This window comes from Macaca thibetana, chromosome 14 (genome assembly GCF_024542745.1).
Source record: "Macaca thibetana thibetana isolate TM-01 chromosome 14, ASM2454274v1, whole genome shotgun sequence".
Classification (NCBI taxonomy): Eukaryota; Metazoa; Chordata; class Mammalia; order Primates; family Cercopithecidae; genus Macaca; species Macaca thibetana.
Window position 1 is genome coordinate 78,099,115 of NC_065591.1, and position 58,380 is coordinate 78,157,494.

At 38.3% G+C, this 58,380-nt stretch overlaps 1 protein-coding gene and 1 pseudogene across 2 annotated transcripts; both read left to right on the plus strand.

Moving 5' to 3' along the window:
- The first annotated feature begins 226 nt into the window (after positions 1 to 226).
- On the plus strand, positions 227 to 34,912 carry EED (embryonic ectoderm development). Of its 2 annotated transcripts, XM_050755853.1 has the most exons (13): positions 227 to 362; positions 5,305 to 5,457; positions 7,144 to 7,236; positions 10,320 to 10,385; positions 11,821 to 11,946; positions 12,949 to 13,030; positions 19,944 to 20,035; positions 21,851 to 21,984; positions 24,214 to 24,319; positions 25,845 to 25,919; positions 33,159 to 33,317; positions 34,098 to 34,171; positions 34,572 to 34,912. In XM_050755853.1, the coding sequence occupies exons 1-13, from the start codon at positions 249 to 251 to the stop codon at positions 34,696 to 34,698; spliced, it is 1,401 nt and encodes a 466-aa protein (XP_050611810.1). In that variant the 5' UTR covers positions 227 to 248; the 3' UTR covers positions 34,699 to 34,912. The 2 variants fall into 2 exon arrangements, with proteins under 2 accessions (XP_050611810.1, XP_050611811.1); XM_050755854.1 differs by lacking the exon at positions 25,845 to 25,919.
- A 17,889-nt stretch (positions 34,913 to 52,801) lies between these two features.
- Positions 52,802 to 54,872, plus strand: LOC126934923 (protein SET-like; annotated as a pseudogene).
- The last annotated feature ends 3,508 nt before the right edge of the window (positions 54,873 to 58,380 follow it).

Below are 58,380 nucleotides of genomic sequence, written 5' to 3' on the forward strand. Positions count from 1 at the left end.
AATTGGGGAAGGGAACGAGCCAGGAAGCCGCGCGGGAGGGCGCGCGCGCGCGCCCCTTTTTCAGCAGTGTGGCGGGGTCGCACGCACGCCCGCCTCGGCGGCTGGGCGCGATTTGCGACAGTGGGGGGGGCGGTGGAGGTGGCGGCGGCAGCGGCAACTTTGCGGCAAGCTCGGGCCGGGCTTGCTTGACGGCGGTGTGGCGGAGGCCCCGCCCCAGGCGGCAGGAACCTGGAGGGAGGCGGAGGAATATGTCCGAGAGGGAAGTGTCGACTGCGCCGGCGGGAACAGACATGCCTGCGGCGAAGAAGCAGAAGCTGAGCAGTGACGAGAACAGCAACCCAGACCTCTCTGGAGACGAGAATGTAAGTGCAGCTCCTGGCAGTTAAGAGACTCCGGAGTAAAAGTTTTAAATTCTTTTAAAACGGGGGGCGCGGGGACGAGCGGGCTGCTGTGGGGGGAGGGAGAGGTGTCACTCAGGAAAACGCGGGCGTGCGGGAGAAAATCGAAATTGTCTACGGGGATTTTGATGTGGGGCCGAGAGCAAACAGAAACTAGGCGAAGGAGAGTGGTTCTAGTGTTTGCCTGGGTCTGAGAGGTCTGCCCTGAAATCAGTTTGCTTGTGATGGGGAGTGTTTTGGCCTTTGGGGAGATTTAAGGGGAGAGTGCGGGTCTGAGATTCTAATAGTTTAAAAGGCAAGTTAGAGACTTTTCTAAGAAAGTTGAAAGGATGGGGCAGAGTTAGAGACCCTGTTAAAGGAGCGTTAAGGGTTGTCACTCTAAGACCCTTGTGGAATTTTCAGGTTGGAAAGAGATCTTCGTTTTGCGGAGTTTGGGGGACTTTATTAAAGGGGGTTTTGTGTCCGCCTCCGTCCTGTCCGCGGAGACCGGGTGCGCCTGAAGGTCGCCTTTTCTGTAGGAGGAGCCGAATTGAGAGGATCGATTTTTGATTTGGGGGTGGGGAGTGACTACTTTTGAGGAAGGAGTAAGAGTGGGCGATTTCTTCTTTGAACGTTTTTACTTAAGATAAAGGGGGGGGGCGACCTGGAAGAATTTAGGCAACAGTGGTATAGGCAGATGTATTTAAGGATGGGCTCCTGGCTTCGCCAAGTGCGAGATGTTTTACAATCAGATTTTTTTTAAGTTCTGAAATGGATATTCGTAATCATTCGGTACCAACATTTAACCCAACTGAGTTTTAGTTGACTCACCAGTAAGAGCCGAATTGACATAAATAAGCTTTCAGTTTCATGTTTTAGGTTGATAACCAGTAGGGTCAACGAAATATCTTGACAATTTATTCAAAGATATTACTCCAAAAGGTGATTCTCCTTCTCATGATATATGACAACTTGTGACTATCTTAAAAATCCTTAAAATGTTTCAGAGAGTGGCGTTAAGTTCTTCATTTTCTCCGTTTGGCTAGTTTTAGGAATAAATGTTACATCTTCCACATTCAGTTTCTAAATTCCATGTCATAATTCCTAGCTGGAACATGTAATGGTGTCATGACTAAGATGGGAAAGGATTCTTTTTGCAGAGACAAGATAGATATTCTTGGGATTGTCAGTTTGTGGGATCTTAGACTTGAAATTTCAGGAAGCTTGGGTGTTAAGTGTTAGTTTTGTATTTTTCCCCCGATTGTGCGCCCCAGTCTCCCTGTACATTGGGATCGAAGGTTTTTTACCCTCTTTTTATTATTTAGAGACCGTTCATTTTATTTCTGCATTTTCTTAAATTTCCCTAGGCAGATTAGAGAATTAAGAGCACAGATGCTGGATCCAAGTGATAGGTTAAAATTTCTGCTCTATTTTAATCTTGACCTTGAGCTTGACTGATATAATTGTCTTAGTTTCTTAAAAATGAGGATGGTGTTGTGTGGTATTTACCTCATAGAGTATTTGTAAGCATTAAATGAGTTAATATAGCTAAAGTACTAAGAAGAGTGTCTGTCCCATGGTAAGTACTATATACGTGTTATTTATTTATAATAATTACTACTACTTATTTATGATTACATAGAATAATATTTCTGGTCCTTCCACATACTTAATAATCAAGCAAAATATAATGAAACTGTCAAACCTGTTTAGAATGAAGAAACTTGCAGAAGACAAAATAAAGCTTATTGTCTTCTTGCAGACCCTTAAAGGAAAACATATTCTTTGTTGCCATTTTAAAGCTGTTCAAGACCAAATGATTGGATTAGCTTTTGTTTTGGTTCCTCCATTTGGATAGACTTAATTTTGTGTGTGTGTGTTTGTGTGCGCGCATCCCTTGGAAGCCTTAATCTTGTAGAGTCTTTTCAAAATAACATTTTCAGATGTGTGAAATACAGGATATGAGGTTGCAAACAAATTCAGTTATAAAATTGTACACCATTTTATAAAATATTTCTAAAATTTTAGATGTAGCACTATACTATATGTAGTTTATTAGCACATTAAGTAACAAGATCTAGCGGTGGGTCAGATAGTAGTAATGGGCATAAACACTTTTTCGAAGTATAATATAAAAATATTTGATTTCTATTGGTGACAGAGTCACAACTTCAGTAACATTAAGCATGTATGTTACCTAGATAATAATAGAAGGAAGTGCTAAATTTTAAAGGTGGCAAAAATTAAGATGCAAATTTTTTTCCCCATTTGAGTTCACATGCCTTCTGAATTTCATCCATGTACCCCTGACTTAGGGGCAGTAGTAAGGTAAGGGAGTAGAGAACATTGTATAAAAATGAGTTCAGAAAAAATAAGAGCAATAGTTTTACTCTTCAGGGCGCCAAATAATGGCAAAAGGCCAAAGCAGATGGGGGAAGAATATGTTTTTGAGTTAGAGTTAAGGTAACTTGAGCAGTTACTACTGGTAATGTGAGTCAGAGAATTATAGGCACATATTTTAAATTCATTGTGTATGTTATCTGCCATTTTATTGAACTTTTTGAGATCATATGACTGCAAAATAGTTGGCTTCTGCAAGAGTACTAATGGATGCCTTGGTAGTAAGATCAGAGGACTGAATCTAGAGACTTGTCTTTTTGCTTAAGCAAAAGCAGAGATGCAGGGCATCTCTGTGGCAAGATGCAGGTACAAATTACTGTCCTGTGTCTGTTTCCTCGTTTGGCAAGTGAAGATGGTAGTACCATGTCTGTTGCACAGTATCATTCTTTACTTTGAGAAGGGAATAGGATGGAAGTCAGCCTGTGCATACATTAGACACTCAGCAAAGACTTGATTTTAGTTTAAAGATAAAATGGAAGCATGTTGGCTGTATTACATTTTCATTTGATTCCATCTTGATTTGCCTTTGGAGGAGATGGGTAAATTAGGTGGTCAGAAGTAAAATAAGCAATGTGCCCTATTAACGAGTGTTTTGTGTGGCCTCTTTACACAATGTAAAGCTCAGTGTTTAGCCAGAATGTAAAGAAACTGGTATATAAAAATGTCTTAGAGGTTTTAAAATTTCATTTCTCTAGTGTTAAAAGGTAATTTTATGGAAAAAATGATAAGTGAACACATGTTAAAACGTTTACTCAGAGGGAACCAGGCAAATGTTAATATGGTAATGGTTAACCCGCAGAATCAAAACAGTACAAATTTATTAACATATGGAGTAAGGAATGGAGAGATGAGTTCCAAATGGAGACAGAAACTTTTTTTTCCCTTGAGTGGAAGGGAAGACATTTTGAACCTCTACTGTAGAGACAAAATTTACATGTCTATCAGTTATTCATAATGAAAAAAGAGTTGTGGCTGAGTACAGTGGCTCATACCTGTAATCCCAGCACTTTAGGTGGCTGAGGTGGGAGAATCCTTTGAGTCCAGGAGTTTGAGACCAGCCTGGGCAACATGGTGAAACTCCGTCTCTACCAAAAATTAGCTGGGTGTGGTGGCCAGCTCCTGTTGTCCCAGGTACTCAGGAGGCTAAGGTGGGGGGAGGATCACTTGAGTCTGGGAGGTGGAGGTTGCATTGAACCAAAGACACAGTGGGCTACAGAGGGAGAGCCTGTCTCAAAAAAGAGTTATAAGATAGCTCAGAGACATAGTGGAGGGCTATAGTCTGCTAACTTGGAAGGGTGTGCTATATAGATAATGCATAGTTTTCCACTGAGACAGAATTGTTTTCTACATTTGATTTTAATTATGTGAATACGACTGAAAGGGTGAAGAGAAAAAGAGATTAAAATACCATTTTCTATTTCTGTAAAGACTAATGACATTTACATTAAATTACAATTCAAATATTTGTTGAGTACCTACTGCTTGCTACACACCTATTTGATTTATGGTATTTATTTAACCTTCTATATAAAACCAACTTTAGGAAGCAATAATTTAGAAATAGCCCCTAAAGCAGTGTTTCCTAGACTGTTTAATAGGCATTTCATGGAAAAAAAGGCTTCCTCTGGAATGTATTTTAGAACTGCTGCCCTAAGGTGATAGATTTAAATAAATCTTTTCTTTCCAAAGGAGACATTGGAATCTGTAATCAGGAGGTAGTGGAATCCTCTTCTGAGATTAGAGAGCTGAGATTAGAGGGCCACTCGTGTGTGAGATAAGGTATGAATTAGGAGAATTTTCAAGGTTTCCTGCAGTCATTTCTTTCTTTGGAAGGATTTTACTTTAATTGTGATGGAGGGTCTCTGGAGTTCTGATAAATGAGTATTACTATCACTTTAGAACGAGACAGTTTTAACTTATAAATGGCATAGAATATATGTAGCAGTTTTAAAAAATTCTAAATGGTTTGCATTATAAGCAGAATTTGAATAACAGGATTTAAAAAAGTGACATCTAACGTAGAAGCCATTAACACTCCTGCTTCAAACGGCTACCCAGCTCCATGCTCCAGACTGAGCAGCAGTCAAATAAATTATGAAGACATATACATCAGTCAGATTTAAGAGTCACAGCTTTGGGGTGAAATTCCAGCAACCCTTACCAGCCAAGAGACCAGTTAGGCTTTTTCAACACTTCCAGTACCTTTTGTAAAGAGCTGTAAAGATAGTTAATCTTTACAGTGTATTAAAGTGACTGGAACAGACCAGTGCCTTATTAAAGACAGTATTACTCTTCCATTATTCTCATTAGTGTTTATTTCATTTTCATTTTTGCTGAAATATAAAATATCTACAAACCTTCTAACGTGTAGCTGGATTTTGTTTATGCTTATGTGGAGGCATGAATACATTTTTTTCTTCTTGCAGAAATTATTTCTCTTAGGTCAGTCAGCATCTTCCCAATAGTTATTTACTGCTAAAAACAATATTGCTGTTTCATGCAATTTTTCCTTATTTATTGCTTACAGGATGACGCTGTCAGTATAGAAAGTGGTACAAACACTGAACGCCCTGATACACCTACAAACACGCCAAATGCACCTGGAAGGAAAAGTTGGGGAAAGGGAAAATGGAAGTCAAAGAAATGCAAATATTCTTTCAAATGTGTAAATAGTCTCAAGGTATGTGCAAAAAGACAGATCCTTTGGGCTGAATGCTAGGCTTCAGAAATTATTTCTCTGTGGCATGCATTTCGTACTGAGGATACTCTGTCAAGTTGTAAATATATTAAAGTTACAGTGTTTTGAAGGGTTTTTTTTTGTAGTTCAGACTGTATATCTATTACAGTCCATTCCATGTTTAGTTTTTTGGTTTTGTTTTTTGTTGTTTTAATTTAAATATGTGACACTGGGTGTTGCAGGATGTTTTTGCTTTACTGTTTGTATTTGAATTAAAGATTTGGGGAACTATTACTCTTCATATTTTGGTAAAACTTAAAAAAGCCACTTCTGGCATCAGTTTTTAAAAAGAACTGAATGTAACCCATTAACTTTGAGCAAGTATAAATTGAAACAGATGTTTTACTTTTGTACAGTTTTTGTCCTTTGTTTTATTTGTAACTGTTTTCAAATAAAAAGGTGTAAAAATTTTTAAACTTTTTAATATTAAATTTTTGGGGAAAAGATGGTTGGGGTTATTTAAGTTAATGTGTCCCCAGTAGCATTTTTATTTATAAAAAGGGTTACTGGTGTTTAACATATTTTCTTTTATATATGTACAGTTTTTTAAATGTGAGGTTATTTTTTTCTATACTGAGGAAAAATGTGTATTATCTCGTACATATGTAAGTTAAAACCCCTGAATATCGAAATATATTTTTTTATAAGTAAAGTCTTGGGAAAGCATAAGAAACTATGACTGTAACATTTTTCTGTCTGTGTAGCAAAAATTCGATGCTCAGTGTGTCAGATTTTACTCCTGTAAAAGAAGAGAAATTAATCTCAGCCTATTTTTTAAAAGTGAATTATAGTTTCATGTGCATCCTTATTTACACTAACGTACTACTTTTAAGTATTGTACCTGGAAGATGTTTTTAGCTGCCTTTTATACTTAAGGTAGTATTTCAGAATCCTAAAGCTGTGGCTTTTCAAATGATGAGAAAATGAAAGTTGTACTTTAAAAGTGAAAACAATGCCTTAAACTGAACGTGAAAGTCAGTGTTAAATGCCAGAAGATGGCCGGTAAAATCCTAAAGCTGAAAAATAACTTTGTGAACAAAAGTGAATAGTTGTTCTTTGTACATCTCCTATAGCCTCCTGGTAACTGTGAAGTTACAGTTTATTTCTTCCCCTAGTCCCCAGTGTTCAGATATTCTGGTTCTGACTAACAGAAAACAGTGTTTTGAGTGGAGTCTGCTATGCTTCACTTTACAAGGGAAAAATTTAGTCTTATAAAATTTAGTGAATGCCAGAGATGCTATTAAGGCCATTTGTTAATTTCCTATTTCAGAAAAATAAATTGTGTCCTTTTGTGTCCACCAAAATTACCTGGTTTATTGTGATTCAGCATATGATTGTCTTAAGAAAATAAAAGGCAAATATAAGTGTTTTCATAGGTAAGTGGTTATTACCTAACTTGTGATTTCAGCCTTTGGTTGTGATAAAACTTTATCATACACAATATTTTAAAATGTGAAAACTAGACTAGTAGACATCTTTTAATTTTAGTGTCAAAAGTTAGCTTATGTATGATACACAAAATAAGGATTGCATTTTGGAAAAAAGTTAGAAGGGGATAGGTTAGTTTACTATAATTTTCTGGTTTGTAAGTTACATTAATTTTTTTCTTATTTCATGATTATTTTATAGGAAGATCATAACCAACCATTGTTTGGAGTTCAATTTAACTGGCACAGTAAAGAAGGAGATCCGTTAGTGTTTGCAACTGTAGGAAGCAACAGAGTGAGTGTTAAGGGGTCTATTTAGTATTTGACTTGATTTCCAGATCTTGTGTTAATGTAATATTGAAATAGAATAGTTTCAAAGTACATTTTGTGAAGCTGGTTTAAATTGATTCTCTTATGTAAGTGAAGCTTTCTAGAAATTAATTAAAACTGGTATGTATGGCTGAAAATACATCTTTATTTAATATATTACCCCTAATTATGAAACAGGTTTTATATTTGTATTTGTCTTCATAAATGTTTGGTTGAAAGAATTGGTGTCCTTTCTAAAGTGATTTTGGTATTTATCATTCAAATAGCATAAGAACTGGCTGTGATTTTTTAAAATTAAGGTAATTAATGACTCTGTAAATGAAAGCATAAATCCAGTAGATTTAAATAAGTTATTGGGATGTTTTAGTTATTTGCAGTAAACATTTGAGTTTGCTTTTTTTTTTTTTTTTTGTTTTGAGACAGGTAATGTTTGGTGGTGGTTTTTGTTGTTGGTGGTGGTGGTGTTTGTTTTTGAGAGAAAGTCTTACTCTTTCCTCCAGGATGGAGTGCAGTGGCTAATCAAGGCTTACTGCAGCCTCAACTTCTGGGGCTCAGGTGATCCTCCCACATCAGCCTTCTTAGTAGCTACAGGCATGCACTACCATGCACTACCATCCCTGGCTAATATTTTTGTAGAGATGGGGTTTCACCATGTTGCCCATGCTGGTTTTGAACTCTTGGGCTCAAGCAATCTACCTGCCTTGGCCTCCCAAAGAGCTGGAGTTGCAGTCATGAGCCACCATGTCCAGCCTTTTAAGGAAATTTTATAATGAGATGTAAGGCTTTAGGCCTTTTACTGTTTGACAGGGTCAATTCATTGAAACTCTAAATATTTGTAAGTTACCACTGAAGTCGATAACATGAAATAATAACTTTTTCTTTCTTTTTTTTGTGTTTAGTCAAATGTAGGTTTTAAGATACTGTAGTCTGCTTATAGCTGTTTAGTTCCAAGATTCTTTGAAAGCAACAATTCAGAGGAAAAATTACACAGTTTTAAGAAAAGGTTGAGATTATTTTTTTCCTAGTTGGGAATGTAGCCATTAATTAAATTTGAATCGACTTTTAAGACACCACTGTAAACCTAAGTTAATAATTAGCGTTGATAGTATTATACTTGGTATAGTTTGTGCTCCAGTATGCTGATTGCAGAGTTTAGGTTTTCTAACAAAAAGAATCCCTATATTTATTTAAAGTGACATAAAGGGATGTCATATAGTTAATTGAATTATAAAAAGTTCTGCTGTTAGAATTTCTTTAAAAGGAAGAAAGAAAAAGAAAACAGTTATCACATAAGACATAATCAACCTAGTTAGCAGCCATATAAATAATTTTTTTTGAACATTAACATAGGAGATAATGAATTAATAGGTTGTGATGATATACAAGATCTTCAGAGGTCTTAAATACTATTATAAAATATTAATAGGTTTTTGCTAATGTGACTGACTATAAGCTATGAGAAAAATGGGACCGGGCACAGTGGCTTACGCCTGTAATCCCAGCATTTTGGGAGGCTGAGGCAGGTGGATCACCTGAGGTCAGGAGTTCGAGACCAGTCTGACCAACATGGTGAAACCCTGTCTCTACTAAAAATACAAACATTAGCCGGGCATGGTGGCGGGTGCCTGTAATCCCAGCCACGCGGGAGGCTGAAGCAGGAGAATCACTTGAACCCGGGAGGCAGAGGTTGCAGTGAGCCAAGATCACGCCATTGCACTCCAGTCTGGACAAGAGTGAAACTCCGTCTCAAAAAAAAAAAAAAAGAGAAAATAGAAAGGAATTTACCAAAGTTTAGTATTACAAAATTGTATATGGTGTATGTATAGTTTTAATTTTAGAGTATGTGACAAATGAAAAGAGGTATCATACATGTTAAAGTTAATATTTGATTATCTGCACCCATGAGAAAATAATTCATTAGGCAAATTGTAGACTTTTAAGTATGTAACTAATATGTAAATACTCAAACTATCCAAGACTTATTTTTATTTGAATTTTTATTTTTTATTTTTGGAGACAGTCTCTCTCTCTTTTGCCAATCTTGGCTCACTGCAACCTCTGCCTCCTGGGTTCTAGCGGTTCTCCTGTCTCAGCCTCCCAAGTAGCTGGGACTACAGGTGCACACCACCACACCCAGCTAATTTTTATATTTTTAGTAGAAACGAGGTTTCACCGTGTTACCCAGGATGGTCTCGATCTCCTGACCTCGTGATCTGCCTGCCTCAGCCTCCCAAAGTGCTGGGATTACAGACATGAGCCACCGTGTGTGGACTTTTTTTTTTTTTTTTTTTTTTTTTGAGGCAGAGTTTCGCTCTTGTTGCCAGGCTGGAGTGCAATAGCGCAATCTCGGCTCACTGCAACCTCCGCCTCTCGGGTTCAAGTGATTCTTCAGCCTCAGCCTCCTGAGTAGCTGGGATTACAGGCGCATGCCACCATGTTTAGCTAATTTTTGTATTTTTAGGAGAGACAGGGTTTCAGCACGTTGGCCAGGACGGTCTTGATCTCTTGACTTCGTGATCCGCCCGCCTTGGCCTCCCAAAGTGCTGGGATTACAGGCATGAGCCACCACGCCCGGCCTAATTTTTATTTTTTAATAGAGATGGGGTTTTGCTGTATCGCCTAGGCTGGTCTCAAACTCCTGGGCTCAAGCGATCCACCTGTCTCAGCCTCCCAAAGTGCTGGCATTAAGTGAGCCACTGTGCCTGGTCTCCAAAAACTTTTTAATTATGAATTAAGGGATGATAAACCACAACTACTTTGGGGTTTTTAACTTTATTCACTTTGAAGAGTTGGTGCAATCAAATGGATGAAATATAAGTTTAAAAGTTTGGAAATCAAAACCATTATTACTGGAGTATTTAATATACTCTGTGTATTATGTAAAACATTCAGCTTTATAATGGCTTCTTTAAGCTCACAGGAGGTATTTTAAAGCAGTAGTTTCTATAGTATATTTAAAATATGGTTGTGATTAAAATATGTTTAAAAGTTGGAGAGAGTATGTTTCTATACTTGAGATGAAATTTACTGTATTTTTATTTTCTTTAGGTTACCTTGTACGAATGTCATTCACAAGGAGAAATCCGGTTGTTGCAATCTTACGTGGATGCTGATGTATCCTTTCCTGGGTTTTTAATATCTTTGGTCAAAGGAATTTATTTTCTTTTTTTTTTTTTCCCCCCGAGACGGAGTCTCACTCTGTCGCCCAGGCTGGAGTGCAGTGGCCAGATCTCAGCTCACTGCAAGCTCCACCTCCCAGGTTTACACCATTCTCCTGCCTCAGCCTCCCGAGTAGCTGGGACTACAGGCACCTGCCACCTCGCCCGGCTAGTTTTTTGTATTTTTTTAGTAGAGACGGGGTTTCACCGTGTTAGCCAGGATGGTCTCGATCTCCTGACCTCGTGATCCGCCCGTCTCGGCCTCCCAAAGTGCTGGGATTACAGGCTTGAGCCACCGCGCCCGGCAGGAATTTATTTTCAATAAGTGCACCAAAACTTTTATAAATTAATCAATTCCCTAAAGTTAGTGTCCTTTCTTAACCTATTTCTTCACTATCACCCAAGAGAATCCTGGTATCTAGTTTTCCTGACCCTTAGAAATCCATTGTGGTATGTGTCAACTCAGCTAGGCAAAAAGAAAAAGAAGAAAATCCATTGTGGGATTGATGTGCTGGTTGGGTGCAGATGTCTAGAGAGATAGGAGCGTTAGAAATCTAGTAATAGAAAATGTTAGCAAAGACTGGGTAAAACCTCCTTTTTCTTTGACCTTGTCTAGAATATATCATTTCATTGTAGTTATAATGATGAACTTGGGTTGTGACTGGTAGTCATTCCAAGTATTTGATCAGTGAAGCCTAGGAAGAAAAAAAAAGTTTAGGAAAAATAAAATATATGCATATTATATATATATAATATATAAAAAATAAAATAGGAAATAACATATTGCAAAACAGGTTCATAAAGAAACGGAAAAATTTGAAAAGCCCAAGAGTTAGAGCAGTAAAAGCTAAATAATAGGATATTTCTTCCAGATCAATTTGAAAAACCTAGCAAACAAGGCAAGGCAAGGACATTCAGTTTTCTCTGAAAGATACTAAAATGTGACCTGTTGTTATATTGAGAATATCTCACAAAGAAAGAAGTTGAAAACTGAATTGTTCTTATTTAGATATTTATAGACGTATGGGGATAGAGCAGAGGTTAAACTACAGCTTGCAGGTTGGCCACCTGTTCTTGTAAAGTTTTGTTGGAACACAACCGTGCCCATTCGTTTGTATGTTGTCTGCAGTTATTTTGGTACTACAACTACAGAGTTGAGTAGTTGTACAAGCAGCTAAAGAGTAAACAAAATTGAGTGGAGAGACTAATTTTGTTTGATCATTTGTTATGGATTTTAGACCTCAAATTACCATTGTATATATTTGGTTGTATAAGGAAAATTGAAAACTTTTGTGTCAAAACCTTTAGCAGTTCTTTGTAAATTTCTATTATAATTATTGACATGTTTCTTTTTCAAAAACATTGTGTTTCTTAACTGTGGAATTTCTTAGGCTGATGAAAACTTTTACACTTGTGCATGGACCTACGATAGCAATACAAGCCATCCGCTGCTGGCTGTAGCTGGATCTAGAGGCATAATTAGGATAATTAATCCTATAACAATGCAGTGTATAAAGGTGGGTTTTTCTGGTTGAATTGTAGATCTGCTTCTTTTGAATCCACAACTGTAAAAGCTTGTAATGTTAAATTTAAAACTAATGGTATGAATGTAACATTTCTGATTTGATTTGTACTTTTCTTACTGCTCTCTTTAGATGAATCTTTTGAGACCTTTGTCACATTTGGGTAATGTAAATTGAGGAATAAGTGGAGAAATGTTAATATTTGTAGTGTTTTCTTTTTAAATAATTTACCTCCTTCACCCTTGTCTTGGTTTGCCTTGAGAGGCTCTAAATGAACAATAAGAGCGAGTCCATTTTCCAAGACACCTAAACTGGAGGGGGGTTGTCAAAGGGACTTTGTAAGGAACATAAAGATGAAGCCTAGGAAGTTGATAAGAAGAGAAGTTTTTCAAATCACTTTCATCAGCTGTTTTTAACTGTGGGGACACATCAGAATCACCTGAGGATCTTTTAAACCCTACACATATTGGAGCCTCCGCTAATCCGATCAGAATATCTGCAGGTGGAGTTTTGAGCATCTTTTTTTTTTCTGCTTTTTTTTGTTGTTGTTCTTAGACAGTGTCTCACTCCTTTGCCCGGGCTGGAATGTAGTGGCATGATTATAGCTCACTGCAGCCCGTCTCCTGGGCTCAAGTGATCCTCCTGCCTCAGCCTCTCAAGTAGCTGGGGCCAATTTTTAGTTTTTTTTTTGTGTGTGTGTGTATGAAGACAGAGTCTTGCTACATTGCCCTGGCTGGTCCTGAACTCCTGACCTCAAGCGATTCTGCCTTAGCTTTCCAAAGTGCTTGGATTAAAGACATGAGCCACCCACTGTGCCTGGGCCCCTTTTTTTTTTTTTCTTCCTTTTCACTTCAAGTTTGTTGGGTGATTTTGTATGCAGCCAAGGTTGAGAACCACTACTTTAAGTGAAACTATTTTTACGTTCTCTAAAGATTTATGAAAAAGAAAGTACTGATTTTGAGATGGGAAACTTGAAATGTTTTCAATTTATTGTAGCACTATGTTGGCCATGGAAATGCTATCAATGAGCTGAAATTTCACCCAAGAGATCCAAATCTTCTCCTGTCAGTAAGTAAAGGTAAGAGAAGCAAATGTTTCTTTAGTCTGTGCAGTTTGTCAGCATTAAGATGGAGTCACTAATGTCAAGAGAACCTTGACAAATAGGAAAAGCCATGAGAAGAGAGTTCACATGGTTGTATGTCTGATCATAATAACTCACAAAAAAACACAGCCACAACGTTGCACAAAGGCCATCACAACCTTACACAGAAAATACTGCCAGTAAGTGCCTTTCCACTCTCAGACTGGCATCACCCTTGTTACTGATTTTGTGGCCAATCTTATTTCAAAACAATTATGTAATCCTTCTCATTTTTTTTCTTTAAAAACCTCTGTCTTTCCTTTTCCTCTTGGAAAACACACATAATTTACTTTGGCATGTACATTCTCATTGCAGTGCTTTATTTCCATATAAACATCTTTGATTTTAGAGAGCCTGTTACTTAGGTTAACAAGTCCTGTTTTATTTCAAGTCTAGTATCTGATAGTTATTTTTCCTGATCTCTCTCCTCCCACTCTGTACCCTCCAGTAGGCCCCAGTGTGTGGACAGATAGTGTTCTAAGGGGGAAAAAGCCAAATTAAAAAAATTTTTACAACAGTAAATTTTAGTAGGAAAATCCCAGGCTATGTTAGCATATCCAAATCATTCTGTCCAATCGTGTAATAATAAATACTACATATTAAAATTCATATTGCTTTTTTGTTTTTTAGAAAAGCTTTTGTTTTATAAAGGATTCCTTATAGAATTTCTTAAAAATGCTAAGTTTTCCAGGATAAGTTATTTGAAATATTGCCATAAAGGGAAAGCATTGCATTTTGGAAATCACTACCTCTAGGAAGAGTTGATTACTTTTTCTTGTCTCTTGATAAACACTAATTGGGGCTCAGATATTTCTGAGCAAATGTATAGGCCATAATGCCTCACTTGTTCTAAATATTACAACTTTTTTTTTTCTCTTTTTTTTTTTGTTTTTGAGACAGAGTTTCACTCTTGTTGCCCAGGCTGGAGTGCAATGGTGCAATCTTGGCTGACCGCAGCCTCTGCCTCCCAGGTTCAAGCGATTCTCCTGCCTCAGCCTCCCGAGTAGCTGGGATTATAGGCATGCACCACCGTGCCAGGCTAATTTTTGTATTTTTAGTAGAGATGGGGTCCCTGACCTCAGTTGATCCGCCTGCCTCAGCCTCCTAAAGTGCTGGGATTACAGGTGTGAGCCACTGCGTCCTGCCTCACTTTATTTATTTATTTAGTTTTGAGACAGAGTCTCGCTTTAGCACCCAGGCTGGAGTGCAGTGGCTCCATCTCGGCTCACTGCAACCTCTGCCTCCCAGGTGCAGGTAGTTCTCCTGCCTGACCCTCCTGAGTAGCTGGGATTACAGGTACCCTCCACCATGCCTGGCTAATTTTTTGTATTTTTAGTAGAGATGGGGTTTCTCCATGTTGGCCAGGCTGGTCTCAAACTCCTGACCTCAGGTGGTCCACCCGCATCAGCCTCCCAAAGTGCTGGGATTAGAGGTGTGAGCCACTGCGCCCAGCCCAATATCACAACTTTTAACCCTAGTCATCCCCTGTTGTGTCAGTAAGAGCATTTTTGAAAATGAGATGTTTGAGCATGAATAAGAATTTTGCTGCAAATGATACTATCAAGAAAGTAAAAAAGTCTATCCAAAAGGAGAAAAAATATTTCTAAATCATTCTAATAAAGGACTTTGATTTTTAGTTTTTGTTTTTGGAGACAGGGTCTCGCCCAGTCACCCAGGCTGGAGTGATCATGGCTTACTATAGCTTCAACCTCCTCAGCCTCCCAAGTAGTTAGGACTACAGGCACGTGATGCCACACCTGGCTAATTTGTTAAAAAATGTGTTTGTAGAGATGAGGTCTTACTGTGTTACCTAGACTGGTCTCAAACTCCTGGCCTCAAGCAGTCCTCCTGCCTCGGCCTCCTAAAATGCTGGGATTACAGGCATGAGCCCCGATTCTCAGCTAATAAGGGACGTGTATCAAGAATTTTTACAGCTCAACAATAAAAAGACAGCCCAATTTAAAAACGGTTGTGAATGACATTTCTTCAGAGAGCATACACAGATGGCCTCTGACCACATGAAAAGATGTTTAACATATTAATCATTAAGGAAATACAAATCAAAACCACAATGAGATACCATTTCACACCTACTTAGGGTGGCTGTAATAAAAACCTTAGATACTAACAAGTATTGACTGGCACAAGAAGAAATCAGAGCCCTCAGGCACTGCTGGTGGGAATGTAAAATGTAACTACTTTGAAAAACAATCTGGCAGTTCCTCAAAATGTTATAGTCACTAATCCTAGGTGTTTACATATGTATATATATCCTAGGGTTGTGTGGGTGGGGGTGTTCATATGTATCCCGAAGAGAAATAACATGTCCATACAAAAGCTTGTACAAAATTGAAATCAAGGAATAATTTTTTTTTTTTTTTTTGAGACAGTCTTGCTCTGTCGCCCAGACCGGAGTGCAGTGGCATGATCTCGGCTCACTGCAAGCTCTGCTGCCTCCCAGATTCACGCCATTCTCCTGCCTCAGCCTCCTGAGTAGCTGGGACTACAGGCACCTGCCGCTACGCCCGGCTTATTTATTTATTTTTGTATTTTTAGTGGAGACAGCGTTTCACCGTGTTAGCCAGGACGGTCTCGATCTCCTGACCTTGTGATCCGCCTGCCTCGACCTCCCAAAGTGCTGGGATAACAGGCACGAGCCACTGCGTCCGGCCTAGGAATCATTTTTACAGCACTGTTAATTTTCACATGTATTACTACCTTTGGGGTATTTATGTGATGCATTTATATTCACAGACAGAATGAACATTGTTGTATTTGAAGCTTATATGTCTTTACATTCTTTTTTTTTTTTTTTTAAAATACTGTTTTAGAGACAGGATCTCACTCTTTCAACCAGGCTATAGTAGAGTGTTGTGATCACATATCACTGTAGCCTTGAACTTCTGGCCTCAAGCAATGTTCCCACCTCATCCTTCTGAGTAGCTGGGACTACATGTGCACACCACCATGCCTGGCTAATTTTTAAAAATTTTTTGTAGAGATATGGTTTCATTATGTTGTCCAACCTGGTCTCAAACTCCTGGCCTCAAAAGATCCTCACACCTTGGCCTCCCAAAGTGCTGGAATTACAGGTGTGAGCTATTGCACCTGGCCTGCTGTACATTCTTTATTAATGTTTAATATAACATTGCTCAAATTATAGCTGTATAATTTTTGAAGAAGGACTATCATTCTATAAAATTGTGCATGATATATGTAGTTATGTTTTTGGCTTACTATAAAAATCATAAATCTCAGTCCCCTTTTAATTTTTTAATGTGAGTGTGGTGAAGGGAAAAGCTAGTATCTTGTTCTGTGGTATAAAATTGCTTATGTCAAATCTGTATTTTATCTCAAAAGTGTATTTCCATCAAATTAGGTTATTTACAGAAAGTTATTTGAGATAAATATGCTTAAAATATTTTTCAGGCCACATAAATATTTCTTAACTTACTGTCTTAGTCCATTTTAACCTGGCATTAGAGAGTAAGAACAAGAAAATGAACTTCAAGCCTTTTTTTTGTTTAATAATTGGAATTAAGTCATTCATAAGGGTGGCACTCTCATGACCTAACACTTCTCATTAGATCTCATCTCCCAACACTGCTGCATTGGGATTAAGTTTCCCAACATGCTTTTTGGGGGGCTCATTTAAGCTGTAGCATTCTGCCCCTAGCCCCCAAAATTCAAATCCTCACATATAAAATACATTCATTACATCCAATAACCCCAAAAGTTTTAACTCCTTCTGGCATCAAGTCAGGGTTACATCTCAATCAGATATGGGTGAGACTCAAGGCAGGATTCCTCCTGAAGTAAATTCTCCATCTGTGGGTCTGTGAAATCAGGCATCTTACCTATTTCCAAAATACAGTGGTAGGATAAGCATAGGAGAGACAGTCCCTTCCAAACAGGAGAGAGGGGCAAGAATAAGGGTAACTGGTCCCAAGTAAGTCCAAAACCCAACAGAACAAACAAGATTAAATCCAGGGCACCAGAATAATCTTCCTTGACTCCATGTTTTGCCTTCTGGGCATGCTGGATGTGGGGTTTGGGCCCCAGAGGCCTTGGGCAGCCCCATCCTTATGGGTTTGCCACGTGCAGCCCACATAGCATCTTATGAGTTGGAGTCGGGTGCCTGCAGCACACCAGGGTGATGGTGTGCCCTGGTAGTTGAGCAGTTCTGGGATTTGGGGGATGGCTTTTTCCCCCATGGCTCCACCAGGTATTGCTGTAGTGGGAACTGCTTTGTGGCTCTGCCCTTCTGAAAAGTTTCTGCCTGGAGCCCCAGACTCTTTGTGATGTCTTTTGAAATCTAGAGAGGAAGCCATTCCTCCACAGTTCCTGCATTCTCTGCATCTGCACACTTAACACCACATGGACACTACCAAGATTTGCTGCTTATACCTTCAGAAGCTATGGCCTGAGCTATACCGGAGCCCCCTCAAGCTGTGGGGTGACCAAAGAGCACTGCCTTGGAATAGGGGGAGCAAAGTGCTGAAGTGGCCCTGGACAGTGAATGTAGAGGTCCCACGGGTACTACTCTGGAAACCTTGTCCTCAAGGTCCTAGCTATGTCTTGAAGATCTCTGAAATGCCTTTGGGGTCATTATCCCATTTCTTGGTGAATAGAACCTGCCTTCTATTCCCTATTAATCTCCTTAGCAATTAGTCACTTAGCCACATCCTTAATATTCCCTCTTAAACATGCTTTTTTATTTTATATTTTTTTTGAAGAGGCAAGGACTATGTTGCCCAGGCTAGTCTTGAACTCCTGGGTTCAAATGATCCTCCCACCTCAGCCTTCGAAAGCGTTGGGATTACAGGTGTGAGACACCACACCCAGCCTGCTTTTTTATTCTTTATGTGGCCAGGCTGAGAGTTTACAAATTTTTCTGTTTTGCTTTCCTTTTTAATTACAAAGTTTACCTTTAGATCATTTCTCATTTTATGATAAGCAGCCAGAAGAAGCCATGCATCACTGTGAATGCTTTGATGCTTAGATTTTTCTTCTGCCAGGTGTCGAATTCATTGCTCTTAACTTCTGCCTTCCACAAAGTCCTAGGGCATGGACACAATCCTGCCAAGTTCTTCACAACTGTATGGCAAGGATGGCATTTATTTATTTATTTATTTAATTTTTTTGAGGCAAGGTCTCATTCTTGTCACCCAGGCTGGAATGCAGTGGCACAACCTCTGCTCCCTCACCCCCTCTCCTGCCCTTTTTCTATGAGACAGTTCAGCATGAAGGCCCTCATCAGATGCCAGCACCATGCCAGCGATCCTTCCATCTCAGCCTCCCAAGTAGCCAGGACTACAGACACGTGCCACCACACCCAGCTAATTTTTGTATTTTTTGTAGAGATGGGGTTTCACCATGTTGCCCAGGCTAGTCTCGAATTCCTGAGCTCAACTGTCCACCCGCCTCAGCCTCCCATGCTGCTGGAATTACAGGCATGAGCTACTGCACCTGGCCTGGCTTTTTATTTTTATTTTTTTTAAGACAGGGTTGGTCTCTCACCCAGGCTGGAGTGCAGTGGCGTGATAATAGCTCACTGCAGCCCCAAACTCCTAGGCTCAAGTGATCCTCTTGCCTCAGCCCCCCAAGGAGCTAGGACTACAGGTACACACCACCACACCTGGTTAATTTATTTTTTGTAGGGATGGGGTCTCACTATGTTACCCAGGCTGGTCTTGAATTCCTGGCCTCAAGTGATCCTCCTGCCTCAGTCTCAAAGTGCTGGGATTACAGGCATGAACCATCACACCCTGCCAACAGGGATACTTTTTACTCCATTTTCCAATACCTTCTCATTTCTGTCTGTGACCTCGTTGAATGGTCTCAGACAGATCATTCAATGTTCTACCATTGTTCTACCAACATTGTTCGACCAACATTCTGATCACAACCACTTAAGTAATCGCTAAGAAGATAAAGGCTCTCCCTGCAGCTTTTGTCTTCTTTTCAGTCCTCACTGGAATTACCCTCAATGCTCCACTCACATCAATACAGGCTTTTTCTAGCCTGCTTCTCCAGATTCTTCCAGCCTCTCCTTATTACCCAGTTCCAAAGTCATTTCCACATTTTTAGGTATTTATAGCAATAGTCCCATTTTTGAGTACCAACATTCTGTCTGAGTCCATTTTATGCTGCTATAACAGAATACCACACACTAGGTGACTGACTGATGGATTCATTCATTCATTTCTTTCAATTCCTATTCCTAGTGAAGCTCAGGCTTCACTAATTTTAAAATTTTTTGTTGAGACAGGGTCTTCCTATATTGCTAGGGCTAGTCTCAAACTCCTGGACTCAAGCAGTTCTCCCATCTTGGCCTTCTGAAGTGCTGGGGTTACAAGCATGAGCCACCGTGCCTGGCTGACTGGGTAATTTATAATGAACACAATTTATTTGGCTCATGGTTCTGGAGACTGCCGGTATCTGGTCAGGGCATTCATGCTGAATCGTCTCAGCAAAAGGGCAGGAGAGAGTGTGAGGGAGCAAGAGATTGAATTTATAGCCTCAGGCCCTTTTATAATCAGTATTAATCCATTTGTGAGGATGGAGTCCCCATGACCTAAATACCTCCCATTAGGCCCCAGCTCACACCACTATTGCATTGGGTATTGAGTTTCTAGCACATGCTTTTGGGGGGACCTATTCAAACTGTAGCACTTACCTAGCTAATTCTACATCTGATGTAAATATTTTAAGTTGCTATGTAATATGGATTCCATTTTTAGGCTTTACTGTGCATAACTTTCATCTAGACTTTAGTAGTTTTTCACAAGATATTGAAAGTTCACAGTAAATAAAAAATATTCACCTAATTTTTGTATGTTTATATTAGATCATGCTTTACGATTATGGAATATCCAAACGGACACTCTGGTGGCAATATTTGGAGGCGTAGAAGGGCACAGAGATGAAGTTCTAAGTGCTGTAAGTTGAAAACTGCAGGGCAATGACTTTCAGGTTTACATAGCTGTGAACAGTCTCCATGAAACTCTTTCCTTGTAAGAAAGCGTGTTTGTTTCATGTAGCCTGTCAGGCAGACATTCACTTACGTTTGACATAGAAGATTTAATCTCCAGATGAAGGAATAAAACAAGTAAAGACTATATTTATTTATTTTTTAAATTACTTGCACTTTATCTATACCAATCCCTGGATTCTCATAAGAGCACTATGATCTTGCTCCTTTCCTTTTAATCTAAAATCACTAAGTTAATGTTTGTTTTGCTGTTTTGCAGTTATTAAAGAAAAAAAATTAAACTATGTAGCCATTAAAGTACTTTTCCATCTTTTCTTTGAAGTTGAAACATAAGATTTTTGCTTTTTGGAAGTGTTTTATTGTGCTCACACTGTTTTAGGTAACTTATTTCTAACCATTCTTTTTGGTTGGCGTGGTATAATACAAGACCAATAGTTAATTTTGTTTAAAGATAAATACCACCTTTATATTGATGTATTATAATCCATTGGTCTATTATACAAGTGTTTTTAGTCAGGTTTCAGATTTTAACATTATTTTAGCTTATGTTCCATATTTAACTCATTTAATTCCTGAAATTTCACACCTCTTAGGTTGTTTTCCATTAAACTGTGTAAAGGGGCACCATATTTTACAGCATGTAACATGTTAGTTGAAGGTACTAAAATATTCCTATGTTGACATTTGGATTCCTTTGTGAGAATCATACCTTCCTTGGAATACCTTGTCAACCTGGATTTCCTAAAAGTTGCAGTAGCATTCTACATCTGGCTTTATGTGTGTAAAAGCCAAGTGAACTGTTCTTTATTAATAACTCCAAATTAGTGGTATTGTCTCTAAGGATGTCTTGTTGCTGTTGACAGTGAGGTAATTAGAAGTAGCACATCTGTGGATTCAGTAAACATCAAGCCTAAAGTTCTTAGGCTTGTATAAAATGGTACTCATAATTAATTCAAAGGCTGGATTAACATACAATATCTAGGTTAGTAAGGAAAATATACTCCTTCAATAGAACTCTCTACTGTTTTTTCTTAGAATGAGAGCAGGAGACAGTATATAGCTCTTCTGTTAATACAGGAGTTCACTGATAGGTGGATAGGTGTGTGAGATTTTCATTACTCATTTTTGTGCCTTTCGCTAAATTAAATAGCATCTCTGAGCCTTAGTGTCTGCCTATGAACTGAGGTTATTACAATAGATGATCTGTTGCATGCCTGTTAAAAATTAGTAAACAGCAAATGAAAAAAGTTAAAATCTGTTTTTTATCAGACTTTTAAAAATTCACTTAAAAGTGAACTCTAAGACTAACTTAGAAGTATAAAGTAAAATGTCAGCTCTTTAAGGATTCATGTATTTGCATATGCACGTGTCAGTTTCATTGGTCGGTTGAGTTTGGATGGGAAAAGTAATACACTCTTCAGCTCTTCGTGTCAGAATAGTTATTTTACTTTAATAATCAATTTACCTTCAGAAGAAGCAAAATGAATATTTTAGTGTCATTGAATAGATAAAACTAAGATTAAGTAATTTTTTCTTAATTTATACATTGTAAATGCTTATATATTCTGATGGTGACAAACTAATTAAAACTGTAAATCTTGAAAGTAGTAAACTCTGATTTATGGCCTGTTTAGATGAAACCCAAAATGTAGTTTGTATTGTGATGTGAAATACAGTTTTCACCATGTTGCATATTAGGTGAAAATTGGATAAATATAATTTGGAACTGTAATTTATATAAAACTTTTTGGTTTTACATACAGGATTATGATCTTTTGGGTGAAAAAATAATGTCCTGTGGTATGGATCACTCTCTTAAACTTTGGAGGATCAATTCAAAGAGAATGATGAATGCAATTAAGGAATCTTATGATTATAATCCAAATAAAACTAACAGGTAACAGTTGTGGTATTTAAAACAATTTTGTTTTGTGCTGTTGAATATATGTTTTATTTTTTCTCAAAAGTGCTATATAAGCCCCAACATTGAGTTCAGAAGATCGTCTTTTAACTTTAAGGCATAATTTACATGCCATAAAATTCACCCCTTTAAGAAGTCCTTTATTTGCAGGGTTTGTGACTTACTTTTCAAAATCCCCTTTAAATTGTGTTGTCATCTTAACTTAGTAGCACATTTTACTTATTTCTATTTTGGTATGCATATGCTTGGCCTTTTAAGTTAGAAATGTGAAAGTTTTAAGTCACTTAAGCTTATTATGGACTAGGGAGAGTAAAGGACACTTTAGAATAATGTTAACATTTTTTAAATGATACTAATTCTAATTCAGGATGGTAAACCACAGTTTTAAACAATGGAGTTCTTAGCTCTAATTCATGATAATGCTTTTCTCTAAATGATGCTCACTTCATTAAATGGAGAGAATTCAAATGCAGGAGCCTCGCTTCATGGTAGTATAGGTTGGGGAATTTTGCAGTTTTCTTAGTATGTTTTTGAAATGTCTCAATTCTTATTAGAATCTTACCAGGCTGTCATTAACACTTTCACTGTAAACGTTGTATGTCTGCATGTTAACTTTGTTGGTACTTTTGTTTTAGCAAAGATCTAGAGTTCATTTTCTGGTTATCAAGCCAGATTGTTAATCGATTATTAAATTTGTAAGCATCAGTAAATATTTCAATGCACTAACATTCATCAGACATAAGTGCCCTCTAAGAATTATTAAAAGTTTTACCTTTCCCCTTTAAAACACCAGGAACTAGTAGTACAATGTTAAATTTATATTTTTAGATTATTTTCTAGGTATCTGGAATAAATACAAACTATATTTCACAGTTTCCAAAAAATAACAGTTGTACTTTTTTTTTTTTGAGAGAGAGAGGCCATACAATTATAATCTGTACTTGGCAGAAAACCAATTAATATAATTATAGCAGAATTAAGAATTTATATAAGATCACGAATAACATTTTAATGTTTTAACAAAATATCCCAGAATTTGCATTGGAAAGATTGTTTTGAGTTGATGGAATCCAAAGTGATTTTTTACATATCTGAGGGAAAAGGTAAAGAGAGGACATATGAATTGCCTAAGACAACTAATTCAGGGCATATTATACTTATACAGCTATTTCTGATTTAAAACTGAGTATATTAGGAATGTTAACTATACTGTTAATTAAATAACTCCAGAATTAGTAGCAGCTTGTTTTGCTTTTTTCTCACAGATATCTCTAATGAAAACAATGGTGCCATTTAGTTTCCTAAATACAGAAATTATTTGGAAAAGTCCTAGGAAATTTTATTTTGTTTTTTTTTTTTATTTTTTTGAGACGGAGTTTCGCTCTTGTTGCCCAGGCTGGAGTGCAGTGGCACAATCTTGGCTTACTGCAACCTCTGCCTCCCAGTTTCAAGAGATTCTCCTGCCTCGGCCTCCCAAGTAGCTGGATTACAGGCACCTGCCACCACGCCTGTCTAATAATTTTTTTTTTGTATTTTTAGTAGAAATGGGGTTTCACCATATTGGGTAGGGTGGTCTTGAACTCCTGACCTCAGATGATCCACCTGCCTCGGCCTCCCAAAGTGCTGGGATTACAGGCGTAAGCCACCACACTCGGCCCCACTTAAGAAATTTTAAATTAGTAAGGTATCATTTTCAGAAATTATTGCTCAAGGCAGGACTCTAGAATTATCTTTAGCAGACTTTGGAATGATGTTTAGTTGTTCCTGGAAAGATGGCTATCTTTTGAAATAGTGTAGGTATGTTGACTTTCATAGACTATTAATGCTTAATTTTAAGGACTGAGTAGGTAGCTTAGCATATTTTCTGTGAGAAACTGATCAGGCCTTTATTGGTTAGGGTACCCAGAATTGAAGTGATTAATTTTGGATTATATATAGTAAAAGGCAGGAAACTACAATGTTTATAAACGAAGTATCTATCATAAGACAAAAATAAAATTTGTTAATAATGGGGAAAAATAAACAAAAGTGGAATGAGACTTTAGCTTTCAATAAATAGATAAGGTGGTTGGTTATGTAGGAACACAGAGGAATTAATAGTCTTACATTTTGTTTTTCCAAGTTTTATAAATCCAAAAATGAAAAAGAATATGATTCTACTATAATTTTTTCTTTTAACTTTTTACATTTCCATTCTTCCTTCAGGCCATTTATTTCTCAGAAAATCCATTTTCCTGATTTTTCTACCAGAGACATACATAGGAATTATGTTGATTGTGTGCGATGGTTAGGCGATTTGATACTTTCTAAGGTATGGTAACTGCAGTTAAGCTGTACTTCCATCGTGTGTGTGTGTGCGTGTATGTGTGTGTGTTGGAACTTGGCAGGGAGCAGTTTATGTAGTTTATTAAATTGAATGGCAGATGGGAAATTGCCTTTTTTAAAGTCTCATATTTTGATATATTTAGAAACTTGTTTTAAGAATAAAACATGCCATTGAAATACAATTCTTTGTGCTCCAGTAAGATGAGTATAGTTTTATAAGGTGATAGTGTTCTGTGATACTCAGTATTATTACAAGATAACCGGTAACTAAAGCCAACAGAATTGGCTTTTGTTTTTATTTTTTTGTATCTCTGTGACTATTTTAGTAAAATTTTATTTACAAAAACAGGTGCCTGGAGTTGGCTTATGGGCTGTAGTTTGCCAATCCCTGCTCCTGTTGATGGATTTATACAGATGCTCCTCGATTTATGATGGGATTACATCGTGATAAACCCATCATAAGTGGAAAATGCATTTAATACACATAACCTACTGATTATCAGCTTAGCCCAGCCTACCTTAAATGTGCTCAGAATTAGCCTACAGATTGGGCAAAATTATCTAACACAAAGCCTGTTTTATAATAAAGCATTGAACATCTCACATACTGCATACTGCTAGCCCAGGAAAAGATCAAAATTCCAAATTCCAAATACTTCAAAATTGCAGCTGTTTTGTACCATTTTGGTAAAGTTGAAAAATTGTAAATCAGACCATTGTAAGTCAGGGACCATCTAGGTGTGTGTCTGGGTGTGTGTGTGTGTGTTTGTGTGTGTGTCTGTATTTTTTTGTAGCTGATAATTTAGAGAAGCTGTTGGTGATATTACATGAGCATTTAGGATTATCACATTTGGTGAAATTGCTGTCCAGCTTCTTTTCTTGATGTGAATTTCAGGCCACTTCACATTTTCTTGGGCAGAGCCTGATTTACTTTTTTCTTGGCTTTATGTGTAAACTGTTTTTTTTTCTTTTTTCTTTAAACTTTTGACCTTCAAATAACTTGATTCATAGGATGTTTCAAAGATTGTTCAGAGAGGTCCCATATGATCTTTATCCAGAATCCAAAGTTTATATCTTATATAACTGTAATACAGTATCAAATCCAGAAAATTGACACTGGTACAATGTGTGTGTATAGTTTTATGTCATTTTATCACGTGAATTTTGTCATTTCAAGAATGGTACAGTTTGGGACCTTTTAAGATTGTTTTTTTCCACTCAGACCCTTGAGATCCATCCAAGTTGTTGCCTGTATCAGTAGTTTGCCATTTTTATTGCTGAGTAGTATCCCATGGTATGGATTATCATAGTTTATTTAACTATCTATGGTAGGAGGTTTTGGTCGTTTCCAGTTTTGGGCTATTGCAAATAAAGCTGCTAATCAACAGTTGTGTCCAGGTTTTTGTGTGGACTTAAGTTTTCATTTCTCTGGGTAAATGCCTAGGAGGGCAATTGCTGGGTCATGGTTAAGTTTGTTTAGTTTTTTAAGAAACTGCCAAACTATTTTCCAGAGTGGCCGTGCCATTTTACATTCCCACCAGCAATGTATGAGAGATCCAGTGTCTCCGAATCTTCGCCAGCATTTGGTATTGTCATTATTTTTTATTTTAGCTGTTCTGATAGGTGTGTAGTGATATCTCATCGTGGTCTTAATTTGCTTTTCCCTGATGGCTAGTGATGTTGAACATCTTTTTCATGTGCTTATTTACCATTTGTATATCCTTTTTGGTGATGTCTCTTCATATCTTTTGCTCATTTTCTAATTGGATTGGTTTTTTGTTGTGTTGTTTTTTGTTTTTTTTTTTTACTGTTGAGTTTTGAGAATTTGAATATATTCTAATATGAATCCTGTATCAGATACATAGTTTGCAAATATTTTCTTTCAGTCTGTGGCTTGTCTTTTCATCCTCTTTAATAGGGTCTTTCACAGAGCAAATGTTTTTAATTTTTATTAAATCCAGTATATTGATTTTTAAAAATTATTTTATGGATTATGCTTTTGATGTTGTGCGTAAGAACTCCTTACCAAGCCATAGACCTTAAAGATTTTCTCCCGTGTTCTCTTGTAAAAGTTTTATACTGCTAGTTTTACATTGAATATGTAATCCATTTTGAGTTGATTTCCTTATGAAGGTGTGAGGTTTAGGTTGAAGTTCCTTTTTCCCCTATAGATACTCAATTGTTTAATCAGCATTTGTTGAAAGACTGTTCTTCCGCCATTGAATTGCTTTTGCACCTCTATCAGAAATTGTTTGGCTATACTCGCGTGGGGCTGTTTCTGATTTTCTTGTTCTGTTTCATTGATCTGTATATTTGCCCCTCCACCAGTACTACATACACAGTCCTCATTATTGTAGCTCTATAATTTTTCTTGGAATCTAATAGATTTCTCCCATCTTTATTTTTTTCATAATTGTTTTGAGCTATCCTAATTCCTTTGCCTTTCTGTGTGTACATTTTAGAAAAATGTTTTCTACATTTATAAAAATCTTGCAGGCAGTTTTTTTGAGAAGTTTTTGAGTGGAATTGTATTAAACCTGTATATATAATTTTGAGGAGAACTAATACTGTGCTGAGTCTTCTAATCCACGACTGTGGTATGTCTCTTCATTTATTTACATCTTCTTTGACTTTTATCATCAGCATTTTATAGTTTTTAGCATATGAGTCCTGTTTTTGCTCTATTAGATTTATACCTAAGTATTTAAGCAATTTATAAATCGTATATTATTTTCAATTTTTATGTGTTCATAACTAATATATAGAAATATAATTGATTTTTGCATATTGATCTTGAATCTTGTGCCCTAGCTAGACTACGTATTCAAGGTGTGTTTTGTGATTTTTCTCTGTAGACTATCATGTGATCTGCAAATAAGGACAGTTTTATTTCTTCCTTTGTGATCTATATGCCTTTTCTTTTTTTGCCTTATTGCACTGGTAAACTTTCAGTCCTGTGTTGAATAGCATTGTTAGGAACAGATATTCTTGACTTGTCATTCAGTCTTTCACAATTAAGCATATTAGGGTTTTTTGTTGTTGTTTTGTTTTGTAGGTATTCTCTATCAAGTTGGAAAGTTGAGAACTGTTTCCTGTTCCTAAATTTTTGAGCGCTTTTTCATGACTGGTGTTTTGTCAGATGCATTTTCTTCATCAGTTTATATGATCGTGTGGTTTATCTGCTGTTGCCTGTTAATATAGTGGATTATATTGATTGGTTTTTTGAATATTGACCCAGCCTTGGAACCCTGGAATACATTCCTACTTGATCATCCTGTGTAATTTTTTGTATTGCTGAGTTCTGTTTGCTAATATTTTGTTAAGGACTTTTGTGTCTGTATTCATGAGGTGTGATACTGGTCTGAACTTTTTTTTTGGTACTGTTTTTTTTCCGGTTTTGGTATTAGTAATACTGACTTTATAAAACAGATTGGCAAATGACCTGTTTCCCATTTTCCAGAAGAGATTGTGCAAAATTAGTGTGACTTTGTTTTTTTTGAAACAGAGTCTTGCTCTGTTGTGCATCCTAGAGTGCAGTGGTGCAGTCTCAGCTCACTGCAACCCCCCACCTCCTGGGTTCAAGTGATTCTCGTGCCTCAGCCTCCTGAGTAGCTTGGATTACAGGCGTGAGTCACTCACCTGCTAGTGTTACTTTTTAATGAAGTCCATTAACTTAATGATTATAGGGCTGTTCAAATTAACTACTTCATTTCGGGTCATACTGGGTGAGCTATAGTAGTTTGTGCTGTTTGAGGAATCGGTACATTCCATCTAAGGTAAAATCTATGTATACAGAGTTGTTTGTAATATTCCCTTATTATCCTTTCAACATCTGCTAGGTCTGTAGTGATAGCCCGTTTCTTTCTCTTTTTTTGAGACAGGGTCTTACTGTGGCTGTGGTGCAACTGGCTGTGGTGCTCACTGCAGCCTCGACCTCCCAAGCAATCCGCTCACCTCTGCCTCCTGAGTAGCTGGGACTATAGGCGTGGGCCACCATGCCTGGCTAATTAAAAAAAAAAAATTTTGTAGAGATGAAGTCTTGCTGTGTTGCCAGGGCTGGTCTCATTTTTGAAATTGCCAGTTTCATTTTTGAAATTGGCAGTGTAGGTCTTTTTTTGGGTCAGTCTTGCTAGAAGTTGGTGAATTTTATTGATCTTTTCAAAGAACTAGCTTTTTACTGTTTGTTTTCTGTTGTAAATGTTATTTATATCTTCCCTTTTGTTTGCTATTGGTTTATGTTGCTCAACTTTTATCAGTTTCTTAAGATGGTAGCTTAGGTTGTTGAGTTTTTGAGAATTTGTTTTATGGCTCTATTTTAGATATGTTTGATGGGAACTTGAAAAGAGTATGTGTTCTGTTGGGTGGAATATTGTATAAGTGTTTATTAGATACTATTGATTGATGATGTTGTTGAATTCTTCTATATCCTTGTTTGTTCTCTGTCTACTGTTTTATCAACCATTGAGAGACAGGTGTTGAAATCTTCAGTTACAATGTGGATTTTTCTCTTTCTCCTTTCAGTACTGTCATGTTTTGCAGTTCTGTTGTTGGTGCATTCTACATTTAGTATTGCTATGTCTTTGGAATTGACTCTTTTTTCATTACATCATCTTTTTTCAAACTTTTACTTTTAATCTATGTATATTATCATTGAGTAAGTTTCTTGTAGATGATATAGTTGGGTCATATATTTTTAAAATATATTCTGCCTATGTCTTTTAACTGGTGTATTTAGACCATTTATATTTAAGCCTTAATATCAGTTATTATTTTAAGTCTGCCATTTTTCTTTTTGTCTTTTTCATTTCTCTCTGAGTTTTTTCCCCTCTAACTTTCTGGGTTATGTGAATGGTTTTTAGAATTCCATTTTTATTTATCTATATTAACTCATTTGTCTACTGTATTATCAGCATTTTACAATATTTTTTTTTTCTTCAGAAATAAGATCTTGCTCAGTCACCCAGGCTGGAGTGCAGTGGCACAGTCTTAGCTCTCTGAAGCCTGAAACTCCTGGCCTCAAGCAATCCTCCTGCTTCAGCCTCCCGAGTAGCTAGGACTATGGGCATGCACCACCACACTTAGCTAATTTCTTTAATTTTTGTAGAGGTGGGGATCTTGCTATGTCCCTCAGGCTGGTCTTAAACTCCTGGCCTGAAGTGATTCCCCTGCGTTGGCCTCCCAAAGCCCTGGGATTACAGACACAAGCCATTTAAGTGAAATTTAGAATGCTTCCTTCCCTTTACATCACTTCATTCTTCTCCATTTATAATTGTCTTAAATATTTATTTATATTTGAGAACCATATCAGTTTTTTTGTTCTTCAACCGTCAAACACAATTTAGAAAACCCAAAAGGAAAAGGAGAGTATTGTATTGACTCACTTTGCATTTTCTGTTGTTCTTCCTTACTGATAAATTCAAATCTTCTTAATTTTTTGTTTCGAAAACTTTCTTTAACCATTCTTTTAGAGCAGGTCTGCTGTTAACAGATTCTCCTATTTTTTCTTTATCTGAGCATGGCCTCATTTCTTCTTTATTTCTGAGGGATATATTCACTGAATATAGGATTCTGGCTTCACAGTTACTTTCTTTCAACACTTGACAAATGTTTTTGCTCCCTCTTTGGCCTCCATAGTTTCTGATGAGAAATCTGCTGTCGCTGGAATTGTTTGTCCTTTTTAGGTAAGATGTTCTTTCTGTCTTAATGCTTTCAGGATTGTTTTCTTTGCCTTTAGTTTTCAGATTGAGCAGGAGTGTATTTAGTTTGAGGTTTGAGTGTGATATGACTTGATGTGGATTTCTCTGGGTTTGTCTTGTTTGGGGTTCACTGACATTCTTGAATCTGTAGTAGATTGATGTTTTGTCCCAGGTTTGGAAAGTTTTCAGCCATTACTCAAATTGTTTTTCAGCCCTGCTCTCTTCCCTCATTTTGGGACTCTGATTATATGAATGTTAGATCGTTTGTTTGGTCCCCAGGACTGTCTTTTTTCTTTTTTCTTTTTGTTTAGATTGGGTAATTTCTATTGTACTGTCTTTAAATTTACTGACTCTTGACCCTCTCCTCTTTTGGTATTGAACCCATCAATTGAGTTTTTTATTTGGGTTATAATAGTATATTTTAGTTATAAAACTTCCAGTTCATTCTAAGTATGTTTGTGTTCATTGAAGCATTTTTATATTCCTGCCTGAAATCTATGTCAGATCTGACATCCGTGTTATCTCAGTGTTGATATCTGTTGATTATCTTTTTAAAGCTGATTTTTGTCTTTCTAAAGTTGATTTTTATGATTCTTGGTATGAAGAGTGATTTTTGATTGAAACCTGGGTATTTTGGGTATTACGAGACTCTGGACCTTATTTAGATCTTCTCTTACAGCAGGCTTTCTCTGATACCTTTTCATCTGGGGAAGGGAGGCGCATTGTGTTGTGACAGGTTGGGGTGGAAGTCCAGGTTCCCCACTCGGTTGACTTGGTGTTGGTGCTTCATTACTGCTCAGTGGGGGTGGGAGTTAAGGCTCTCTGTAGGCCTCAGCTGATACCACTCTAGCTGGGAAGGGCCAGGATGCCTAATTACTGCCCCCCTAGTGGTCTCCATTGACACTGTGGGTAGTTGGTGGCTTTACCAGTGAGTGGCTATGAATGTCCTAACTCGATTAGGCCTCCTCTGATACCACCCTAGCCCGAGAGGAGGAGGGTCACCCCATTGCTATAAGAGGTATGGGGAGAGTCATGGGATAGGCACTTGGGGTGCTTAGTTACAACCTGAGCATGGGTTTTTCACTGGGCTTTTGCTGGTTCAAGTGGAGATGGGTCCACAGATTTTTCTAGGGTGTTTGGCTGGAGTAGAGCATTGTCATCTGAAAATTTTGTCTTGTTAGGCTGCTACATTTTTTGGTTCCTTGGCTAGAAAGGGTAGGCTTTTGTTGTTGTTTTTGTTGTCTTCACTCATTAGCATTTCTGAGTTGCTGCCTTCTCTCGCATCCAGTCTGGTATACATAAGGCAAAAGAAAACCCAGGAAACTCAACAGTTATCGTTATGTTCCAAGGTTTCTAACTTGCTTGCCTTTTCTCTACCTTTCCAAGTCTTATGTTTGCTTTGTGTATGATACTCAGACTTTTAAGCAGACGGATAGGAAAAAATACATCTGCTCTATTGTTCCAGCAGCAGAAGTAAAAAGCCATTAGGTTTTTTAAATTTCTGCTCTTAGAACTTAGATCTCTGGAAAGGATTTCTGAATTTTAGGTGGTAGGCTGAACTGGAATATATTGGTGGTCTCAAATCTGACTCTGCATTGGAATCACTAGGAGAATGTTAGAAAAATAGATTTCCTAGACCTCACCTTAAGAAATTCTAAATCTGGCACAAGGCCCTGGGAATTGGTAGTTCTAAAAAGCTCTTAGTACATGATTTTGAAGTGCAGCCATCCATTAGCTCTGGCAACATCTTTTTACCTCCCTTTGCTTTAGTTGTTCCATCTAGGGACTCCAGTACTTAAAAATTCTTTACCGGTGCAGTTAGTAAGAAGCACTTGAAGAGCTTTTTTATAGTTCTTCTGCTTTGGCCTTTCTCTTAGAGACTGAATCAGTAGGGGCTGAGATGAGTCTTTCGAGAAAACTCCATAGACTATTGATCAAATTTTGCATTTAGCCAAGAGTCATCACACTAGGTGGTTTCTAAGGTCCTTTACAGTTAAAAACTTGTAAAAAAGGTAGAGAAGAAAAAAGAATGTGTTGTCTCCTCCCTAATCTTCAAGTGGCCATACTATTAAATTATTTAAATGCCTGTGAACCCCACAGGGCTGCCACCTGTGACTATATTATGTAGGCTGTCCAGTAAAATTCTAGGGGCACTGTTCACTTACACGAGGATTTCTGAATCCTGGTGCTATTTAGTTTAGGCCAGATAATTCCTTTTTTGAAGGGGGTTTCCTGTGCATTATAAGATGTTTAGTAGCATCTCTGGCCTCTACTCATTAGAGCACAGACACATTGCCAAATGTCCCTTAGTGGGCAAGCTACTGACCTAGATAGTAATATGAATAGTGCCCACAGTTTTGCAATTTTTTCTCATTGTATTCTTTACTACTTACTGCTTAGGTGTGTGCATACAAATTTGATTTTATAGGATAGGAAAAGTGTAAGTTTGAAGCCTATTTCAATCCTGTCCCCATATCAGTGTCTTGATGTTAAACAACTGCTTTACTTGCCTTCAATTGCCCTATTTATAACCTGAGTTCTAAGGCCATTTATGTGAGTTCATCAAATTTCCTAAGATACCTGTTGAGTATCTACTGTGTGGCACAGATACTGGATGAAGGAATAATAGTTAATAAGGTAAAGGAAACCACCTGTGATTAGAATTGAAATGGGTAAAGGAAACCACCTGTGATTAGAATTGAAATGGGAAACTGCAAACTAGTGAAGTAAGCAAGAGCCAGATTAATGCCGGATTATGAAAAGCCATGTATTCTAATTCTGTATGTTTGTAATTATACCTTTGCTATAAAACACTTCAAGTCTCTGGGTGTCAGAGTATCTAGAGCTGAACTTGGTTTAACTTGGAAGAGAAATGTTGACTTCCAAAATGAATATTTCAGAAAATGTGATTCTTTTGTATTATCGAATTCTGTTGATAATCATATTTCTTGTCCTTAAGTATGGGCATTGAGTGTAAATATAAATGAATGTACATCACTGTACTTGATAGAAGGATTAACCAGGTTCTAAGAGCTGTGAATTCCAAAACAATAGAAAAGCCTTGTTTTTACTTTGTAAGATTCAGTTCCACATTAACATTTCTTTTTCTCATTTCTCTCTCTGTTTTAGTCTTGTGAAAATGCCATTGTGTGCTGGAAACCTGGCAAGATGGAAGATGATATAGATAAAATTAAACCCAGTGAGTCTAATGTGACTATTCTTGGGCGATTTGATTACAGCCAGTGTGACATTTGGTACATGAGGTTTTCTATGGATTTCTGGCAAAAGGTATCAACGTACTTTTACATTTTGAAATGATCTGACTTATGAAAGACCATTGTAATTCTAGCTTTTTCTGTTGTGTCCATGTTCTTTTTCCTTCACAAATCTACCCTGATGTTTTGTATTGATTACTTTGCCCTTTGATGTTATTCATCAAATACTTTGGTGTTACTCATTCTGCTTTTGTGGCTCTGCATATGATCTGCAGTGCTTACTTTGAATTAAATTGGCAGTTAGGTATCAATGGTGGAAATTAGGTATTTATGTTCCATAACATAAACATTACCATAACATTACTAAGACTTAATGTTTTAGTAATTAGATTGTCAATCTACGTATATAACTGTTCCCTAGAGAAAAATCAGGATAGAAGACAGACAAAATATTAGTTACCTAAAAATTTAAAGAAATATATTGTTAGGATTTTGTGGTAACAAATTACTTGGGTATTTATTTCCGTAAGAAAACTTTGGAAGAGCTTTCCACAGCTTTTGCTGTATTTCTTGAAGGCAGAAGAAAAAGTAAGTACCATGCTAACAACGTAAATTTGTAAGGCCCTTCATAAATTTGCAAAATGCCTTCTTACTTGCTCAAGACACTTGTGATGTATTAATTGGTCTTATTCATATTTACAAATCAGAAGTATAAGACCCAAAGAAATAGTCAAGAGCACAGAGGCTGGAACTGAGCTTTTTCTGAAACAAGAAAGCTGTCTGAGGATTCCTCCAGTGCTTTAGAACCTGGTAATTTTATTAATTTGATGTTTTTAAAAATATGTTTATACAGATGCTTGCATTGGGCAATCAAGTTGGCAAACTTTATGTTTGGGATTTAGAAGTAGAAGATCCTCATAAAGCCAAGTAAGTGTTTAGAAATTTCTGTTCAAAATTTCAGGCTTTTTCTCCACAATTGTATGCCTATGTAGAAAAGATCATTTATATTTGCAGTGCCATCCTTAAGTCATTTTTAACATTTACGGTTTTCAGAGTTGAAGTTATTTTTTATTCCAATAATTTTTTTCCTAAGTACCTTGGTGACAAGTTATTTCTCGTTTTTATACAAATTATATAGTGCTTGTTGAACTTAAAATATATCCAAATTTTATAAAATTTGAGACTGACTCTTAGTGAAGTAAATTCTGGTTTAAAATGCTTTTCATATGAGTTGGAACATCTGCTTATTTTCTAATCCACTGTTTTAGGGTAGACACTGACAACGTTATGTGTGGTCTTTAACCTGTTGTCATGTTTTTTTCCCTAGATGTACAACACTGACTCATCATAAATGTGGTGCTGCTATTCGACAAACCAGTTTTAGCAGGGATAGCAGCATTCTTATAGCTGTTTGTGATGATGCCAGTATTTGGCGCTGGGATCGACTTCGATAAAATACTTTTGCCTAATCAAAATTAGAGTGTGTTTGTTGTCTGTGTAAAATAGAATTAATGTATCTTGCTAGTAAGGGCACGTAGAGCATTTAGAGTTGTCTTTCAGCATTCAATCAGGCTGAGCTGAATGTAGTGATGTTTACATTGTTTACATTCTTTGTACTGTCTTCCTGCTCAGACTCTACTGCTTTTAATAAAAATTTATTTTTGTAAAGCTCTGTGTTTAGTTATTTTCATTGTGGTGAAAAAAAATTAAAAGTAATAAAATCATGCCTTATCTTTTTATAATGCTTGTTTTTTGTAGTTCTCTTAACCAGAGAAAGTTTTATAATACAGAGATTAAGTATAGGCTCTAGAACTAAACTGAATTCAAATCTTGGCTCTGCTACTACATGACCTTGGATAAACAACTTCTCAATGCTTGGTTCCTTGTGTATAAAACAGAGAGAATACTACTTGCCTCAGGGTTATTGTGAGGATCAAATGATTCGTTATGTGTGAGACAGTTAGAACAGTATTGACATATAATAAGCCCTAAATATATTTTAAGTGTTTATAATTATTGGAGATTATATTTCCTATGGTTTTATATTTTTTAATGTTTTCTTATGTAATGGTTTCATAAGTAATACTTAAAATTCTACAGAGTTAGAACCTATGATAATGTTTAACTGTAACCTTTCTTTATAGTTTAAAAAAATATTATTGCCGTTAGATTTGCAACTAGGCCATTGGTAACCTTACAGGAGATGTCATTAGAGCAAAGGAGGAGAGGATATAGAAGCTTAAATTCAGTGGGTTGGATCATGAAAGAGATGGCAAGTATGTTCATGTAGTGAGTTGTTGCCCCTTTTCTAGAAAGTTGTTACTGGCTAAGAGAGATTAAGTAGATTGAGATCATAAGGTTGGGAATAGTTGGTTATTTTGTCTCCAACATAAGGCACATTGCATTTATTTGTGGGCAAAAATTCCCTAAAGAGTGAAGACCAAGATCACATGTGGAGGGTTTAACTTGAAGCAGAGGAGTGAAGAAAGCCTGAATGATCATAAAGCTAAGGTTGGAGGTGAAATGAGGCGAGCCAGAGAAAAATACAAAATACTGAGTTTTGTCAGGTTTTTAAGAAGATTCCTGAACCTTGTTTCTATAAATATGTGTATTTTTAAAGTTTGGTTTTGATATCTTGTACAGTATTTGAAACACTGCCCCTTCTTGAGCTATCTCTGAAGATTTTTACTTCCCTGGTAATAGTATAATGCTTAAGTCTGAGTAAACAGGAAAACTAACTGCCTTTTACTGTCTGCGTCCAATGGACCCTTCAATTGTTTTTTAGAAATTTAAATAGGAACTTTAAGAAGTAAACCTTTATAGCAAGTAAATTCTTATGTACAAACATCAAAAGACGAGGAATACTGGCATAGCCTTTTAGCAAAATGAGATTTCCTAGGTTCTTCTTGCAAAATACTGCATGATGAAATCCTTCCTGTTGCATGATTAACTAGGTGAGAATGTCATCTTTCCTTTTTGTTCTTAGAAATGTATTATTCACTACTCCATTCTTGAGGTTAGTTTTAATTTTTTTGGAGACAGTCTCACTCTTTTGCCCAGTCTGGAGTGTAGTGGTGCCATCTCAGGTCTCGCTGCAACCTCTGCCTCCCAGGCTCAAGTGATTCTCGTGCCTCAGCCTCCCAAGTAGCTTGGATTACGGGTGTGTGCCACCATGCCCAGCTAATTTTTGTATTTTTAGTAGAGACGGAGTTTCACCATGTTGGCTAGGCTAGAATATCGAGTGTTATAAAGTTAGTGCAGATGGGCTGGGTGCGGTGGCTCAACGCCTGTAATCCCAGCACTTTGGGAGGCGTGGGTGGGTGGATCACGAGGTCAGGAAATCGAGACCATCCTGGCTAACACAGTGAAACCCAGTCTCTACTAAAAATACAAAAAAAAAAAAAAAAAAAAATTAGGCGTGGTGGCGGGCGCCTGTAGTCCCAGCTGCTTGGGAGGCTGAAGCAGGAGAATGACGTGAACCCAGGAGGTGGAGCTTGCAGTGAGCCGAGATCGTGCCACTACATTCCAGCCTGGGCAACAGAGCCAGACTCTGTCTAAAAAAAAAAAAAAAAAAAAAAAGTGCAGATAATGAAAGGTCTAGGAGTGAACTCACAGGCCAGTTATCAGCCACATTCTTTATACTCTTATTTTTGCCCCCTCCCCTTTCCCTGAAATACTGAGGAAGTAACATCTCTTTTCCTAATGGATGCTATCCAGAGGGCCCCAGTCACCAGTTATCTCATTAGCCTACAAAAACATTCTTTTCACTCAAGTGATCTCAAGGTTCTTAGAAGTTGTATCAGGAAATGTAAATCAAGAAGAAATTATATTCTCAAGGTTCTTAGAAGTTGTATCAGGAAATGTAAATCAAGAAGAAATTGTTTTTAATTGACAATTGTATATATTTATAGGGTACAATGTGATGCTTTATACATGTATACAATGTAGAATGAGCAAATTGGGTTAATATAGCCTCCAACTTTTCACTATTGAGTATGATGTTAGTTATTGGCTTGTCACACATGGCCTTTATTGGGTTGAGGAACATTCATTCCTTCTATACCTATTTTGTTGGGGGTTATCATGAAAGGGTGTTGAATTTTGTCAAATGCTTTTTCTGCATCTATTGAGATAATGTACAGTTTTTGTCCTTCATTCTGTTCATATGGTGAATCACATTAATGTGCATATGTTCAAACATCCTTGCTTCCCAGGGATAAATCTCACGTGGTCATGGCAGATGATTCTTTTAATGTATTGCTGAAGATGATGGTTTGCTAGTATTTTGTTGAGTATTTTTGTATTTATGTTCATCAGGGATATTGTTTCTGCTAGTGTCCTTGGTCTGGCTTTGGTATCAGGCTAATACTGGCCTTGTAAGATGAGTTTGGAAGTATTCCGTGCTCTTCATTTTTGGGAAGAATGTGAGCATTGGCATTAATTCTTTAAATGTTTAGTAGAAACAGAAAAGCCCAGTCTTGGGCTTTTGGGAGACTTTATTTGTTAACAGTTGTAATATTTCCTCTTCCATTTCTGATTTGAGTCCTTTTTTTCTTATTAAGTGTTATAAGGGTTTGTCAATTTTGTTTAGCTTTTTTTCTTTCATTTTTTTTGTTTTCTATTTCATTTATTTCTGCTCTGATCTTTGTTTTTTCCTTCCACTAACTTGAGGTTTAGTTTGTTCTTTTTCTAGTTCCTTGAGGTGTTTGAGGTTTGGGTTGTTGGTTTGCAATCTTTTTTAATGCTATAAACTTCTCTCTTAAAAGTACTTTTACTGCATCTCATAAGTTTTGACATGTGTTTCCATTTTCCTTTGTCTCAAGGTATCTTTATTTATGTTTTTAGAGTTGGGGTCTTGCTATATGTTGTTCAGGCTTAGAGTTCAGTGACTTCGCAGATGCAGTTATAGCTCTCACGGCAGCCTCGAACTCCTGGGCCCAAGTGATCCATTCCTGCCTCAGCTTCCCAAGTAGCTACGACTCTAGGCATGCATCACTTTGCCAGGCTTTCAAGAGATCTTTCAATTTCTCTTTTAGTTTCTTCTTTGACCCAATAATTGTCCAGTGTATTTCTTACACAATGTCTTAGGAAGGATAAAACCAGCTTTGATATGTTGGCTATTATGTTTCTGAAAAGACAAGACAGGGTTGTTTTTCTTAACTCTATACTTGAAAGTTTCAAACATATAAAAGAGTGAAGAAAGTAGTGAATACGATGTACCAAGTCAAGCTTCAACAATTATCAGTATATAGCCAATACTGATTTATTTATACATCCACGCCAGATTGTTTTGAAGCACATCCCGGACTTCATTTTATCTGTAAAAATTTACTCTGTATTTCCAAGAAAGACTTTAAACAAAATATCAATACCATGCTCACACTTTAAAAAGTAATTTCTAAATTATATATGCAGTTTATTTAGAAGTATAAAGAAAAAAGTAAAAACTACCGTTTACTACCCAGAAATAATTGCTTTTTGTGATGGGATATACTTTGTGTGTGTAAGTTTAAAGAATTGTGATTGTCTGAATATATTGTTTATATGCTGCATTTTCAGATTCCCAGTAATTCTTAACAGATTATTCTGTTTGCATATCTTTTAATACATTTCCATGAATGTACCATTATCTATTTAATGCCTTTGTTGGACATGTTCATTGCTTCCAGAGTTTTGCTATTATAGATAATATTTTGATTAACAGGCCAGTACACAAGTCTTTGTGTAACTCTCAGGCTCATTTTATAATTAGATAGGATATTTCTTTCTTATTAAGTTTGTACCAAATTACACTTGGGCCAACAGCATATGGTAGGCCCATTTCAGTTTTGTTACTTGTTTCCTGTGTATTATCTCTGTAGATCAGGGTGCTTTTTCTGTAAAGAGCTAGATAGTACTATTTTAGGCTTTGCTATACAGTCTCATTGTAACTATTCAACTCTGCTGCTGTAGGGTGAAAGCAGCCATAGACAACTGAGTATGGCTGTGTACCAATAAACTTTACTAACCAAAACAGGCAGTGGCGGGGCATGGTGGCTCATGCTTGTAATCCCAGCACTCTGAGAGGCTAAGGTGGACAGATTGCTTGAGCCCAGGAGTTCAAGACCAGCCAGGCAACGTGGTGAAACCCCGCCTCTACTGCAAATACAAAAAAAAATTAGCCAGGCATGGTGGTGCATGCCTATATTCCCAGCTACTTGGGAGGCGAGGCAGAAGTTAAAAAAAGAACAACAAACAACAGGCAGTTGGCTAGATTCTGTCCACAAGCCATAGTTTGATAACTCCTTCAGTGGATACTAGTTACTAAACAAAGCAAAACAAAGTAAGACTGAAGGAGGCCCCTAAAGTTATTGAAGATTTAAGTCAACCGAATAGTTTACAATCAAAGATCACCAGATAGACAATGAAGCAAGTTCTATGGCTGAGAGTTGAAACAACAATAATAATAATAATAATAATAACTTAGACCACCAAAGACTTTAGATATTGCAATTTTCAGATAATGTAAAACAGCCACCTTATTTTAAAATTGCAACTCTCCCTCTCTGTACTTTCTCCTTGTTATTCTCCATTTTAATTACCACCTACTATACTGCATAATTTGCTTATTTGGTTTATTGTATTTCTTCTGCTACTGTGATGTAGTCTATATAACAGCAGGGTTTTTATTTCACTGGTATAACCCCAGCACCTAGAGCAGTGTCTTTCATGTAACAGGGGTCCAATAACTATTGGTTGAATAAATGAAACAGAATTAGACAGTCATAAAAATAAGCAAACAGTAAGAGGCTATGATGACTGACAAGGTGAATATGAGAGGGAAACAAATAGAACTTTTTGAAATGAAAAATACATTTGTTGAAGTAAAAAATTCAACTGACAGGTTAGACAGGTTAGTCACAGCTGAATAGAGATTAGTGAATTGGAGGCGATCTTTAGAAATTACCTAGAATGTGGCACAGAGAATCAAGAAAATGTAGAATATGAGAGGTTAAGAAATAAAGAGGATAAACTGAAAAGATCTAACATTTAATTGGAGATTAATATTTAATTGGAGATCCAGAAAAACAAAAAAAGAATGAAGTGATGGCAATATTTGAAGAGGTAATCATCTTACTCGCTACCAGGATACTTGAGTGCCATGTGGGCATGTATGATAGAGCTAGGAGAAATGGCAGGTGGTTCTGGCATCTTCCTTACCATCATGTCTCCCACTTTGACTGCAGTCTTGGCTGCTGATGTGCCAGTCTGCTTCAGTCTCTACCAAGCCCAAAACTTCACCCTCTATCAGGTCTTGAGGAAAAGCAGCTTCCACAGTTTATTTCAAGCTGGATGAGGATCCAATTGATGCCATATCCCTGTTGTAGCCTTTTGTGGTGAGACAAGGCTCTCATCAGGACAGCAGGTTTTTCAAAGCCTTCTACACTGATGTGAAGGACAGTACGATGTGGAAGTTCCTGGGTTTTGCTTTTGGACAATGGGAACCAAGGGTGGCATCCCCACACTCCATAGTGTAGGGCCTGACACGATCTAAACTCCCTCCTCCCGTAATCATTCATCAAGAGTTTCAGTGTTGTGATAACCCATGAGTTCTCCACATAGTGGCACATCATGGAGCTCATTTCCTTCCTGGATTACAACTGTACCTTAGACAGTGAGGGCTCTTTTGGAAGTGCACACCTAGCTGACCTGCCCTCCAACTCAAAAGTGTACAAGACCTGTTCAGCAGAGGTGTTAAGCACCCCCACACTCAATGTCCATTCAGGCCAAAAGTATGCTCTTTGACCCAAGGGAACCAAAGTCATGATGACTATGCCAGAGCTTGGGTAAAGGATACAGTGAGGATTCTTGGATTTCAGAACAAAGTCTTCCTGGAGCCCCCTGTACTTCATGAAGCCTGTCTCCGGCTGGTTGTCAAAGAAACGTAGATTAATTCAAGAGGAACACAGGATGCTATTGGTCCTGTTTCTAGTCCTGAAGACAAGGTCAGCTATGTAATTTCCAGGGCCCAGTGCAAAATGAAAAGGCAAACTCCTTGGGCCAGGTGTGGTGGTTCATGCCTGTAATCCCAGCACTTTGGGAGGCCGAGGTGGGTGGATCATCTGAGGTCAGGAGTTTGAGACCAGCCTGGCCAACATGGTGAAACCTCGTCTCCACCAAAAATACAAAACTTAGCTAGGCATGATGGCATGTACCTATAATCACAGCTACTCAGGAGGCTGAAACATGAGAATCACTTGAGCCCGTGAGGCAGAGGTTGTGGTGAGCTGAGATTGCGCCACTGTACTCCAGCCTGGGCAACAGAATGAGACTCCGTCTCAAAAACAAAAACAGAAAAGGCTGGGAGAGGTGGTTCATGCCTGTAATCACAGCACTTTGGGAGGCCAAGGCAGGAGGACTGCTTGAGCTCAGGAGTTTGCGACCAGCCTACGCAACATAGCAAGACCCTGTCTCTACAAAATATTTTAAAATTAGCTGGGTGTGGTAGTGTGCACCTGTTGTCCCAGCTACTGGGGAGGCTAAGGTGGGAGTATCACTGGAGCCCAGGAGGCTGAGGCTGCAGTGAGTTGTGATCACACCACTGCAATCCAGCCAGGGTGACAGAGCAAGACCCTATCTCAAAAGAAAAGAAAAAAAAAAGGAAAAATTAGGTTAAAGGTACTAATTATAAAGCTTTTTCCATTCTTTAACAATTTCTCAACTGGTCGTGGTTTTAAATTTTGCTATTTAATGCCATTCTAAGTAAAGTTAAATTGTTAGCATGAATTTTAGTATTCATTTTCATATTGTGTAATGATCATTTTATTTTTTTGAGACAGTTTCACTCTTGTTGCCCAGGCTGGAGTGCAATGGTGTGATTTCAGCTCACTGCAACTTGTGCCTTCCAGTTTCAAGCGATTCTCCTGCCTCAGCCTCCCGAGTAGTTGGGATTACAGCTGTGTGCCACCACGCCCAGCTAATTTTTGTATTTTTAGTAGAGATGGGGTTTCACCATGTTGGCCAGGCTGGTCTTGAACTCTTGACCTCAAGTGATCCACCCACCTCGGCCTCCCAAAGTGCTGGGATTACAGGTGTGAGCCACCACACCTGGTGTAATGATCATTTTAAATACAAACATAAGAGCCTTTACCTCTTACGTGAAATACTAGAAATTACAAAATTGGTATTTGTCTTATACACACAAATATTTTGTTCTTACCAGGGGAGTGGAAACACTGCACAAAAGTAACTCAACTTTTATTTGAGACAAAGTCTCACTCCGTCGCCCAGACTGGAATGCAGTGGTGAAATCTCGGCTCACTGCAACCTCCACCTCTCAGGTTCAAGCGATTCTCCTGTCTCAGCCTCCCGAGTAGCTGGGATTACAAGTGTGTGCCACCACAGCCAGCTAATTTTTTTTTTTCGTATCATTAGTACAGATGGGGTTTCGCCATGTTGGCCAGGCTGTCTGGAACTCCTGGCCTCAAGTGATCCTCCTGCCTCAGCCTCCCAAAGTGCTGTGATTACAGGTGTGAACCACTGTGCCTGGCTGAGATGACAAATAGGATGAAGTTTGGAGTGTTTAGAAGAAAAAAATGGGGTAAGAAAGGAATAAGATGTGGCTCTGAGTATATCATCTACTACAAAATACTGGAAAAAGGCTGGTAGAAACTCAGTGACTTTAAGGAATGCAGCTCCTCGCCAGCAACAGAACAAAGCTGGATGGAGAATGACTGACGAGTTGAGAGAAGGCTTCAGATGATGAAACTTCTCCAAGCTAAAGGAGGAAGTTCGAACCCATTGCAAAGAAGCTGAAAACCTTGAAAAAAGATTTGACGCATGGCTAACTAGAATAACCAGTGTAGAGAAGTCCTTAAATGACCTGATGGAGCTGAAAACCATGGCATGAGAACTACATGACGAATGCACACGCTTCAGTAGATGATTCGATCAAGTGGAAGAAAGGTTATCAGTGATTAAAGATCAAAATGAATGAAATGAAGCAAGAAGAGAGGTTTAGAGAAAACAGTAAAAAGAAACAAAGCCTCCAAGAAATATGAGACTATGTGAAAAGACTAAATCTACATCTGATTGATGTACCTGAAAATGATGGGGAGAATGGAACCAAGTTGGAAAACACTCTGCAGGATATTATCCAGGAGAACTTCCCCAACCTACCAAAGCAGGCCAACATTCAAATTCAGGAAATACAAAGAATGCCACAAAGATGCTCCTTGAGAAGAGCAACTCCAAGACACATAATTGTCAGATTCACCAAAGTTGAAATGAAGGAAAAAATGTTAAGGGCAGCCAGAGAGAGAGGTTGGCTTACCCACAAAGGGAAGCCCATCAGATTAACAGCGGATCTCTTGGCAGAAACTATAAGCCAGAAGAGTGGGGGCCAATATTCAACGTTCTTAAAGAAAATAATTTTCAACCCAGAATTTCATATCCAGGCAAACTAAGTTTCATAAGTGAAGGAGAAATAAAATCCTTTACAGACAAGCAAATGCTGAGAGATTTCGTCACCCCCAGACCTGCTCTACAAGAGATCCTGAAGGAAGCACTAAACATGGAAAGGAACAACTGGTACCAGCCACTGCAAAAACATGCCAAATGGTAAAGATCATCGATGCCACGAAGAAACTGCATCAACTAACAAGCGAAATAACCAGTTAACATCATAATGACATGATCAAATTCACACATAACAATATTAACATTAAATGTAAATAGGCTAAATGCTCCAATTAAAAGACACAGACTGGCAAATTGGATAAAGAGTCAAGACCCATCAGTATGCTGTATTCAGGAGACCCATCTCATGTGCAGAGACACACATAGGCTCAAAATAAAGAGATGGAGGCAGATCTACCAAGCAAATGGAAAACAAAAAAAAAGCATGGGTGGCAATCCTAGTCGCTGATAAAACAGACTTTAAAGCAACAAAGATCAAAAGAGACAAGGCCATTACATAATGGTAAAGGGATCAATTCAACAACAAGACCTAACTATCCTAAAGATATATGCACCCAATACAAGAACACCCAGATTCATAAAGCAAGTCCTTAGAGACCTACAAAGAGACTTAGACTCCCACACAATAATAATGGAAGACTTTAACACCTCACTGTCAACATTAGACAGATCAACAAGACAGAAAGTTAACAAGGATATCCAGGACTTGAACTGAGCTCCTGGACCAAGTGGACCTAATAGACATCTACAGAACTCTCCACCCCAAATCAACAGAATATACATTCTTCTCAGCACCACATCGCACTTACTCCAAAACTGACCACATAATTGGAACTAAAGCACTCAGCAAATGTAAAAGAACAGAAATTATAACAAACTATCTCTCAGACCACAGTGCAACCAAACTAGAACTCAGGATTATGAAACTCACTCAAAACTGCTCAACTACATAGAAACTGAACAACCTGCTCCTGAATGACTATTGGGTACATAACAAAATGAAGGCAGAAATAAAGATGTTCTTTGAAACCAATGAGAACAAAGATACAACATACCAGAATCTCTGGGACACATTTAAAGCAGTGTGTAGAGGGAAATTTATAGCACTAAATATCCACAAGAGAAAGCAGGAAAGATCTAAAATCGACACTGTAACATCACAATTAAAAGAACTAGAGAAGCAAGAGAAAACACATTCAAAAGCTAGCAGAAGGCAAGAAATAACTAAGATCAGAGCAGAACTGAAGGAGATAGAGACACAAAAAAACCCTTCAAAAAATCAATGAATGCAGGAGCTGGTTTTTTTGAAAAGATCAACAAAATTGATAGACTGCTAGCAAGACTAATAAGAAAAGAGAGAAGAATCAAATAGACGCAATAAAAAATGATAAAGGGGATATCACCACCAATCCCACAGAAATACAAACTACCATCAGAGAATACTATAAACACCTCTACACAAGTAAACTAGAAAATCCAGAAAAAATGGATAAATTCCTGGACACATACACTCTCCCAAGACTAAACCACAATAAACATATGTTTATTGTGGCACTATTCACAATAGCAAAGACTTGGAACCAACCCAAATGTCCATCAATGACAGACTGGATTAAGAAAATGTGGCACACACCATGGAATACTATGCAGCCATAAAAAAGGATGAGTTAATGTCCTTTGTAGGGACATGGATGAAGCTGGAAACCATTATTCTGAGCAAACTATCACAAGAACAGAAAACCAGACACCACATGTTCTCACTCATAGGTGTGATTTGAACAGTGAGAACACTTGGGACACAGGAAGGGCAACATCACACACTGGGGCCTCTTGTGGGGTGGGGGGAGAGGGGGAGGGATAGCATTAGGAGATATACCTAATGTAAATGAGGAGTTAATGGGTGCAGCACACCAACATGGCACATGTATACATGTGTAACAAACCTGCACGTTGTGTACATGTACCCTGGAACTTAAAGTACAATAACAACAACAACAACAAAAAGAAACTCAGTGATTTTAAAGTTATCTTTAAGCAAATTCTGAGAAAGGCAAAAATCTAAAGAAATGATGGTCACTTTTCCAGAAGTGCTTGAAGAATTAAAATGCTCCCTTGAGGCAAAGGGGACAGTCATTCTGCTTAATTTTATCTTCAGGCTTGAACAAGGTATCATTTAGGACAGTAGGTCTTAAATGTTTTTTAATGCGACCTACAGTAAGAAATAGACTATACATAATACCCCAATCATACACACATATAGAAAGTCCCATGAAACAATATACTTACCAAGTATGATGCATTCTGAAATTTTTTATTTCTTTTTTTTTTCTTTTTGTAATGCTGATTGTAACTCACTAAATTGATTTCGCAACCTACCTATGGATCTCAGCCTGCAGTCTGAAATACAATAACCTAGGGAAAATGAGTCTAGATGGCTTTTACCAAAGCTATTGGGAGTGGGGACCACATTGTCAGAAATACAACCATCAGTAAAAAGTGCTAGATGGCCTGTCTTTAACCAGAGAGCACAGTGCCAACACTGTAAAGTCTGTAACTTCCCCTGCTTTCAGTGGTCACCTCTGGTTTTCCCCTGTTGTGATTTATAGAAAATGACTATCACTTTGGAATTGAGCTGGTGGATTTCTACAAAGATTCTTGGTATTTCATGGTTATTTTCTGATGCAGAGGAAGACTTCCTGTGAATGAAAGCAGATTCCTTTTGCCTTTCTTGCTTTGGGTACACCAGACTGATGTGGAATAAAAAATTGTTGGGTGATTTCTGTTACATTTCTGCATAATGAGTGAGGGAAGTATGTGTGTTTAATTCCAAAACCATTAAATTTTGGGTTGCCAGAAAACCACTGATCATAAGAACTGTATGGCATTGAATTGACACCTGTACTATTTGGGCCATTATTTTTCTTCATTGCAAAATCACTTTTTTTTTTTTTTTTTTGAGACGGAGTTTTGCTCTTGTTGCCCAGGCTGGAGTGCAACGGCGCGATCTCAGCTCATGGCAACCTCTGCCTCCCGGGTTCAAGCGAGTCTCCTGCCTCAGCCTACCGAGTAGCTGGGATTACAGGCATGCACCTCCACGCCTGGCTAATTTTGTATTTTTGGTAGAGATGGGGTTTCTACATATGGGTCAGGCTGGTCTCGAACTCCTGACCTCAGGTGATCTGCCCGCCTTGACCTCCCAAAGTGCTGGAATTACAGGCGTGAGCCACTGCACTCAGCCATGCAAAATCACTTTTTAAACTGTTAATATTTCATATAAGAAAGGCTTGGTTTATCTTACTGAATCTGGTTGCAAATTAAGTCTTAATATTCCCAGTTCTGAATAGCAACCTGCAGGGGGCGGTGGCTCAAGCCTGTAATTCCAGCACTTTAGGAGGCTGACGCAGGAAGATCACTTGAGCCCAAGAATTTGAGACCAGCCCTGGCAACATAGTGAGATTCCATCTCTACAAAAAACAACTAGCCAGGTGTGGTGGCACATGCCTGTAGTCTTAGCTACTTGGAAGGCTGAGGCAGGAGGATTGCTTGAGCCCAAGAGTTCAAGACGGCAGTGAGCCATGATCCCGCCACTGCACTCCGGCCCTGGTGACAGAGTGAGACCCTGACTCTAATGAAAAATAATAAAATGAATACCTTATGTAAGAGTTCTGCATTATTCCCTTAATCCCTGAATAAATCTGGCTGAAATACAGAGTTTGTGACCCTTGGGAAGTCAAACGTGTCTGTGAAGGGTCCTTCAAAATACTTTTTTGCCTTTGCTCTAAAATGTAAGCTCCTAGTAGACAGCAGAGAATCATTTATTCATGCATTTAATTGGCCAGGTGTGCAAAGCATTGTATTAGTGATGCCCCTATATAGACCTGTATCATGCAATGGTTCCCACATGTGAAAAGAGTGAATGTACCATAATCATTTAGGGAGTATTTTAATAATAAACTCTCCAACGTTTTGCTAAACTGCAATTTTATATTGGCTGGGCACAACACAAAACAGCCCAAAGTAGATCTAGTTATATAAAGTTTATTTCAGCCCAGCGCAGCCCAACTTTCCACAGTCAACTTGAAATTTTCTCACTGTTACTAACTGGTGTCTTCCAAACCCACGTCCGAGGTTATGGGTGGGAGCGCTAGAGAATTGTCACTAGCTCTGCCGCCTATTGAATTGCTTCTGTGTCTAGGATTTAGCAGTTCCTGTCCCAGATGGGGCCTGACTCAGCTTTCTACCAGGACTCTTCTTGTCTGTGGCTGTGCTTTCTAGTCTTCTGGGCCATAGTCAAGGCCAGTACGTCCAAGAAGCCAGCTGTGAACAGACTGGAATTTGATATGGCCCCTCACTGCCTGATGCCTCTTTCTGGTGGCCTTGCCAGGTTTAGAACTAGATCCTGCTAGGCTGCCTTCCTGGTAGTAGAGGCTTCCCAGGTAGTCAGGCTGCTTTCTGCATGCATGATGTTGGGTTCAGTTAATATTTGTAAAACAAATTTCCTCTGGAAAGGGCTCTGCCTTTCTGAATTACTGCCTCTCTTCTACCTCATTTAATAACCTGCTCATTTTAGTATCCATTGAAATGCACACATCTTGTGGTTTCCTATGCTCTAAAATCAGTGCCAGACTAAGAGCTCTTCAAACAGGAGCCTTTCCCCTTTTTTTTTTTTTTTTTTTTTTTTTTTTTTTTTTTTTTTTGAGACAGATTATTGCTCTGTTGCCCAGGTTGGAGTGCAGTGCAGTGGTACGATCTCAGTTCACTGAAACCTCCGCCTCCCAGGTTCAAGCAGTTCTCCTGTCTCAGCCTCCCAAGTAGCTGGGACTACAGGTGCACACCACCACACCCAGCTAATTTTTGTATTTTTAGTTGAGTTGGGGTTTCACCATATTGGTCAGGCTGGTCTCGAACTCCTGATCTCAGGTGATCCACCCGCCTCGGCCTCCCAAAGTGTTGGGATTACAGGCATAAGCCACTGTGCCTGGCCCTTTCCTTATTTTTTGAATGCTCATTGCTTAACATACTATATGGCTCATAATAGGCATTCAAAGAAATGTCGAATGAAAAAATCAGCTAAACAATCTTTGCTTAAGTGAATTTCTGATGATTTTCAGGCTATATAGAAGAGAGTATAGGGGAGGTGAAGGCATGCTGGAACACCACTAGGTCTAGTCCCTTATGTAAAACTGTTCTGGGAAAAGAAGGGGAAGATTTGTGCCCCATTTGCCCCAGTATTCTTAGCCCCAAGCACACACAGCCTCTCTTATATTTTCTTCAGCAGTGTTTTTCAAATGTTAGCATGTATTGGGATCATCTGGAGGGCTTGTTAAATCAGATTGCTGTGCAACATCCTAGAATTTCTGATGCAGTAGGTTTAGTGTGGGGCCAGACAATTTGGAGTTTTAGTAAGTTCCTAGGTCTGTTGATGCTGCTGGCTCAGGGTCCACACTTTCCAGGGTTCATACTTTTTTTGAGAATTACTGTATTTTTTTTTTCTTTTTCTTTTTTTTGAGATGGAGTTTCACTCTGTCGCCCAGGCTGGAGTGCAGTGGTAAGATCTCAGCCTGCCTCAGCCTCCTGAACAGCTGGGATTACAGGCGCCTGCCACCATGCTCAGCTAATTTTTGTTTTTAGTAGAGATGGGGTTTCACCTTGTTGGCCAGGCTGGTCTCGAACTCCTGATCTCAGGTGATCCACCCGCCTCAGCCTCCCAGAGTGCTGGGATAACAGGCATGAGCTACTGTGGCTGGCCTGTATTTTCGATAGTAGTAGCTACACTATTAGTTGAGTACTGACCAGCTTATTCCTTACCACGCACTGTGGTAAATTCTTTAGATATGTTATTTCATTTCCATTCAACAACTCCATGAAGGAGAAATTGTCATCTCAATTTTACAAATGAAGAATCTGAGGAATAGAGTTGTTAAAAAACTTGCCTAGTATCTTAAGTACAGGACTGAAATTCGAAGTAAATTCTGAGTCATAGTAAGTGCACAACAAATACATAATTGTTGAAAACGAACACAGAAAGTATCTACCGAACGCAGAAAGTATCTAGGCAAACCTCAAACTTGTGAACCAAGTAGATACATGTTCACATATACAGACTGAGTGTGCAGAAATCCTGTGTTAGAGTGATGGGTATTTACTTCACTCCAACTCAAGACTTCTGAATTAGCAAGGCAACTTTATGCATGAGACTATATTGCCATTGTTTCTCAAATTGTGGTTCCTGAACCAGCAGCGTGAACATCACCTGAAAACTTGTCTAAGACTGCCAGATTTAGGGATTTAGGGATGTCAGATTAAATTGAATTTCAGATAAACGATGAATAATAAATCTTTGAGACATACATATACTAAAAGCTATTCATCATTTATCTGAAATTCAAGAATCTGATATATGGGAATTCTGTATTTTATTTGGCAAGACTAAACTATTAGAAATTGAAATTCTCCAGCCCTAGCCCAGACTTACTGAATTAGAAACTCAAGTGAGTCCCAGCCATCAGTGTTTAAATAGGCCCTACAGGTGATTCTGATGCACCTTCAAGTTTGAAAACCAATGACCTAGGCAATGCCTTGTTCACCTAAAGCAGGGGTTAGCCAAATCTGGCCAGCTGTCTGTTTTTGTCAATAATTTTTTTTTGAAACACAGTTATACCCACATCCATTCTTTTGCTTATTCTTGTATTCATTTACTTATTAAGTTCCTTGCCTTCTTGGAGCTTATATAGTCTAGCTGTGGACAGTTAATTATATCTTCAGGTGTAAGTAACAATAAAGCAAACTAAAATTGGCTTAAGTAATAAAGGAATACATGATCTTGCATAGCCAGAAATACAGAGGCTGCAGGGATGCTTGGCTCAGCAGTTCTTTGTGTTACAAGAGCATGACAGGATAAAGACCTTACGGCCCTAGAATGTTTACTATCTGGCCTTTTACAGATAATGTTTGCTTAACCCTGACCTAAGAGAGCATCCTCTGATCATAGAAGCATATTCTCAGCCCTCTCTAACAGGTGCTGGAAGCTGGGATAGGACAGACACTGAGGTTCTGAAAATTGAAAAGTCCCTTCTGAGCTTCCTTGCATTGCTGTGTTCCTTGGCTCCAAGAGGGGGTCGGGGGAAGATCAAGGGGAATGCAGAAAAGGAGGGGCTGATGATAAAAAAAAAAAAAAAAAAAAAAAGTTCCCAGAGCCCAGAACAGCTGGTTATGGGCACCCCCTGCTGGAGAGTTGGCAAAATTCTGTGACATAGGTCATTTAGTTAGCAAATGTGTAGAAGTCTACTGTATGCCAGATTGTGGAGAGCAAAGGTAAAGTTCTTCTCTTAAAGGACTGACTCACAGTCAAGAGTAGTCAGGCTCCCTAATTAGATCTTTATGCTGTCTAGTCAAGTGTCAATTGCAGTCGTACTTAATAAATGATAATTGATATAATATGGTTATAGTCATTCAGTAAATAACTATTACATGTTTGTTAGGGGATAGGTGTTGGACTATACACTGGAGATAGAGTGGTAAACAAAATAGACACATTCCCTGCCCTCTTGGAGCTTATATTCTAGTGGATGTTGTGTTAATTATAACATCAGTTGTAAGTAACAACAAAACCAACTAAAATTGGCTTAAGCAATAAGGAATATATTACCTCACATAACCGTAAGTACAAAGGTAGGATAGGCTTTAGGGCTAGTTGATTCAACAGCACAAGACATCAATAAAGACAAGTTATTTTCATCTCATTCTCTGCCTTTCTGATTGTGCTGGCATTTTCCTCAGGTTGTTCCTTTATTATTTTTATTATTATTTTCTTTTTTTGGAGACGTCTCACTCTGTCTCCCAGGCTGGAGTACAGTGATGTGATTTCAGCTCACTGCAACTTCTGTCTCCTGGCCCCAGGTCAGGGCCTCCACCTCCTGGGCCCAGGCCCTCCCACCTCAGCCTCCTGAGTAGCTGAGACTACAGGCATGAGCTAACCACCAACTAATTTTTGTATTTTGTAACTTTTTTTGGTAGAGATGGGGTTTGTGATGTTGCCTAGGCTGGTCTTGAACTCCTGGGCTCCAGTGATTGAGCCTCGGTCTCCCAAAGTGCTGGGATTATAGGCGTGAGCCACCACACAGGCCTCAGGTTGTTCCTTTTGAAGTTTCAAAATGCTTGCTACAACTCGAAGTATCACCTTCAGATTCATCAAAGTACAGAGACAGAAAGTGATCATCTCTTTGTGTGGCTTTTTCTATTTTGTTTAAAGAGACAGGGTCTGACTTGTTGCCCAGGCTGGAGTGCAGTGGCACAGTCATAACTCACTGCAGCCTTGAACTCCTAGGATCAAGAGATCCTCTGACCTCAGCCTCCCAAATTTCTGGGATTACAGGCGTAAGCCACTATGCCTGGCTGTGTAACTTTCTTTTTCTTCTTCTTCTTTTTTTTTTTTTTTTTTTTTTTTTTTGAGACAGGGTCTCACTCAGTCATCCAGGCTAGCGTGCAGTGGCACAATCACAGTTCACTGCAGCCTCAACCTCCTAGGCTCAAGCGATCTTCCTGCTTTAGCTTCCGGAGTAGCTGAGACTACAGGCCTGTGCCACAACACTTGGCTAATTTTTTACTGTGGCCTTCTCACGATGAAGACACTTTTCTCAGAGGCTCCCAGAAAACTTCCTTTCAGGTTATGGGACTGATCCTAAACAAATCACTGCAAAGAGAAGAGAAAATTGTTGATTAAAGTAAGGGCTTCCCCTGGGGCTCCTGAGTCATAGAGAGGAGAGATGGATGCCAGGACAAAATTGGGGTTCTGTTAACAAGGAAGAACGGGAGAAGTGGATGTTAAATAGATATCTGCCAGCATCTGCTATAGGAAAGGGAAACGAATACATAAAAATTATTTTCATGGGCCAAGCACAGTGGCTCACGCCTGTAATTTCAGCACTTTGGGAAGCAGAGGCGGGTGGATCACCTGAGGTCAAGAGTTTGAGACCAGCCTGGCCAACATGGTGAACTCCTGTCTGTATTAAAAATACAAAAAATTGGCTGGGCATGGTGGCGGGCACCTGTAATCCCAGCTACTTGGGAGGCTGAGGCAGGAGAATCGCTTGAACCTGGGAGGCAGAGGTTGCTGTGAGCCGAGATTGTGCCATTGCACTCCAGCCTGGGCAACAAGAGTGAAACTCTGTCTCAAAAAAATTTTTTTCATATGATGAAGGAATTACAAAGAAGTTAGCTTTTGCTGCTGAACAAAACACCTACAACTTCTATGGCTTAAGACAGCAATTTATTTAACTCATGATTCTATTTGGGCTGAGCTCAGTTGGGTGGTTCTTTTGGAATTGACTGGACTTACTCATGACTGTGGTCAGCTGCAAGTCAGCTAGGTAGCTTTGCTCATGGGATCTGGCTGTTAGCTGAGGAAATGAGTCCAGGTGTCTTTACTTATCCAGCAGGCTCTCCTTGGCTTATTCCAGTAGTAAATCAGCAAACTTCCAAGAACTAGAGCAGATGCTTGCAAGTAGTTTTGAAACCTAAGCTTGGAACTGGAACATTATCAGTTCTGCTGCATTCTTTAGGTCAAATTAAGTAAGAAGGCCAAGAGGGTGAAGAAATAGATTCCATCTCTTGAGAGGAGGAGCTTCAAAGTCACATTGCAAGGGCATGGACCCAGGTAGGGAAAGAACTTGTGACACTTTGGCAATTTATCACAGGTGCTAAGAGTAATAGGGAAAGCTACCTGGGTCTGCCTTCAAGAGAGAACTATCATTTGTAAAGTTTCAAATCAGCAATATGTCTACTCTGAGCTGAAATTCTTATACTAGTATAACTGTTACTGATGATTTCATTACACTGTTCTAGGTAGCAGAAGTTCAGAGGTTGTGATGCTGTGATTTAAAACAATAATATTAGGGTTTTCTGAGCTTCTTCCTGATGGGCAAGGAGATCGGTGGTCTCGTTTTTGGCCTTTCTTCACTGCATGGCCCCCCAAATGCCATGCTTTCTATTTCTGCTTCAAAAGAAGAAAACAAGAGCACCTTCTGCCTCGAGGCCGGAAGAGACATCAGTCTCTCTGGTCTTGCTGAAGAAGGGAGAAAAAGAACAGCAAGAAGCAACTGCACATATTGATGAAGTACAAAATGAAGTAGACTTAATAAACAAGCCAATGAGGAGACTTTGAAACCAGAACAGAAATATAACAAACTCGGCCAACTATTTTTTCAGATGAGGTCTGAATTGATAGCCAAAATCCCAAAGGGGTAACAGCATTTGTCAACCATTGACAAGTGTCTGCACTGCTTGTGGAGGAGGATGAAGAGGCACTACCTCATTTAACCAGTGTTGAAGTGACAGAATTTGAAGATATTAAACCAGGTTACAGAATATTTTCATTCTGACAAAAATCCTTACTTCAAAAATAAAGTTCTCTCCAAAAACTTTAATCTGAATGAGAGTGGTGCTCCATCTTCAAACTCACTAAAATCAAGTGGAAATCTGGAAAGGATTTCATGAAAAATGCAAGTCAAATGCAGAATAATGCCAGCAGGAAGAGGCAGCATGGGGAACCAGAGAGCTTCTTTAACTGGCTTACTGACCATTCTGATGAGTGAGGAAAGGTCATCAAAGATGGTATTTGGCCAAATCAACTACAGTATTACTTGGGTCCCAATATGGATGACGAGGAAGGGGAAAGAGAAAAAGAAGATGATGAAGACAGGGATGAGGATGAAAGCGAAGATAAAGATGATGATGAGGGGGAGGAAGGACAGGAAGATGGAGGAGATGACCAACAGAACACCAATGGATTCCAACCTTTCTTTTAAAACATTTTCTCCAATCCCTGGGAGCAACTTGCAGTCTGTTTTTTTCCTCTTGTGCTCAGTCACCCTGTTGTTGAGGTATTTTCTCTATACCATGGTTCCTAAGTTATTTTGGGGAGAAATATATTGAGCAGAGGTGGGCATTTTGACAGCATTACTTCTTTCATATGGATGGAATCATATATGTGGTCTTTTGTGGCTTCTTTCACCTAGCACAATATTTTGAAGGTATATCCATATTGTAGCATGTATCAGTACTCTATTTTTTTATGCTGAATAATATTCCATTGTATGGATATACCACGTTTTATTCATTCATTCATTCATCTGTTGGTAGAGACTGGATTTTCACCTTTTAGCTATTATGAATAATGATGCTGTAAGCCTTCATGTACAAGTTTTGGTTTGGACATGTTTTCATTTCTCCTATATCTTAGGAGTAGGTCCACAGGGTCACATGGTAGCTGTTTCCACAGCGACTGCACCATTTTACATTCCCATCAGCAGTGGATGAGGATTCCAATTCCACATCCTTACTTCCTAGTGGGTATAAAGTGGTCTATTGCAGTTTTGATTTTCATTTCCCTAATGATATCCAGCATCTTCTCATATGCTTATAGGCCACTTATATATTTAACTTGGAGAAATGTCTACTCAGATTAGTAGAGGACTGAATAGACCCTCCCCACTCCCCTAAATTCATGACCATTTGGTACCTGCGAATGTTGCCTTTTTGGAAATACCATCTTTGCAGATGTAACCAATTTAAGTTGAATCCATACTGAAGTAGGGTCGGCCCTAAATATAATGACTGGGGTTCATACAAGAAAACACAGAGACACAGTGAGGAATACCATGTGAAACAAGCCAGTGAGGCAGAGTTTGAAATTTATCTATACGTTAAGAAATGCCAACTGCTGGCAACACCCAGAAGCTAGGAGAGAATCATGGAATAGATTCTCCTCTGGAGCCTGCAGAGGGCACATGGCCCTCCCAACACCTACTTTGACTTCAAACTTCTAGCCTCCAGAACTATAAGAAAATAAATTTCTGTGGTTTTAAACCTCCCAGTTTGTAGTAATTTGTTACAGCAGCTCTAGGAAATTAATAAAAACCCATGGCCCATTTTTACATTGGGCTGTCTTATTTTTTTTTAAAGATGGGGGTCTCACTGTATTACTCAGGCTGGCCTTGAACTCGCAGGCACATGTGATCCTCCTGCCTCAGCCTCCTGAGTAGCTGGTACTATAGACGTGCCACTGTTCCCAGCTTAGTGTTATCTTCTCATTGAGCTGTTAAGTCCTTTAAATATTCTGGATACAAGTCCCTTATCAGACATATGATTTGTAAATATTTTCTCCAATTCCGTGGGTTTTTTTCATGGATCTTTTGAAGCATATTGTAAATTTTGATGAAGTAGAGATTATAAATTTTGCTTTTCTTGCTCATGGTTTTGATGTCATATTTAAGAATCCTTTTCTAAATCCAAGGTCATGAAGATTTAACCATGTTTTCTTCAAAGAATTTTATAATTTTGACTTGTATATCTAGATCTTTGATTCATTTTGGGTTGTTATATATGTTACGAGGTAAGGGTCCAAGTTTATTTTTTTGCATGTGGCCATCTAGTTGTCCCAGCATCATTTACTGAAAAGACTATTCTTTCCCCCCATTGAATGGTATTAGTGCTCCTGTTGAAAATCAGTTGACCATAGACATATGGTTTTATTTCTGTACTCTTGAATCTAATCTATATGTCTACCCTTCTGCCAATACCATACTGTGTTACCTTGAACTCCCAGCCTCAAGTGATCCGCCCACCTTGGCCTCCCAAAGTGCTAGGATTACAGGCATGAGCCACCCTGTCCAGCCTTTTAAATACTATACTGCTTTGATGACTGTTTCTTTGTAGCAAGTTTTGAAATCAGGAAGTATGGATATTAGTTTGTTCTTTTCAAGATTGTTTTGGCTATTCTAGATCCTTTGCTTAAGAGTTTTAGAATCAGCTTGTCAATTTCTACAAAGAAGTCAGCTAGGATTCTGATGGGAATTGCACTGAATCTGTAGATCAGTTTGGGGAGTACAGCCTTCTAAACAATATTAAGTCTTCTGACGCATGAATATGGGACATTTTCCCATTTATTTAGATATCCTTTAATTTCTGTGTTATTCCATTTGCATTGCTAAAAAGAAGTAACTGAGGCTGAGTGAAAAGAGGTTTATTTTGACTCAGTTCTGCAGGCTGTACCAGCATGGTGGCAATATATGTCCAGCTTCTGGTAAGGGCCTCAGGAAGCTTACAATCGTGATGGAAGCTGAAGGGGGAACAGGCATTCACATGGTGAGAGGGAGCAAGGGAGATGCCAGGCTCTTTTTTTTAATATATATATATATTTTTTAAACAATCAGCTCTTGAATGAAATAATACAGTGAGAACTCACTACTGCAAGGATAGCACCAAGCCATTCGTGAGGGATCTGCCTTCATGCTCCAAACACCTCCCACTAGGCCAACCTCCAACAATGAAGTTCACATTTCAGCATGAGATTTGGAGGAGACAAATGTTCAAGCCAGATCAATTTCTTACAACAACTTTTTTGTAGTTTTCAGAGTATATACTTTATACTTCTTTTGTTAAATGAGAATTTTAAATGAAATTATCTTCTTAATTTCACTTTTGGATTGTTCACTGCAAGTGTATAGCAACACTATTTTTGTATATTGACCTATCCTTCAATCTTGCTGAAATTGTTTACTGGTTCTAATAGTTTTTTTAGTGGATCCCTTAGGATTTTCTATATACACGATGTCCAGGCATGGTGGCTCACACCTGTAATCCTAGCACCTTGGAAGGATGAGGTGGGCAGATCATTTGAGGTCAGGAGTTTGAGACCAGCTTTGCCAACATGGTGAAACCCCATCTCTACCAAAAAATACAAAAATTAGCCAGGCATGGTGGTGCGTGCCTGTAATTCCAGCTAATTGGGAGGCTGAGGCAGGACAATCGCTTGACGTTGCGAGGTGGAGGTTGTGGTGAGCTGAGACTGCCACTGCACTCCAGCCTGGGCAATTGAGTAAGACTCTGTCTAAAAACAAAACAAAACAAACAAACAAAAAAACCCAAAAAGATTATGTCATCTGTGACTAGAGATTGTTTTACTTTTTCATCTCCAGTTTTATTTATCTTGCCTAATTGCCTTGGCTGGAATTTCCAGTACAATGTTGAGTAAAAGCAGGACCTAATCTATATATATATGGTGGCCTTAATCTACAACCACTTTTTCTCAGTATATGGTTTCCTACTACCCAGGGTGCCTCTGATTTAATTTTTTTTCCACAGAGATTCATACCAGTGGGCTTTTGCAAGGTGTGGATGAGGAACAGATATAAACATCTTAACATTGATTTTAAGCAATCTGCCTGTCTTACTCTTGCCTTCTGTGGCCCCTGGTATCTCCAATTCCTGGGCTTCTCTGATATTTATCTTTCTCTGTAAGTACCTGACTTTGATCTTCCACTCCTCTGCTAAGTCATTTGCCTTTCTTTTATCTACTTTCCATTGATATCTATTGTGACTTGGAGTTACAGATATCTCCCAGTTCAGGGAAGACAGAGTTTGTGTGTCTATTTGTTGTTCTCCTTGTTTTGTAAATAAAAATTTTTCAGAGGAGAGAAAAAATATATTTTTGCTGTCTTCAAGTCAGAATTCAGTCCTAGAATTGGAAGAAATGTAATGGCCAAAATGATAAAATAAATGATCTCATCATTAGGTTAATTAATGAAGAGCTAAAACCAGGATTCAGAATCCCTGATACCCTGGCCACGATTAAATTATAATTGGTTCTTACTCCATAGAATCATATAGTTTGAGAGGGG

Coding starts and splice junctions, on each gene's coding strand:
- EED (XM_050755853.1), top strand. CDS start 249: ATGTCCGAGAGGGAAGTGTCGACTGCGCCGGCGGGAACAGACATGCCT. Junction 5,458..7,143: donor AATGTGTAAATAGTCTCAAG/GTATGTGCAAAA, acceptor ATTATTTTATAG/GAAGATCATAACCAACCATT. Junction 13,031..19,943: donor TCTCCTGTCAGTAAGTAAAG/GTAAGAGAAGCA, acceptor TGTTTATATTAG/ATCATGCTTTACGATTATGG.